The 72,089-nt window shown below is 45.8% G+C and overlaps 2 protein-coding genes and 1 long non-coding RNA gene across 3 annotated transcripts; 2 read left to right on the top strand and 1 right to left on the bottom strand.

Moving 5' to 3' along the window:
• Positions 1-40,775: 40,775 nt before the first annotated feature.
• LOC135369159 (uncharacterized) lies at positions 40,776-41,360 on the top strand. The gene has a single exon (XM_064602816.1). The coding sequence runs from the start codon at positions 40,776-40,778 to the stop codon at positions 41,358-41,360; it is 585 nt and encodes a 194-aa protein (XP_064458886.1).
• A 13,478-nt stretch (positions 41,361-54,838) lies between these two features.
• Positions 54,839-64,274, bottom strand: LOC135369221 (uncharacterized). The gene is made up of 2 exons (XM_064602844.1): positions 64,100-64,274; positions 54,839-56,867 (listed from the first exon to the last, which is right to left on the bottom strand). The coding sequence occupies exons 1-2, from the start codon at positions 64,268-64,270 to the stop codon at positions 55,035-55,037; spliced, it is 2,004 nt and encodes a 667-aa protein (XP_064458914.1). The 5' UTR covers positions 64,271-64,274; the 3' UTR covers positions 54,839-55,034.
• LOC135369222 (uncharacterized) lies at positions 56,392-69,833 on the top strand. Its single transcript, XR_010414983.1, has 3 exons — positions 56,392-56,440; positions 64,191-64,341; positions 69,700-69,833. It is a non-coding gene; the product is annotated as an uncharacterized LOC135369222 (long non-coding RNA).
• The last annotated feature ends 2,256 nt before the right edge of the window (positions 69,834-72,089 follow it).

Below are 72,089 nucleotides of genomic sequence, written 5' to 3'. Positions count from 1 at the left end.
GTGTGAAACCTAGTGCGGACCACACGAAAACGCATCCCCAAGGACATCATGTTAACCATGTTGCCATGGGCGGAGGTAGCTCTAGATACGCCACTGGTTCCCGGCACAGTTTTACCTTGCTGAACCACTTTTCGCGGCTCTTATCAAACGTAACATTAGCGGTTCTTCGTAGGCTGAGGCCGAGGAAAGCAAGAGACGTTTACATGATGTTTACGTGATTACAGTCGTGATAAATGGTCGACACAGCAGTTTTGCGGTACGTTTTATATGTTGCTCATCCTGGACATTTTTCGCTACCCGATTTCCTGTCCAAAACAGCTACGACTGCATCAATGTCACTTCACCCATGAATTCCTTCATGAGTTGCCGCGCGTGTTAGCCCACCAAGTCGTTACACGTCTGAAAAATACCTGACGAAATCGGCAGAAGAAATATATGATTTATTAGAGCTTGCAGTGATTATCCTTTTTATGCAGCACATCCCCCAACACCATACGGCTCCGTCGTTACTCCATTTTCTCAAATAGCCTCGTCCCCAATGGTAGCCGAACGGCCGAACCGCTGAAGCGTTGTATTCCTAGTATTCATACGCGTAGTTATTTACGCCTGTTACTAAATTAATTAATGAATAATTGAGAGATACATGATGAATACGACACAGAATTGCATAAAGACTCGTTATTCTGGAGTGTGACCTTCTTAAACGCTGATTTTCTCATGTAAAACCAAGCTTAACACTGGACTGCATAGACCCATTGTGATTTATTTTGACAGCTTGAATTTCAAAGGAGTGGAATTTGAAGGGTGGATTTCTTAGCGTGGATTTCAAAAGTTTTATTATTAAGAGTGGGTAACAGGGTACACCCGATGCTCGCGAGGTGCAATGTAACACTTCTCGCCATCTTTCACCCTTCTGGGATGACCGTGCTAAACAGAGAGCTAACAGATTTTCAATTCTCTTACCTGGGACTGCACGCGCACGATACACTGATGAATTAATATACGTAGTATATTAATTCATCCCCATACATTTGATGGGGAGTAATGGGCGAAAAGATGCTGCGAAACAGGAGATCGCGAGAGCCGGCCCTAATCTTTAGTGGAGACCCGTGAGAGGAGGCACGTAATATACTTTTTAGCGCCTTTTCTCAGGTATTGGCGCAGTCGCCAGGAGGCCGCATGCAGTGTCGTTTGGCGGGAATTTCTCGTTCAGTCGCCTGATAAAAACCATTTACTGATGCACCGCCGCAGTAAGGCAACGCCTTCTTCCGCCTTTCTCTCGTGGGATAGAGATAAAGCTCCGCTTGGAACAGGCGGCTTGTCATTAACGCCCAAGGAGAACTGCTGTCTTCGACACCCGCGTTATATCCTGTTCTTGTTGAACGAGACCCTCTATAAGGTCCTTGTGATAAGATTGCGTACGAGAGCTTGTGGTCGCACCTTGCTGTTATCTCGGTAACAGACCTTTGTATAGACTGAAGGTCCTGTTGTGGACGAGTGTCCAGACGTTGGTGTGTTGGTAAAACTTTGAGGTCAGGGAGGTTATCGAGCTACGTATGGGCTTCTGAAGGGGGTACTTGTATCTTTTAGCGTGCTTGAGAAAGCGAATATGTGTGTGCAAGGGATGCACTAGTTAGCAAACACCTGGAGAAAACGCGCTTCCTTTGATGTCACCCTCGGTCGTAAATTAAAACACGTAAGCTACAGCTGCAGGAGCTATGGTGGGTAAACGGATCCACTCTCGGTGCATCATTAGGAAACACGAGTCTCGACGAAGGTCGTCAACATGGAAGCGTCAACATCTTCCCCGAAATAATCACGTCGAGCTAAAAATGAGCGCACTCTATCTTATCAGGCATCCATGAACGGAACGCAGACATCTCAAGTACGTGCGCCGCTCTCGCATTCTCAAATATATAATCTCCGACATGCGCCTCAACGGTGGATACTCGTCAGCATGATCCTCGTGTGGGTACTGGTGTCCTGTCTAAATGACAGTTGCACGGGCGGCATTCCCGCGGTGCCGGTCAACCCGAGCGACACGGAAGTGAGGACGTACCTCGGCGACTGTCTGCCGGGCACCGAGATCAGAACGATGTGCCAGAACTGCGCCAGGATGGTGAAGACCTCGAGGGCTTACGGAATGTGCTGCCGCGACGAAGCCGGAAATAGTACAGAGTCTGTGCGCGATTTTTGCCGAAGATTTCTTCACCATACCGTTGGGAGTAGCGACAGCCGTTTGGAGAGACCCATCAACAAGACGCTGCGTCCCGTAGGGTAATTCGTACCTGGATGCTTCTGTACCTGGTGTGGACATTGGGATGTTTCTGCTTGATGCTCACGAAGGCCTTGGTATCTAAACGGCGTCCATTGCAATTGCACGAATAATTCTTTTGCGCTCTTTGTGTCTTAGTTCCGTGGAACCTACAATGTATGTCGTGAAAAACTGAGCTTGGGGCGGGGGTAGGGGACATGTGGGTAGGCGACACAGACACAGTCTAAGCTGTTTGTGTATCGTCTATTCTCTCAACTGCACAAGCAGAAGCATTCACCGTCGTGGAGTGTATATCCGCCGGCTTGCCTGCGTCTATGCTATTTTACCTGTCTCGTGGAATGGACAGATTTTTGTGTGAGCAATGCATACGGAACGATTAACTGCCAAAAGAACAGTTGGTGTCAGCCACCGTCGTTGTGATTCTTCCATGAAGTCCACCTTATTCTATGTTGGTTTCATGTGAGTGGGGTGTTATTTGAAGCAGGGAAATATCAAACATCAGACATTACAGTTAGGATTTAACATTTTCGGGTTAACTGTCATTTCACAACATGCGGGCTACAGGCAGAGTTCTATTTATGGTACGTGGCTCTGGGTGAAATGGGACGTTGCATATGGCTTTGGGTTTTATCGAGCTGAAGCGAAAACAAACGGAAACAAACAAACAAATCGCCACGCCTACAATACACGTATGCTCGTATGCTGGTTTAGTTGAGAAAAACAGTGTTCTTTTTTCTTTTTTTACAGCGACAGTACGACTTCCGAATTTTTGAGGTGCACCTATACGTCCTGAAAGCCCATCCTTCTTAGCGAGTGTTTTTACGTGTTTCTTTTTCTTCTGTCTGCGCTAAGACAGCAAGGCCAGAAGAACTTACGGCGCGAGGGCTGCTTCGAACCCGATGCAGGCATCAAAAACAATTCGGGTCAGGATAGACATAAGTTTTTTTATGCCCGAAAAACTCGGATTTCATACGATGTAAGCTGACGGCGTTCCAACTACGACGTCCTGACATCCACTATCATTGACGTTCCTTGTACCGCGCATTGTTTAAACCCCGATTAGGCCAGATAAGGAAGCGAAACGAAGTGCTTTGGACACCAATAATGGGCGAATCCCTTACGGCTTCACTTACTGCCGGTTTCATGGCCCAACAGCAAGTTCGTACGACGCAGGAAAAAAGTTAAAGACGTCAAACGCGCCAGTATTCGTTTCTAACGGAGATAATGACGAGGAAGTCACGATGAGAGAAAAACTAAAGATGTGCGTTGTTAGCTGACCCCTAAGATAAATTCGTGGTAGCTGTCGTTGTTGCTAGGGGCTTTCTAATGGCCTTCGGTCTCTTCTGATAATCCAGGGATTTTCTATCTGCGTGCGTATAGCGTATTCTCGTTTGCTCTTTCACTAATGTATACACAATGATTTTGTGATAGAAACCAATGCAAAGCAAATGCAATGCAGTCGAAAACAGTGTTTCAACTCCTTCGAGTCTTTCAATGTGTTTTTTTCTTTCGTTTTTTATTGTCCAAGTGAGAATAACGGGATGTGCATGAGGGATGTTTCCTCTACCCTCATCGAAACAATGTTCTAATATTCCTCACTTTCAAGAACCGACTTTTCTTCTGTGAGCATCCGCCGCTTCATCCTAATTGTCGGAAAATGTTCTGTGATACATATTTTTCTTGAGTACCTGTTCCTGGCAAGTGATTGTTCACCGAGAAGCCAGTGATACGCTTAGACAATGAATAAATAATATTTCTATCTGTATCGTTTATTTTTTCGCGATCATGGCGTGTGGTGCACGAGCCATACGCGATCTCTTGTCTGTCTTGTTTTCCGGTTCCAAACTTGTTAATGGTAAAAGGTGGAAGTCACTGAAAATGTTAGCCAGCTGTAGGACTCGAACCCACATCTTCTGGATTACCGGTCCAGGGTTCTACCAACAGGAGGTAAGCTAACACACCTCCCCGGCGACTTCCAAGGGCGCGTCATCTGAAGGGACATATCAACCACTCTCTCTCACTCATCCCCCTTTCACCCTTACATTTTTCTCACTCATACGCACAACCATACGACGGGATCGACGCAAGCGGCAACTGTTGAACATGAGTTGAATTTGAATTTGAATTTATTTAAACTTTACAATGCTTAATGAATAGTACAGATGGAAGACCCAGAGGGAAAAGTATCCCGGTTAAAAGGTGTGACATACAAAGATTAGAACCATGAAATCAAATGCAAAGGTAAAAACAATACACAAGCATAATACACGAAATACATAAAAACATAATACATGAAAACAATGCAAAGATGAAAAACAATGCACAAGAATAATACACATGTAATAGCAAGGCACGCACTAGACACAGCTGCACATCTCTGTGCCCCAAATCAGTAATATTACCTTATGTAATATATAGTTAAATTAATCTTTATACATTTTTGACAGCAAAAAATATTTCGCTAGTTTTTTAAATAAAAAAAAATTTGACGCTTTTTATGTTTGGTGGTATGCTGTTCCACTCATTTGCACTACGAAACAAAAAAGTTAGTTTCCCGTAGTTAGTCTTAACGGTAGGGAAGTTAAAGACACCTTCAGCCCTTGCTCTCGTGTGGAGAACAGCTCGAAGTTCATCGTAGTTCATGGCTACAGAAAGGAGGTGTCGGCTGAAAACGCCAAATGTTGTATGTAATATGTGTTGAGATATTATTTGTTTAGTAGCTAGTATCTGGTGATCGGGCATGATTGAAGTCGCAGAAGACAAGTATGGTAATCGAAACATAATCCTTATAGCACGATTCTGAACAGTTTCAGGAGCACGTAAACGGGTGTTGTAAGTAAGGCCCCAACGCTTGCACAATAGGAAAAATGTGAGTGCACAAAAGCGTAGTAAAGATTTAAAACAATGGGCGCAGGAAAGAAGTGTCGAGTTCTAGTAAGGACGCTAATACCATAAGAGGTTTTACGTATGATACTTCGAATATGGGACTGAAACCGCAAATGATGGTCGAAAAGCACGCCAAGAAATTTGACCTCTTTGCTAAACTGAATAGGGGCGTCGTGAATGGACAACGTAGGGCAAAAATCCAGGCTGCGCTGAGGGCTGTGAAATATCGTGGAAACAGTCTTTGTAGCGTTTAATTTTAGGCCATTTACATGGCACCATCCAATCAACCTGTCAATGTCGGATTGAAGATCTGAAACCATTTAAATGGAGTGTCGGCCAGTGATGAGCAGAGTAGTGTCGTCAGCAAACAAAAAAAAAACATGTGAATGATGAATGCATAAGGGGAGATCATTTATATAAACGAGGAATAGGAAGTGGGCCCAATGTAGAACCTTGTGGGACACCAGCATGTAACACAGCAGGGAATGAAATACTATCTTTAAATTTGACAACCTGTATTCTGTCTTGCAAAAAAAGTTTGTATAAGTGTTAGAGTTGGACCGCAAATTCCGTAAGCTGTTAATTTAGAAAGGAGTATTGTGTGATGAACGCAATCAAATGCTTCAGAAAAATCAACAAAAACCGAGAGGGCTATGCCTCCAGTGTCCAACGAATACTTACTATCGCAAAAATTAATCAGGGCAGTTTCAGTCGAGTACTTGTTACGAAATCCGTGTTGATTGCTGAATTTTTCAAGATACTTAACAAGGCGGCTGTAGAGTAACCGTTTGCCGGCAAGATAGAAATCGGCCGATAGTTACTTACATCAGAGGTGTTACCCTTTTTAAATAGAGGAATAATTACGGCATGTTTCAGAGCCCTGGAAACGTGCCGTGTTTGAAAGAAAGATTGACAATGTACGCGAGGACAGGGGAGATAACATTACGAACAAGTTTCAGATTTGCCACAGTTATGTGATCGTAACCTGCGGAAACGTTACGGAGTGATGATATCACACGCGTCACTTCCAACGGGCACGTAGGTTGTAGGAAGAAAGACTGAGATACACGCGGTACAACGGGAACAAATTGTGGCTGAGGTGATTGTGATATCTCTGTTAAATTCCTAAGTGTAGAAATGAAGTGATTACAGAAAGCAGATGTGATGTCATGTGAATCATGGTAAGTTACGCCATTGGAAGTAATCTTATCAGGAAATGACTGGCGGATCTGTCTATTAAGGAAGGAATTGACGATTTTCCACTTATCTTTGACGTTTGTGCAAGATGCAATTCTTGAATGAAAATACTGTCTCTTAGCGCTGTGTAGTACTCTGGATAAATGTTTGGAATACAGCATATATCTCGCTCGCAAGTTAACATTGAATGGGTTACTCTTAAGTTTCCTATTGAGATTATGCTCCTTCCGCATTAATATAAGAATGCCACGGGTAATCCACGGATTTCGGCCATGCAAGTACTTATTCCTAGGTAAAGTCGTGGTTGTGTTCAGGGTGTCGAACCGAAACGTTTTTCGTTCCGGTTTTCGTTCCGGTTACATCATAAACGATCCGGTACCGGTTCTGCTCCGGAGCAAAAAAATAACGGTTCATACCGGTTTTTAACCGGTTCCGCTTCTTCTGGGAATATTCATCCCCCACACACACACACACACCAAAAAAAAAAAAATCAATGTTACAAAATGTAAACCTGTTTATTCCGCATACACGGTATTTAATATCAACACGTGTCAATATATCTGTGAAATTGGTAGCTCCTGGTTCCTGTAGGTTACTGTCTGTTCAAATGGGCTTTCTCCTTTATTGGAGCGCATGCTACAAACGGACTTGTTTGTCGTGATGTCATACGTAAAGTACTTTCTTGCTGGGTTGGAGTGATTGCGTCCCATCCGAATGTCTGTTGCTACTGTCTAGCCAGCAAGCACCACCGCACGAGTACGACGCAAATCGAGGAACACTTTCATTCACAAACGCGCTCGACGGCTCCGTTTTATTTTCTTCGTGTCCTGTCCACAAAAGAGTTGCACGGGCTTGTCCTCGCGTATACTAAATGTATTCAACTTAGCTGCTCTCAAACAAGGGACGCGTTGCGCGACATTACCGATAAAGAAGCCGTTATGCAGCCCCTTTGGGTCGCTGTTTAGTTGAGGAGAGTTTGGGGGGATCAAATTAAAACGAACACTGAGGCGCATTGCTAGAGAGTCACATGTACCTCGAAGTCTGTGTGCGTGCGCGTACTATAAACCATTATAAAGGGAGCCTAAGGGTCATACTATACCGACATACATTCCACCGTAACCGTAACCCTCGTATAGTATCCATGACATGACTTCAGAGCACACGACGTCTGTTTCGTTCGCTGTAGTCCAAACCGGCGAAGTTTTTTCTTGTACCGAAAACCGTTAAATATATTTTTCGGTTTCCCTCCTGAGCGAAAAAAACGTATACGGTTTCGATTCCGTTCCGGTTCGCACCAAAATAGCGGTTTTTTTCGGTTTTCGGTTCCGGTTTTCGGTTCGCTCCGACACCCTGGTTGTGTTACGATCAATAGCATGAATAAGACAAGCAAAAAAAGTGTTATATGCTTCATCAACGTGCTCACACTTATAAATGGTGGTCCGATCGACACCGGCTACGTCAGAAACAAAGCGCTCCGAATTAAAACGCACGAAGGAACCCCTATCATTGCCACAGAGTCTGGACTGGAAAGTGGCAGATACGGCATAATGGTCTGTGATGTCTCGGACAATATACCGTATTTGTGAAGCAATAAAGAGGCTTACTCCACCACCGACATTAGTGCGAGATTGATCACGGCAAACGTGCTCAGAAACGCAGTTTTTGTACTGATAAAGGGAGGTCTCATCGCTATTTAACCAAGTTTCGCTGATTGCAACAATAGAGTAAGGCAATGGCCTGCAGCACAAAAAATCGTCTGTGTCATGAAAGTGTCGTCTTAAACTTCTCGCATTAAAGTGAATTAAAGAAAATTCCATCAACGCAAAAGGGGAACAAAACAGAACACAGTCTTATACCCTAGTCAGACAGCATTTCAAATGCCAATTGCCTTGCAATTGCCAATTGCATTCGAGAGGCCTTCGGCCTCTCGAATGACCTTTGTTCGGGGACGCCTGCCAGACAGGCTTGAAAGGAGTGCTCCTCAAATGACTGCTCTCACCGGCTCCCTTTTTCGGTTTCGTTTTCCCTGTCTACTGTGGAAATTTGAAGTTGGTCTTTGCGCCACAAATCAAGATACAGAAGCCATATGCACTTCTCTAGATAGGATCTAAATACGTTTACACAGTTTCACTCCATTATCCGCATTTTATAGGCTTTCCTACATTCAGCTGCGAAGGTAGCGAGGGTACAATGGCATAACACTGTTGTCGAGATTGCTCCTTTCTGCTCCTCAAATGTCGTTGGGGGCCTCCTTTCGCGTTGATGGTCATTTCTTAGAAAGGTCCTTTGAGTTGCCGTCTGACACGGCTGTCAGAGGTCATTTTTTGCAAATGAAAATTCCCCGAAGTCCTTCGAGCATGCCGTCTGACTGGGGTATTAGTTACCAGTTCAGAGCAAGGGCCTATCTTCGCAATATCTGCTTCGCGTCTGATTCGGAGGAACGAACTCTCCGTCGAAAATCTTGCTTTAATCTGGCCTTGGTCGGTCCATACGAATTTCCAGTTACTAGATTTTGCAACGGTTCGCGTTTTTGCAAGCAGTTTTTTGTTGATAGGCGTAAGATGGTCGTTAAAGTAAATGGACCTAGTGTCGTTTTTAAAACCCAAGTCCACAGCGCAAAGGCGTGCTCTCTTAACCTTCGTCTGAAACGCATTCTTTTTACTCCTTGAAACAAAGCGGAGAATAATATTTTCCCCAGATTTGTCATAAGTTGGTACACGATGCACAACATCAATATCGGTTTCATCAATGTGCATATCGATTTTAACACCAATGGCCTGTATAATCTTCACGCAGTCTTCTCCCTGGTTTTCAGGTACTCCCTTGATCTCAATGTTGTTTAATCTAGAATACTCTTCGAGGTCATTCACTCTTTCCGCTAGCTCCTGGTTAACTTTTCGCAGTTTAGTATTTTCCACAAGAACAGCTTCAAAATTTCTTTGTGTTTCACAAAATTTTTCATTGATGAAGGACATGCTTTTGTTCACTTCTTCAATTTGTGCGGACATCGCAGAGCTGCATGATCTGAATTCCTGTGATATGTCATGTACAGCACTCATTATTTGACTCTTCATGTCTTTGATTTGCTTTTTCAATTCGACATTAGTCGGCATGGTTATTGTACGCGGTTACGCAACCTCACACTGTCACAAGAACCAAGAGCCAGGATAAGAAAGAGAACTGATGTTCTGAGGCTCGAACGACATAGACGGACAGATACAAGTATTTGTCCTGCTATGTTGTTCCAGTCTCACGACGTCAGTTCTCTCATGGTTAATTGTGTTTTATTGTCCTGAGATCTGCCAGCCAATATGGGGCCTAGGGCTTGCTTCACACAGCCTTCATGCCTTACAACCTCCGAAGAACATCCCGGGAAAGCATTCAGGCAGCAATGCTGGTGTCGGAATTGTAACCTCAGTCACCACCCAGCCTTGCCGCTATGCCATACACTGTTAAATCAGAACCTGACCACACAGCACGCTTCAATATCCAACCACTATTCCGAATGATAGCATTCTGTACCATAGATTGAGAAGTTACGGGTCAAAAAGAACTCGTTACAAGTTAAGTTACCGTGTGCAAAATGTAACTAAGTTAATAACGAAGCCTGAAATGTAACTAGCAGTTACTGAGTTACTTACAAAAAAGAACGAGTTACTTCCAAGTTACTTCGGACACAAAATAGCATTACGCAGGTGCAACGCGCGCGAGCAGTTTGAGTTGCCTGCGGAGGAGTGCAACACGCTTAGATCGTTTTCGTTTATGTCCAACAATAGACCTGTCCCTGTTTGTAAACAAATGACGTCATAGTGTTCGACAGCGCCACAGATTTGGTAGAACTGAAATACGCTCGAAGCTAGAGGAGAACGAGGTCGCACCCAAAAGCCACGTTCTTGAGGGGATTACGATATGGTCCCCTAAAGGGACGCGACCCTCGGTCGTGCTTTTCTTTCAGTGGAAGGCAGCGAACAAGTGCCCGTTCGTGAAACCCAGCCCTCTCCTTCCGATTTGTTTCGGTTTCAGTCTGTCTACCAATGTCATGATGACGTTTCTCTGCTAGAGGTCTTTTCGAACGCTTTGCATCTTACTCCCTGTGGGCGCGCAATGGTTCAGCTTCATTTCAATGGCAGCGGTTCTTACTTCCTGAATAAAATACTGTCATGATTGAATATCACGTTCTATGGCAAAAAGATGCCATGAAGGAACCGGAGAGAAAGCAAGAAAATATGTGGACGTGAGTGAAAAGCGAGTTAAAAGTAACTTGGAACTTAACTTAAGTTACTTTGCAAAGTTACCTGAAAAAGGAACGAGTTCCTCTGAAAGTTACCACGGCGCAAAAGTACCGAGTTAAGTTTCAAATTACAAAAAAAAAAGGAACTTAGTTACAGTAGCGAGTTACTTGTAACGAGTTACCTCGAACTCTGTTCTGTACCCTGGGGGCTTAGTCGCTTCATCGTCGTTACGGTCGTTACAAGCTAACGAGTGGCGGGAAATTCAAAAAATGCGGGCGGGAAATTTAAAAAGGTAGGCACGTGATAAAACACGCGCACGGCGCTCTTCGCGCGATACGTGAAGGCCGTGGTACACGTCACGCGCAATGTGTCACGTGCCCACCTTTTTGAATTTCCCGCCACTCGTTAGCGTGTAACGACCGTAACGACGATGAAGCGATTAAGCCCCCTGGTTTGTCAGAAGTAGGAGAAGGCGCATAACTTGGACATTCATAATATGTCGAAGATAGACGCCTCCTCCGATTTTCAACAAATTTCGAGACAGAATCATATCATTCGGAATGGTGGTTGGGTAGAAGCGTTGAACATAACACAAGGAGGCAAGCGAGCTGGTGTGCAGATGTATGCGTCCTTCCTCAAGCTCAATGAAATGTTGTCTTCTACACTAGAAGCGTGCTATGCGGTGAAGTTCTGTTTTAACAGTGTAGGAGCAGGCTCCTTTCTTTCGTGTCTTTAATGCGCCATTGAAACAGCGCTTCACTTTGTAACACACTTCTAGCCGGTCACTATTCTGAATTACAGCATTCTCTACAGTCATTTATTGAAAACGAGATAAAAATTTGTTGGAAAAAGTTGTCATTTCTGTTGATCATCACAAAAGAGGAGCACGCCATGCACTTTCTCAGACCCTGTAACTGTGCAACGACTGGCCTTCACAGTATTATGTGATGAATTTTTGAGCGATTTCTACAATGTCCGTGCGCTGATTCATTGCTCATTCAACGCTTGAAACATAAACTAAGGTTGGCGTCAACAAGTCGTTGTAAGATAACGTGCACATCTCCTTCGGTCCTGTGTTCATATCGCATCGCTGCAGCACTCAGACAACACAATTGCGTTAAGATGAATAGGGAAACGGCTTCTGCAGAGAAACACTTCGGAGCACGATGCAATGTGTGAGCGTAAATCGACAAGTACGACAATTTTTCTAACATTCATAACTGAAAGCACTCCGGGTACCTAGAGTGCAAGTCGAGGCTCGGAGGCAATCCGGATGACGCTACCAAGTGTTTTTTTTTGTTTTTTTTTGATTGCGTGTTAGCACCCCGCGACGTACAGCGGCGACTATGAGCGGCGTACAGACGTGGATAGACGGAGAGAGAGGACAGCAGGAAGGAGTGGGGGTCAGGAGGGTTGGTATGCGTCCTGGGCCGACTTCAGGGGCAACTGTGCCGACATTCGTCTGGAAAGACTTCGGAAAACCCAGGGAAAACATGAGACAGCACAGCCGGCGGAAGGATTCGAAGCCACCACCTCCCAGTGTTCAGCGCGACCTTGGCTACCATCAACGAGCGGGGCGCCTTAGCCCAAAGCCCTAGTGGCCATGCCCTAGTGTTTTTGTTTGTAGGCTTGTCCGTATCCTGAGTACGTAGATGCAAAATACAGTATTTTAAATAGTTTTTCCGGTATTTTGGTACTCTACTCAATAGCTTTTGCGACAAGTATTTTATAGGTATTTAAAGAACTTTTTTTCTGTGTTTGCTACTCAGTGCTCAAAATGCTTTCTTTCCTCGTACACCCGTAGCCAGCATACTTCTGCGACGTGTCCAGATTTTCAGCTCACTGGAACTTCATCCTTTTCCTTTCTTTTTTTCTTTTTTGGTGGTGGTGGTGGTGGGGATTCACACATCTGTCATTTATTCTCCTCTAAAAAAGGCTGGTCCCACACTTGGCCTTGCTTTACAATAGACCGGCCCCTTCGTCAGAAAATTGTTCGTATTCATATTGCCAGGGGAATCGCCAGGGTATTGTACAAGACAATACCGGCATTGATTTTCCTGGGCACCAAAGCAATAAATACGCGGCAGAAGTTGAAAGACCCGAGCTGACATACAGGAGGGATTACGAAGTTTTGGGTCAGAACATATCATCAAAGTTTACTTGAGTTCACCAAAGTTCACCAAACATTACTTGACACCAAGCCCTTGTGGACAGAAGATATGCTTAAGCATGGCGGATAAGGTTTATTCCTTTCAGTTGTACGGCCACGTTCAGAGTACGCGTTTTACTTACTGCTAATACTAAAGTAGCCTACAGTATCTTAAATACTTTGTAGTGTTCTCGAAAGAAACCCTTCTTCTTCTATCCTTCGTCCTCCTCTTCCTTCTCTAACCTGGCCCGTTCTGACCAGCGCACACCACATTTCCCCCCAACTTCAGAGACAATCCCTCCGTGGATGGTATAAAATATACCAGCTCCCGTGGCATAGTGGTTAGGATGATCGCTTTCCACGCCGAGACTGGGAGGTGACCCGGGTTCGAATCCTGTCACCGGCTGTGCTGTCTGAGGTTTTCCCTGGGTTTTCCGAAGACATTCCAGACGAATGTGACACAATGACCTCCTGACTCAGGGCTGTCGTGGTATAATTCCAGGATGGTGGTGATGAGGGTATCAGGCACGTATAGTTTTCCCTGGTGTGGCTGGAGCTCTTCAGAGCCTTCCCAACGTTTGATGTGATTCACCACCTCGCGACGCTTCTCTAATGTCAATGCCGTGCGGGAGATGGCGTCTGCGTCGGCCAGATCCCCTGCACTACGGTGCATGGCCTCGAAGTGGAATTGTTGCAGTTCACATACCCACCTCGCTATCCTGCTTTTGGGTTCTGACAACCTCAGTAGGTAGGACAAAGCTTGGTTGTCGGTAAACAACTTCTTCCTTCGAGGTATGTTCGGAAGTATCTAACTGCCAACAGTATACAGCGAGGGCTTCCTTCTCGGTGGTCGTATAGTTTACTCCCCTGTCCGAGAACCTATGGGAATGGTGTCCGATGACCCCTTTTGTCCTTTAGGTCTGTCCTTGTGCCGCTGATATAGTATCGCTCCCGTCCCATAGTGAGAGGCGTCAGTCTTCAGTTCAAACTCTAAAGAGAAGTCAGGTATCGTGAGCACCGGATCCGACGAAATGCGACGAATCAACTCCTGATACGCATGGTCAGTCTCTTCTGTCCACACGAATTGTACTCCTTTACGCGTTAACTCCGTAAGGGACTTGGTTATGGCTGCATACTCCGCGATGAAAGCCCGGAAGTATCCTGCGAGCCCCAGGAACACTCGCAAGGAATGGATATCATGGAACTTCATCCTTTTTCTTTCTTTTTTCTTTTTTGTGGGGGGGGGGGGGATTCACACATGTGTCATTTATCCTCCTCTACAAAAGGCTGGTCCAACGCTTGGCCTTGATTTACCGGCCCCTTCGTCAGAAAATTGTTCGTATTCACATTGCCAGGGGAATCGCCAGGGTATTAGGTTATTGCACTGGCTGCCAGGGTATTGCACCGGCCCCTCATCATCCAGCTGGTAACGGTCCAATATAAATCCTCCTTCAGACGGCTTTACAAAGAATTCTATCCACATAATCCTGCCGACTGCGTCAAAATGTAGTGTTCTCGAAAGAAATCCTTCTTCTTCTATCCTTCGTCCTCCTCTTCCTTCTCTAACCTGGCCCGTTCTGACCAGCGCACACCACAGACTTCTTTTAGTATTTGGTACTGTACTCAAATTACTTTTAGTTTTGAGTTTTTTTTTACTTATTTTGTGTAATTTAGTTAACACGTAATTATTGTGTGTACAGTGTCGTATTTTAAATACTCTGGATCAGCATTTTGTACACGTCTTTGTGTTTGCTGTGGGTGCCACGGAGCACATTCGCTTTTACGTCGTACGTCGTTACGTCGTACGTCGTTTATTCGTACACGTCGCATGGGCCTCTCTCCGTTGATGACCTGACATGCATTCTCTAGTTGAAGGCAAACCCAGGACCGTCGGACGCCGCACATGATGGCCCACCAAGATAAGGAAATAGCCTGGATAATGGTAAAAAAAAGTCCTCGGTCCACTCGTCGCTCTATACAATTTCTGGGTATCGCTCTCCAACTCTCCCTCCATGCTTTCATTGCACGTAATAACAGTGCAGAACACCTAAACACATGCTTGTCACCCACTGTGTTCAATAATGTCCGCAGCGACGTGAGATTTTTTTTCCAGTTTTTTTGGAGTTAAAGCATTCCTCGCCCCACCGTGAAAATTCACCTCATGCTCCGTATCTCCAGGGTGCGTATTATTAGTTTTTTGTGCGTATATTTAGATTTTTCCTAAAAGAGCTACGAGATCAGTACAGATGCTGTTTTCGCAAGGCGAGTTATGGGGTAAGGCGGGCATCCTGTCGTAGTGAGCATTTCACTACTATAGGTAATTGCTTACCCAAAAATTCCTTAAATCTTTAATTAGCGGGTCTCCGTAAAAAGCGAGACAGCAGATTGTGAGACAACCCTCGTTGAAAGCCATTGTGCCCTAATGAGAGAAAAAAGAAACAGAGAAATCTGAAACTAGCACGTACAGCTCACATCAGAGTTAACTTGAGCGTCATTCCAACCTCCGGACCTTGGTAGTGCATAGTAGAAGTAACGGCGGATGTGGCGCTCTTTACAGTCGGAAGGGTGACCCTCGTTATATGAAGGCGTTGTTTTCTCCTATCGGGCAGACCGCGGATTATCTGGCCAGCAGGTTTATTCCAATCATCTCCTTTGCCCCAAAGCGTCCTATCCTTCCTACCCTATCCGAGTGCTATTATCCGCTCTCTACACCACGCAGGTGGAGCCAGCGTCGTATGTCCCCGCTGTGCAAAATGTTGGGTAGTGAAGGGTACGTATCCTCGCTTGCGTTGCGGCTGTTCCTGTTCTACTTGGCCTTAGAAATAGCTAAAGTTGCTGATTGTTGTTATGGCATCGGTTTCTGGCCCACGAACCTCCTGGACAAATTTTTGGACAAAGAGCTGAAGATGCCCCGGTGTGGCAATGTGTGCTGGAACCATGCCAGCATTGCTGACTTTTGCGAAATTCTTTCTCCACACGCATGTAATCTCAGTAGCTGTCGGTTTGTTGAATTATGTTGTGGTTGAACGGTTATGGTATTGTTATGGTTACGGAGAGTGGGAGAGGGGGGTACGTAGAGTTAAAACGCGCGGAGAGGCAGGTCACAGCTACGTTGGTCACTGCGTTTGCATAAACTATTCACAAACGGTACAGATGATTATAAATTTTGATTAAAATAGCCATGGATACTCAGCTGGCGTTCCGTTGGCCTGGCGGCTCTCTGGCATCAACGAAGTTATGCCTGTGAGAGCTCATTGCATAACCTTAATAGTACACTCTGCAGAAACGTTCGAAACGAAAATGAAAGTTCGAAAATGTACAACTACACAGCAATTTTTAGACCTTCTTTGATTATTGAGCAGTAAACATGACCACACCTTTAGCTTAATAAGTATTACCTAAGGTCTTTTAAGCGTGTCGTATAGAAAGCCCTGTAATGAGAGAGGTGGATTTCCGCGTATTTTGCTGCACACTTAACAGTGAGTTTTAGTATAACGTACGCTGTCCCCTTTGCGCACGTAAGGGACAGCGTTGGTGGTTCTTCGCACGCGCAAGACATAAGCAGGGCTTTGCGCATTGCGCAGAACCGAGAGGCTATCTCTTATGTACGCAAAGGCGACAGCGTACGGTATGCTAAGAAGCACTAATGGAGATTTTTAGTACATCGTACGCAAAGGCGATAGCGTACGTAACAGATAGCGTTGGTGGTTCTGCGCACTGCGCGAAGCTCTCTTTCTCTTATGGGCATGCGCAGAACCATCAACGCTATCCATTACGTACGCAAAGGTGATAGCGTACGATGTACTAAAACTCACTATTATTTATTACGGGCCCTTCCTGTGAGGATGACCGTGTAGCACCGCAATTTCACCTCACCCTCGAATTCCACAAATAATGTATTAAAAAAAATAACACCAACCCAACCGTCAGGAACCAGAAAAAAAAAAAAACCTACCGCAAAAACAAAAAAGAAAAAGAAGAAAGAAAAGAAAACCGCAAAAACCAGCAACTGTAAAAATGTCAAACCCACGGGAGAAATTGGGAGTATATTCGACTCCTTTATTTCGGCAAGGTTTGCCTGGAAAGCTTGTCGCGTCTCATACATGTTTCAATAGAAAAAAAATTACGAACGCGCAGGGGGGAGGCGCCTATCTGGGACAAGATAATCTGTCCCAGATAGGCGCCTCCTCCCATTTTCAACAAATCAAAACACACAATGATATCATTCGGAATGATGGTTGGCTAGGAGCGTGCTATGTGGTGAAGTTCTGTTTTAACAGTGTAGAGCCACTAAATAAAGGTGCGCTGTACTGAGCGATTTAATAGTGAATGAATGAATAGTGAATACCATTTAGCGAGACTAGTCTAAGCGAAGGAAAGTAGGAGAGCCGCCGCGAGGTTACTACCCAAATGTTAACTGGTAGAGGGCGCTCCAGCTGCTGGAGAAACTCTATACTGCAAGGAGCGGATACGGAGTTTCGGCTTTTCTTTGTGTTTTTTTTCTTTTGTGTTAGCGCTGCGAAGAAACTGTGGCTATGAGCGGCGTATACAGACGTGGACAGGTGGAGAGAGGACAGCAGGAAGGAGTGGGGGATTAGTATGCGTCCTGGGCCGACTTCAGGGTGAACTGTGCCTACATTCGTCTGGAAAGTCTTCGGAAAACCCAGGGAAAACCTGAGACAGCACAGCCGGTGGTATGATTCGAACCCACCACCTACCAGTCTTCAGCACGACCTTGGCTACCACCAACGAGACGGGACGCGTTAACCTGCTCGGCCATGACGCTGGTAGTTTCGGCTTATTTGCATAGCAGAATTCGGTGATTGGTGCTTCAAAGCACATGCGCAGTTCCAATTTTTTTCAGTCTTATAATTAATTAATTTTGGGTAATTACTCATCCAGCAGTTGGACACTCCTTTCGAGAGAATGTCACTTGACATTATAACCCGCCTGCAAAAAAACATTCCTTGTTGCTCGATAGCTTTTTATACAAAATGTACAATGAACATAAAAAAACGCCCTGCATATTTGTAATCGATATTTCAAATAACGTCGAGGAAAGTACAAAAAATCAAACGTCCACGAAGTTTTACAGTTGTGGAAGCAAAAAGACGCGGACAACAGATTTTAGTGAAGTTCGGAACACTAGAACATGAGAGAACTGATGCTCTGAGGCTGGAACAACATATAGGGGACAATCGCATACAAGGCCTCAAGTTGCCTAAGAAATTAACGATGAAAGATGAAAGTCACTGAAGAGGTTAGTCAGCTGTAGGACTCGAACCCTGGACTCAGATCCCTGGACCGGTAATCCAGAGGATGTGGGTTCGAGTCCTACAGCTAGCTAACCTTTTCAGTGACTTTCATCTTTTATCAGAACACTAGTTTGTTTAATAGGCAGATATTAAATGAAAACGGGTCAACGTTTCGACAGTGGCACTGTCTTCGTCAGGACAAAAGATGCACAGGGGGGTTACACATTGCTTAAATAGGTTTGGTGCGTGACGTCATAATTGGTACAAGCGCACTACAAGGCGGTCGTCCGTGAGTCAGATACGGAATATTCCAGAAGGCCAAGCCCTCTTGGTTATGTCATTCGTGTCTTCCCATTTCGCCTATTCCCATTTCGCCTAATGCTTTTTAGTGGATTATCTCGACATCCCTTAGCAGGTTCACCGACCTCGAACTGCAGGGGGTCCCATTTGGCCTAATGTATGTAGCAGACAGTCCCACTTCGCCTACTGATCCGTGTCACATGAGGAATGAAGGCGGCCCCCGGCGTGCTGCCCGTCATATTCGCATCTTCATGTAACTTTACAACCTTGTTGGTTTTATTCAAGCATAGCCTCGAATTGATGCATTTTTCGAGTTCTTCCTGAAAAGTCAATGTGAGAAATTCGTTATTCTATATGGGGAAGTCAAAGATAATTAGGCGTAACAACTTTATCCCTTTCCTAGTTTTATTCAAGGTCGTGTTAATCGTGTGGTTGACGTAAACCAGTTAAACCTGTTATACTTCTTATATGTGTGCTAATGCAATGAGGTCTGTATTAATAATTCACATTCCCCAGGATTTATTCCTTAATCTGCTCGCTCAAAAATATAACCCGTGCAAGAGTGAAAATATCGGTTTTATTTGCAAGTTTTCTAAAAATGAAAAGGGCAGCTTTCTTTTCAGCACTTGAAATTTTTTCAAAATTTGCAGCGCTATTCAATATCCATTAGACGTCCCACTGCATTGAAGTATGACATGATGTACCGTTCGCCATTCTGAAGTTGTAGTTCAAACATCTAGTTTTTCATTGACGACGCCGTAGGCCCTCCTCCTACGTGTAGGCATGTGGCCGGAAGTAAGCATTGCCTGCTGTTTCTCATTTATCTGCTGGTCCTTCTGAAGAAGTTGAACCCTTTTATACAAACTCACATGGCTGCGTTGGGCCATCGAGTTCATCCTGTGGTGTCGTTCGTCGTCCGCCTTCCTGGGTTGCTCCTGCCATGCCATCGTGTTCCCGCCATTGTTTTCACGAGTGGGGCTATCTTTCTTTTTCTTTTTTCGAGTAAGCAAAAATCTGCTCTTTTTTTTTTCATTACAAGTCCAATTCCCTGAGTCGCACGAAAGACCTGCGACCGTGCTAGTGATTTTGCATGGGTCCATTTCCGTGTCCAGTGTGTAGGGGACAGTATCCATTTTTTACGTTAAAGGGACCGAAAAGTGAATATAAACCTATCGAAACTTTATGTGCAGCGAAAAGCTTGAACCTTCAAAAGTTCAAATATCAAAGAACTCCGCTGAAATTGTTGTAGTTTTTCTGTAATCGAATTTTCCATAATTGCATGTCCAGGGACCTAGTAGGAAACCGAGCAGTCTGTCAACAATTGCATGACCCCGCGCCATCTGTCGAGGATGCATGTAGTACGCGCCATTCCGTTCGCTAGTCCGGTGAAAACGAAAATGGCAGTGGGCATTTGTGACCACTTTCTACGTCGAGGATGTCGAGCCTCTTGAACCTAATGAACATGAACCTCTTGAACATGAGCGCTGGTATTCCGCATTCGAGAACTGTCGCTCACACAAAACTTCTGTTCGTGCGTCAGCGTGCTGGAAAGTGTGTGCCACTGGCGTGTGCTTCGACGCAGAAGATTCCTCGTCCAGAGATTAACCGGGGTCACATTCGTCCTCACCAGTAGCTCACCGTGCCGTGAACATGGACTACTTTGTGAAATTTCCATGTATCAGGGGGAAGCACTGGTGTCAGCTGAAACAAGCGCTGTTTTTTCGTCGTGCAGGTGTACTATACTATACGGTTTTCACTGCCGAGAGGTAGAGAATACGTGTGAAAATCAGACAGACAATTGCATCACAACTAACGAATATTTCGAAATACTGTGCCTTGGCACCGAAGTACTGCAAGTGTCTTTTATTTACATACATCCGATAAACCGAAGAGCATGGCAACATACGCGGCAGCGCCGTGTGGTCTTTACGCGCTACTTGAACGGCAAACTGGACGAAAAACCCTTATTTCTGCAGGAAATTCCGTTATGTCACCTGTCGACCATTCACAAGAAGGATATGGGGTGCTCCGAACAAATACAATACAAAGTACTCCACTGGATCTCGATCTGCGCCGTGCATTCTATTAGGGATGCTTTCCCATCAGTGCGCAGACTTGCAGAAATGTTTATGTCAGCAAATTTTAACTTCTTGCTTGCTGCAAGTTTTTCTCATTGCTTTTTCTTTGCTGTCACAGCATATTATAATTATTAGTTTGTTCCTGGGGGGTTAAGTAACCTGGGGGCATATCTGTATTTGTAGGTTATGCTCATGTCTTGTATATATGAGTAGTAAATAACGTAATTTTCATCAGTGTCATTCAGCTGAACTGTGTTCATAACCTTTTAATATACTTCTTATTCACCACGTTTCCAAATGCCAAATAATATTTGAAACAAGATTGGGACTTAACACTTGATTAACTCTGTTTTGCTATAAGGAAACTGATTCATTATGACATCACCAACTAACATTTGTAAGGAAGGACTTGAGGGCTGACTTCAAGTATTATCAACCCTTGATCTGGGTTCAAAGTTAACCATGCAGCATTGGTGTGCATAGTACTCCAAAGTGGCCAAAATAATTTAGTGCATAAGTTCTCTGTTACTGTAATTGAGATGTACTTTTGTAAATTACTTTTGACAGCCCCACAAATTGAAACTGGCTTCAGTGTACACGACAAATGCATCGTAACATTTATTTGAAATATAATATCAGAGCAGAGGCAACATTTTGTCACAACTCAAACTATGTCTTTGTTTTTTATTGTCCAGATATTCAGGAAACACAGTAGGACCTCTTGCCGTCTGATGTTTTGACATACTTGATACAGTTGTAAAACCTGCAACAAAATAAACAAGAGAAGTATAAACAGTTTTGTCTTTCCCTTTTGAATTTAACGAGCAAATTATATTTCACCATTTGTGCACTTCTGTATTCTCTCTTGATGAAAAGATTACAGGAACAATAATGCTGCAGATAGATCCAACAATGACCTGTCATCTTGATGAAAATGATAACTTTTCTTCACACGTGCTAAGCGAGACAAAAGAAATGTACAACGAAGGTTGTACAAAAACAGCAAATGTCCGTCGACTAAAATTTTATGTATGTGGATGCTACCATATCGTGTAGTTTCCATCCAAAGGTAGGACTAGGCAAGGTTGTTGTTGGTAAGTTGTCGGCATGTTGATGTGCTATTCCGTCCGTTATAGCACATCAATATAGATGAGGGGCGAACACAGTAGACAGCGTGATGGCTGCAAACTCTCAATTGAAGATTTATTCAACAGAATAAGAAACCGAAAGCACAGGTAGAAAAAGGCAGTGCCCATGCAATGCAAGACCACATTAATCTCTGAGAAGGTAGGATCGGGAGAGCAATAAAGAGAAATGACCGTTGTGTCCGAGATAGGGGAAATCTGCAAATTTAGAACCAATATGATGTAGCCTTGCATGGCTCACTGCAGCTGTGACATGCTTTGAACAATTCCAGTAGGGGAGCTTCAAAGACAATGAACTTTCGCTGTTTCGCTGAGCATTCAAATGTAGAGGATGCATCTCTAGAAAATTAATTAGCGTCCCTTAGTCATAACTATACCTCAACAGGAAGTATTCCTCTAGCCTTCAAAGAAGCTAGTAGTTCTCATCGGTTTCTTCTCCTACTGTTGCCGTCATACTAATATTCTGCACCTTTCCAAAGACTCCAAAAATGTCACAAAGTCTGCAACACGTAACAGATCTAGTGCTTTCATCTCTGGACTTTGCATACCTGCTTTCAGCTATTTCTGTCATGTCAACTTGAGAGCATGAATCACACACACACGAAGCAGTCTGGCGCCACTTCAACACTGGAAGGCCCCTAAAATCAAATTTGTTGATGTTGACAATGCTCAGTACGGGACAAGTAGGATAACATAAGTTAAATGGAATACGTCCATCGCTATATTATAATTTATACATGTGTGACACCTGTACATATACCTAAGAGGTTGTGTTGAACTCGTCACCTCGGTGAAGCAAAATCACAGGTTACTGAACGGCAGTTTGCTTCGGACGTCTTCGCAATTCGCCTTCTACGTCATCTTCGTAGTCATCGGCAGCAAAATGAGCTCAACACACACGACACGACTGCTGTATCTAATAGCAGAGTGCTTCAAACCACATTCGTTTTCGCGCACTCTCCTGTGGAATCTTGTGGTAGGAAACGCCCGTCGTCGAAGATGAACGAAGACGATTTTTGCATCCCAGAACACCAAAACTACGCCAGGCATATGTAGGTCCCTTGAATACATGACACAGCAGCCACAGACATGTCATTCACTTCCATTTTCTGATTTGCGCGACCAGCATGACCACCCACGACGTAGACAATAAACCACAATAAGCGCGATAATACAGACGGCCTTGCAGATGGCGTGGCGGATCGTAGCTCGCGACCCTCGCGACGAAGTAGCTGAATGCTTTATTAACGCTTTAATAATGTAGAAACTATGGAAGTGAGCGTCATTTTTAAAATGCCGTTTAGCTGTAAGATCCTGTGCGTCAACTTTGTTCTCTACAAAATTATCTCTCACGTGGTAAGGATTGACCGATCCCTGGGAGCCCTGGACCGGAAACCGCCGAAACCCAAGTTGCTGTTTTTCGCCGTTCGTTGGCAGCACCGTCCATGTTCCGGCAATCTTCAATATATATATATATACGTAAAAAATATGCCGAATTGAGAAGTAATGCTTTCTGTGTGTTATCAAACAGTGATGTTGTGCACGATTGTGTATAATCAGCCCTTAACCTATCTTCCTTGACTGTTCGCCGCCAGTTTGCTCGACTCTGTCTGTTCCATAAGGTATATTACTACAACGAAACGCTAAAACTTCATTTAATTGCACATCCATCATACGTCTCATCAAGGCTTGATCATCGCCAGAAAGTTGGTATCCCATCCTGTACTACTAAAACGTGTTTTGACTCATTTTTACCTAAAACCTCACTGGAATGGAATCATCTCCCGGGCCACATTACCTCCATCACTGACGGTACACAGTTCAGGAAACTGCTTCACGACCACTTGAATGCAGCGTAAGATTATTTAAGGTTTACATACTGATGTGGTTGTCCACCAGTGATACTATCTATGCTCGTGTTTTTGATTCGTTTGTTGTTGTTCATTTTGTTTGTTTTATTTCACATTGTTCCTGCTTTGTTTCAAGCCCCTCCCCTCTTTAATGCTGTATCCTTGAGGGTAAATAAATAAATAAATAGTGGCCAAAAATATGGGGGTTATTTTTCACTTTACAGTCCCTTTAAACATTCATCCACCCATTCATGAATCAACGAAAAAGTTTTACTCAATATTAATCTATTAATTTTATTATTAGTGGTATCGCGCACGCCTTCATTTGCAAATGTAAAGTGTCCTTGTTTAGGACAACGCGTAAGTTTGTTATCGGACGAGCTAATTCATTTCTTGCAGACGTCACCATCGGGGCGGGGCGTGTAAGTAACGCCGACTTGCCGGCAGTCCCATTTCGCCTAACGCGCCTGTCACCCCTCCCGCCTCTTTAATCCGATAATCCGGATTAGGCGAAATGGGAAGAGTCTAATGGGAATGGGTCTCTGTCCGTTTTGAGAGAAAATGCCAGGGCAGGATGACTGGTGCTCCGGGCTTAGCGGGAGGTAAGAAGAAAAAAAAAACTTATTCCTATTTATTTTTCTCTCATCTAGGCGGACAGATTTATTATCGTTGAAAGTGCTCCGAGATCTTCGTTAATAGTTTATTGTAAATGAGGTAAGATTCGCGTTGTTCCCTGCACCGATCTGAACTAAAATTTGACTGGAGAGTGAAAATTGACACATCACTTATTGAATGGCCTGGTTGTTTGAAATGGCGAGAGACCGAGATGTTTGACTTCTTTGTTACGTCAGACCGGTGGTTGTTCAATCTGATACGAAATGATGCTTTGGTCTGGCCTACGTATTGCGCTTTGCACATGTTCCACTGAATGACATAAATGCAGTTAGATGAATTAAAGTCAAAGTCACCATTAATTTTGACGGAAATTTAGTGATTTTAGATTTAGTGATCCTATGTGTACTTTTGTGCTTTGCATTAATTTGCATATTTGACACCTGCGATCATCGCACGGATAGTGGCCGGTTCCTGCACTCTTAGAAATGAACTTCGCCACATAGCACGCTCCTAGCCAACCACCATCCTGAATGACAACGTTCTCGCCCCTGATTTGTTGAAAACGGGAGGAGGAGCCTATTTTGTGCCGTGCATAATGGCACAAAATAGGCTCCTCCTCCCGTTTTCAACAAATCTAGAGCGAGAACGTTGTCATTCGGGGTGATGGTTGGCTAGGAGCGTGCTATGTGGTGAAGTTCATTTTTAAGAGTGTGGATGTGCTGGTTGGCTAACCTAAGAGCTAACTAGATTATTGTGCAGGTTGCGCGCGCGCCTGCAGGTGACCCGCAGTGGCCGAGGGAAAATTTGTCCCATGTGCTCTGATTGGGGAAGGATGCTGTCGTGACGGTTTAGTATACCGTTAACGCTTGGAATATTGCTGCTAAATGTTAAAATGAGATTTACGGAACTATTATCCAACATGCGTTTGTTGTTTTGGAACAGGGCTTTGCGATCTACTGTTGCGGGCTTTGTTTAGGTAGTCGTCAACGATAAATTAGGTGGAAACTTAGGACTGGTGCATGTTTGCTTAGGTTCAGCTAGATTTCTGCCCAGGTCGTCACTGGAACAGATGCGACTGTACAGGCGATATATATGGTGCCGTGCATATGGCTCCGAAGAAAACATGAGGTCGTAAAATCCGCACTGGAATTTCCGTACGTCCTCCATGATGCAGCCGGGACGAGCTGCAGCAGAAGCAGACGACAGCTTTGACGTCACTGCTCTTCGCTACCCCCCCCCCCCTCCCCCTCCAGTTGAGATGAAGTAGCGCGACTCGATCAGGAGTCGTTCCCTCGGGTAGGCGACCTGCTTCAGGAACGCGGGTCGTGACGTAACCGAGTTGATTCGGGAACGCAAAGAGTAGATACCCTCAACTCTAGGGTCGACCGTGGTAAGTTCTGGAACGCAGGCAAAATAAATATGAAAGAATCTCAAACAGTGGTGCTTTTCAGTGATAATATGCGATAGAGAAAAAGATAGTCTGGCATTGCGCACGCACGAAGCCAGTTCTTGTGAATGTTGGTCAGCAATTCACAAGGTACCCAAATACGCGGAAGGAACGCAGCATCCCGGTTAACATCTTCATCAAGCTGTCGCGCACTTTGCTCATGTGATGCGGCAGGCTGTGAGTCAACATACGTGACAGCGGGTGCCTACACTGGACGTGGACGCCCTCAGGGTAGTTCGGATAGAAGCTAGCATGAGACAGACTTAAACAAGGTTCTAAGCAGTTCATAAGCAGCAATTCATAAAATCACAATTCCCCGTCCCAAAAGATTGCCGCAGACACTTTGCACTTTGTTTGATGCCACTAACCAGAAAACCGAAATGTCCTTCTTGTCCATTCTTCTAGATCTCAATGGACCAACGACGAGTGAATATATCGTGCACGTTAAAGTGGACGCAAACATATCAGTGACACAATTCCAGGCCAACTGTCACTGAAGACTGTGAAACTGATACAGATTCAACGAAACACGAAGCGTTATATCACTTTGGTTACAGAACTGAGGCAATGACAAACATCAACGTCAAGAAACTCTGGTCCCGCATCACAGGATGGAAATCCGACTGCTGGAGTGTAGCACACAACATGCACCCCACGAAAATGGGATTATTTACGAAACGACATATACATACCAAGAAAATGTCAATTAAACAACTATCGAACTTTCGAAAATTCTAACGAAGAACTTTCGAGACCTGCGCACCACCTTCAAGATCGCACACTACTATGTGATTTTGTCTAACGCTATAGAGATACATATTTGCAATTCTGTAAAATACACAGCAAATACCAAATACAAAATACGCAAAATAATTGAAACCGAGCACCTCAACCGAGAATGCTGACCTCAACGAAACCCAACAACATACTATACTGACTAAACCGTTTGAACACAACGTATGTATTGTCGTCTTCAGTCCTGAACCATGCCCTCGCCATTGTGGTGCCCCAAGCAGAACGTTCTCTATTGCAACGTCTGGCGCCGCCCTGCTGGCCAAGCGACATACGCCGGCGCTATACTCTCATTGACTGGGGTACACTGTCGGCTGTTGGAACCAATATCCCTGTAGTCACCTTTGTCTATGCATTGTTGACGCATCAACTGCTCTTTTGCATAAGAGTTGTGTAACCATGGGCAAATCTGAGTTGCCTTTGACCGTTTAGCACAATCGAACTCGCTCGATCTGTGTAGAACAGCGTCTACGACTGTATGGGGCCCCATTTGTTGAGTGTTTTGTAGACTTCGAAGACTTCCGCTCAGTTAACCTCGGACCCGTCACACTGTCCACCAGTAAGTCACATATCGGCGCGTTCATGCAGTACGCCACCACCTACCCCGACAAATACGGCGTCGCAATACTTATGACTCCCTTGGGTAGTCAGCGCGGCGTCCCGTCAGCCAAGCGTGCCACCCCATAGCGGCCAGTCAGCTGGCTGTCTTTCACCAGACCTCTCCTCACTATGACCATGTTTGAAACGGTATCCTGGAGTACCTCGACAAACTGTCCATTCACTCTACCTTTACAACATGGTAGCGATATACACCATTTCTGGAATGCCCAGCATTTACTACATACTCTTTGGGTACCGTGGTGCATCCAGCGTACCGACCCTCGTGCGGCTCTACCTGATGTCTAACGACGCTACCATCGTTCACAAAACCTGCACCAACACCCATAATACAAGCGTTCTTAGCGCCGCTCTCCAGTCCCGTCTTCGGACAATTCGCTGAACTATGTACCGTCTCCCCACATGTCCAACCTTGACTTTGCCTCGTGAAAGCTGTCCTACAGTCCGAAGCTCTGTGCCCCATCTCGCCACACAACGTACAACCTGTAGACGTTCTCGCGAAACTCGTAGGTGCTAGTGGCTCCTCCTCAGCCTTTTCCATAGTCCTTAGACCCTGAGCTTCGAAAAATTTATCAGCCCGTTTCCAAGTCTGTTCAAGTGACTCACATTCACCCTCCTTCAAAAATACGACCAAAGCCGGAGGACACCTCAAAAGAAACTGCTCCCGTAATATCAAAGCACGCAGCGAGGCGAACTCTTAGGGGTTTCAGATGTCTCCACCCACTTATCGAAGAAGTGCGTGAGGCGTGCCCCAAACTGCTTGGCTGTCTCTTTCTTATCAGGCGTCGATGACCTGAATTTTTCCCGAAACCTTTCTGCAGTATATCAAAAAATCTGCAACAAGGCATCCGGGACCTTCTCATAATCATTTGACTGTTGTGGCGACAGCCGCCCAAACGCCGCTAGCGCTTCTCCCACGAGAGATAAACTTAAGGCTGTTGCCCACTGCTCCTTGGGTCAATGCAGTCCTTCTGCCACTACTTGAAACCTATGCAAATAGGCGTCTAGGTCGTCCCTCTTTTCATCAAAGACAGGCACCGCTTTGCGCGAACCCGGTCGAAACCTTTCGCCTCAGCTCATCGTCGAGCACTCCTAGTGATCTCACAAGCGATATCTACTTCTCCAACTCTCCGCTCGTGCTAGCATCGAGGCCTGAAAACTCTGTCACCGTAACGTCCTGTCGCGGACGCCAAAATTGTGATGCGGCAGGCTGTGAGTCAACCTACTTGACAGCGGGGTCAGTTCACAGTGCCTACACTGGACGCGGACGCCAGAATCCTCAGGGTAGTTCGGATAGAAGGTAGCATGAGATAGAGTCAAACAAGGTTGTAAGCAGAAACTTTACTGTGAGCATAGGTCGAGATCCTGCGCCTGTCGCTTGTACTGGGAGCACCTCGCACGCAGACCCAGCAGAAGTAACTCTCGGCGCGGACAACGCAATGCCAGCATCCAAGCAATACTCCGAGCCAGAGGCAGGAATCTGGTGAGCAGAACCGCAGTCGGAACCAAGAACCCAGGGCCAGATATGAGTCAGAACCAAGAGCCGGGCGGTAGAACGCGAAGCCGATGCAGACGGTCAGTCTTTTTTTTTTTCTCGAGAAACCAATGCCCGTGCACCTCTGTCCGCGTCCCTTACGTCACACGCTCTGCACATTTCCCCGCGAGCTTCTTCTTTGCGCGGGTGTGACCATGACAGCTCATAAGCTGTTGGACGCTCACACAAGAATTACGGTTTTAACATCGGCAACAATCTTCTGTTCTTCTCCCGAACGCAATTCACTCGAGCAGTCTGAGCAATTCTGCCATCTATGGGAGCTCCCGAAATCTGGCGCGACCCGATGAACCTAACCCGAGGCTAATCCCTGACTGGCCACTTGCGCGCGTCGTCCCTGCCTCCTCCGTCGCCCAACGCCTAATATCTATTCGCCTCGGACCTCGAGGGTAGAGTCACTAAATAGGGGTCACAGTATCGTATTCGTTTTCCGTGCCGGCGCCACCTCTTGGTGATCGCGATTGGCCCGATGCTGTCACGTGGTTTTTCCTTCCAGGAACTACCTGAAGCTAGGCTTCCATATTGAGTCCCGTCCATGCAGACGAGGAACTCCGTGACTGCTGCAACCGTTATTCTCGTGTTATACATTGCGTTTAACCTAGTCTTTGGCATCGAACTCGAGAGTAGAGGATACGGCACATGTTTCATGATGCCTGACTGTTCTGTGCATCGCTGTAAGAGCCGAACTGAGAGGGGAATACGTATCTTTCGGTTTCCGTTGGGACCGAGCGCGGGCCATCGACTGCGTCAGTGGATAGAAATCGCCCACAAAGTGCATTTTTCACCGACTTCGAACTCTCGTGTATGCGAGGTGAGTAGTCTTATACGTTTTGAATAAAGTTTACTAACGCTGCTGGGGCGTTAGGAGCACTTTGTGTCCTATCGCAGCCTGGTCAACAGGCAGACAAGGCAATGTTGTTAGTGCGTAAACGTTACGATCGCTAGACATTTGTGCATCTGCCGCGGTAGCGTTACTAAACCACACGTTTGAACAAGTTTGCTAATTTACCCACTGCAAATGTATAATTACAACGAGCTTTCATCTCCTCCGAACGATCCTAGAAACATTTCGAGACCGATCAGTTCGAAAGGAAGGGAGCAGACGGGCACATTCGACTGAAGTGGAACGCAGTTCCCGGTAGACACAACTGTGACATCCGACAACGGTGAGCGGTTGCTCTTTGTTAAGAGAGTGGCATTTTGTAGACGTTAGTTCAGCCTCTTTTCACTTTTATTCAACAGATGGTTCGACTTCCATACACCAGAGGACAGTGTCGTCGTGAACCAGTAATTTGAAGCTCTGCCACTCCCTGATTCAGGTTCGTTTGGTTATAGTTTGTTGCCAGCAACGATGCAGGAGAACATTTCCGCAACATTGAGACAGCGTCCCAGCCACATTCCTCCAACACACGTAAAACATGGAGGGAACGTTTGTGTTATGTTGCTGCAATATTGAGACAGCGTCACAATCATATTCCGTCAACGCAAATAAAACATGGAGGCAGCATTTGTGTTATGCTGCCGCAACATTGAGACAGCGTTACTGTAATATTTTTCAACACAAATGCAATATTGAGGTAACATTTGTGTTACGTTGCTGCAACATTGAGACAGTGCTATATCTATATTTTTACAACCAAAAATATAATATGAAGGCAATATTTGGGTTATGTTGCTGCAACATTGAGAAAGGACTACAGCAATATTTTCCCAACACAAATGCAATATGGAGGCAACATTTGTGTTATGCTGCTGCAACATTGAGACAGAATTACAGCCATATTTCTCCTACACAAATACAGTATTGAGGAAACATTTCTGTTCCTTTTCTTCAACGTAGAGACAGCGGTACAGCCATATTTCTCCAACACAAATACAATATGGAGGCAATATTTACGTTCTATTTCTGCAACACTGAGACAGCATTACAGCGATATTTCTTGGAAAAGAAGTAAAACGTTTCAGGCGTCATATTCGTAATGTGTCCAGGTTTTGTGAGGGGGCCTCGTCCGTTCCTCTCAGTAGTATAGGTATCATAGATTAAGTACTGCACTCATTTTTAGTGGGGTGATTACACGAGTGATCCCCGTCTGGATGCAGAGCTGCACTGCTACCCAGCGCGTCCACGGGTGGCGGATAGTGGAAAGGTCTTTGGTTGGGTTTAGCTGCGAAATAAGCAGAGCTGTGCAATTGAATAAGCAGCTCCAGCGAATAAACAGCCGCGGACCAAACAGGTGTGGCTGTGACATTACTTTGTCTAGCTGCATGGAATTTATTTAATGTGAAATAATATTATTGTTGTCGGTATAAACTTGAAAGAGGATGAAACCAATATTTAATACACAAGCTTTTCTATAATTGATTGTGTATTTGTTTTGCACGTGTCAAAACGCACAATGAAACACTGCTGAAATAAACCATTGTTTGCTGCACAGGCTGATAAATCCCAGAAGTTACCGACATGTATTCGTAAATATGATGTTAGTGATACGCCTAGGCTACTCAAAACATCTGTTGATGTTGACAATCAAAAACCGATTTTTTTTATGGTTAAACCGAAAAACCGAAATTTTTTTATGTTGACCATGATGATGTTTTGAGGGTATACCACACCCAGGTTATTCTGAAATGTCCATTTTTATGCTCTAAAGAGATGATTAAACATTCATATTTTTGAATCTGAAGACTAAGTGTTCTGCTCTGAAGCCACAATGAAACACCCCATGTCATCATCACTGGACTTCTCCTCCATTATTGCGAATTCCCCCCTCCTCCCCCCGATGTTTAAACCAGATGAAATTGCCTTTTGCCAACTGGTGGATTTATCAATGCGACCTGGATTTAGCTGTAGATCTCTTGATGGCAGCAAAAGTCGCGCAGCCAAAAACATAACGTCCTTTAGACGTACTTTTTAAACGTGGGTACCTGCTTGCGCGACTCCAGCACAGGTATTTTGTCAAAGGTTTAACTTCGAGCAGCGTTCCAGTGTACAGTTTATCGAGATTTCCGCGATCGCGAATTCGGCGCAAATTAATACACAGTGAATAAAAACACGGTTCCAGGTGCTTCCCTCCTATACTAATGAGCACACAAATATCTGTACCTGTGATATCTAGATAAAGCATAACATACGGCGAATGATAGAGTAATAACAATTTGTCTTTATACATTTGCACATTCTATACCCCGAGGAGGCCTGCCATGTGTTTCACATGCCGATAAATTCATTTTCTCTCTACACAGATTCTTTCTACACAGTGTCGGTTTCTGTATTTTGTTTCTTTCTACATCGTGAGAGTTGCTGAGTCTGAAAGTGGTACTGTCCCCGCTCGTCATCATTCAAATAAATAATTATCAAATTCAAAGGGTTGTTGTTTGTGATCTACCAGTTTAATTGCGAAAGCTTGTACGTCGGCGCGCCCCGCTCTGCCGTGAAACGTACGAAGACCGCGCGCTGTTATCGGTATGTCGCTACCCCGCCAACAGATGGCGATGCCGCATGGGACTCAAGATGGCGGGCACGATCCCAGATGTGGCTCAGTGTCGCTGCTCTGTCCCCTGTTTAGTGAGTCTACTCGAGGAGAGCGTTGCGTTTTTATTGTTCGACGCCGCTCCAGCGGAGTGCAGCTGTAGCTTCCACAGTTTCGGCACGAAAACCATCGCCCCCCCCTTCGGTCACGTCAGCGCGCGCTTTTTTGGCACCAGATTCCGGCTCTGCCTTCGCGATTGCCCCCCTCGGTCACATGATCATCCATAGCGAATCGCGAAGGCAGAGGCGGAATCTGGTGCCAAAAAGCGCGTGCTGACCTGGTCGAACTGCGCATGTGCGCTGCGTGCGTTCTCTGCTTCCGTCGTTGTACCGCTGCTGGCAAAACCACCTGCTGGTACACATCCTGTCGTCGGTACGATCGATTTTTTAGCTTATCTACATGAATAGTTGGAATGAAAAAGGAAAGAATGCTTATATCCATAAAAGAAAGTAACTAAATTCAAAATTGTACAGCACAGTGCCATTTTTGTTACGATTTCATTGTGATCGCCGTGTTCACTAGGCCTAATACAGGCGACAAAACGTATTATTTTCGGTTAGATGTCGATAGTCAGCATCAGTTGAAACTGATTTTCGAAAAACGAACTTGAGCATGTACTGCTTGTGACACGGTTGTCTGAAATCGCCTGTAAGTAGTTCTGCAGCCTATATTTCCTTGACTGCCCTCGAACATGTTATTCCAATATGCTATTTAAAGGTGGAACATATCCTGCACGTGTTTCTTACTCAAAATAAATGATCTTGCAACACCTGGAGATTTGTGATGGTTTAAACCACGGGGGGCTGTTTTAAGAGAACCGTGTCGCAAGCAGTACATCAGCAGCGTAAAATCAGAGTCGTCTGTGAAAATTTTTTGCCACGAAATCCCCGCTTCACCGTGTTTGTTTTCGTCGCCATTTTGGATGAGTCAGGTGTCATGGCGACTCCCGCAGTGAAAAGCAAACCAATCAGAGTCCCGGAACTGCGACTGACAGGTCGAGCCTCTTTTTAGGACTCCTCCCAATGGCCAGACTCCGTTTTAATATACGGCTCTGCGTGTCCTAGGGATTAGGCGCCACCTGACGGAGGTCCCCCATACTAATGCGGACATACGCGAAGAGAGCGAACACCGCTTTCTTTTTCAAAGCGTGAGGCGCCATGGAATGCACAGGGTACAATGCCGTTCCATTTCGACCAGCCGTGTATAGGTGCCCTGAGCCTCTAGGTCATTGATGACGTAAAGCAGTAGCGCAAAGCGTGCGCCGCGCTCTTCCTACACCCCCAAGATAGCATCGGGCCTGAGCGCTTACGTCACCCAGGGAGTCCTGCCATGGTTTGCGAGCTGTCTCGAGCTTTCTTCATGTTGGCTCATAGCAGCATCCACAGCAGGGCTTCCTCTGTGATGCTGTGTCGCGCAGGGCTTTCTCTGTCTAGAAGGAGTTGCTTCTTTCCACTTCTTGCCCATCGCAGCAAAATATATAACCTCGAACCGGTCTTCCCGTTACATCACATATTTGTACCGATGAAATTGGGTATGTAAAAGAGAAAGAAGGAAAAATTGAGATTTCCTTTCCTTTCGTTCAGGCACAAAGTATAACGGAATTTCTTTTTACGGTATCATCTTCATTTTCACAAGACAAGAGTTTTAGTGCATCGTACGCTATCGCCTTTGCGTACGTAAGGGATAGCGTGGTGGTTCTGCGCAATGCGCAAACCTCTCCTTGTGTGTTGCGCGTACGGAGAACCATGAACGCCATTCCTTACACACGCAAAGGTGATGGCGCACTAAAGCTCACTAATAACCTACCCCAGCCCAAAGCAGCGGAACTCTCACATGTTTGTACCATGTGCTCCGTACGAATTGCGAGCGTTCGTTAGGTGGTTCCTCCGCGTTAAAACGGCTAGAAAGATTTTATCCCATGCGTGTCGTCGACTGCAGGTAGTAGGAGAGCAGTCTGCAAGACGAAAGCGTCTTTGCCTAACGCTAAAGCGTCTAATGCCTTACGAGGCAATCGCTGTTCTGGCAGGCATGAGAGTCATGCGACGAAACTGCATTTTCCAAGTTAGCAAAGCACAGTTTGTCGCGGGGACACGTTTGCGAAGATCAGGGATACGTTGAGGGAGAACCCATGGTATATCTAAACAAGTAGCGTAACTCCCATAGGCTGCTGCGTCTTCAGAAGGACGGCATGATAGAGACGGTCAGCGTCATCCACCCGTTTCACGGACTACTACGATTGTAAATAAATGACGTCAGAAATGACGCCAGCAGTATGAATAATAAGCAGTGCATAATTGTGAAGGTCGCCAATCCCGAGTGGATTGGGCCGTTTTAAAAAGTTAGAAGATTTAGTGGGTCTGCCCTTGAGTGAGACCGAGAGTAAGTGACAACGCAGTTCATAAACTTGAACTGTTTATTTACAATGCTAATCGCCCTAACCAGCTCTGACTCAGAGTGCTCTCTGAACTCACCAGCAGAACTTGGTTCCGGTGATTGTTCCGTGGTCCTCGGGTACTTGGGAAGCTGATGCTGAAGTTGGTTCTCTTTGATGCCTCGTTGCTGTCGCCGCGAGCGTCTTCGGAAGTAGAAAGGGGGAAGGCTGGTGTCCGGGTCCAAAGGGCTGCACCTCGCAAGTCTGGGTTGTGGATCCTCGTGGACAGCTTCTTCCGATGCGAGCCGAACAAACCAATGCCTCTTCCTCCACCGCGTCGTCAGACTATTACGCTGTCTCTGCCGCCGCTTCCTTTCTCTCCCCTCGCTGTCGGCCCCGGACCTTTTTGTAGGCTCTGCTAACAGCGGTCGACCTTGGTTCAACGGGTTCTTCCCTTTTCCCCTAATTGTCCACGTTGCTTCGTGTCCTCGTCGAGCGATCCGTCGCGACGCCAGCTGGACGACTGTCTGGCGCCGGAGGCTCTGGCTAGTGCACGTTTGTTGTAAGCCCGAAGGTCGCGGCTCCGGGTCTCCATTCATTCCTGAAGACAGACAACCTTGCTCGTCGACCGTCGTTGATCCTCCCCGTGGGGCGAAACAATACCGGATCCGTGCCCCACAAGTAAGCCAGAGCACACACATAAGCCGTAAGCTGGCAGCGGACGACGATCATAATTCTTAATTAATATGTACTACATGTGTGTAGAACATCACCCTCGCCAATTTTTTTCCTTTTCTTTTTTTGAAAAATAAACATGACCGCGTTATATATACAGTAACAAAATGGAATTATACAAACAAATACATGTTAATAATCCGATAGGATCAGACACAGACTGTTCATTTCGGAGCTTCACAGTGGAACAACCATGGTACACTTTCTCGCAGTTCACATAACACACAGCCAGTTTAGAGACCAGAGCTCAGTCTTTTTATCTGCACGACAAATGGGGTAGAACTGTTCTGTATTCTCATGAGGTGCAGTCGCGTGAGGCAGAATGAAGAACTAACGCTTCTTTTCCCTCCCTGTGTCCTTTTCTTCCTTTTTTTTCTACGTCATCCATGAAACACTAGGCTCCTGTACATTTATACATATCGATAGCGATTAACTGTATCGCAGTTACGTTCCTCCTGCATACGAGAAATGCCAAACTTTGTCGTCTACCTTTATCCCCTCTATTTCTCAGGGGATACCTAAAGACCTGGTTTTCAGCAGTTGGCGTTATATGCAGGCAGGGTCTGCCTCTTCGGTTACAGTGTTTTGACTTTCTCGTTCACTGCTGCCCCACAGCAAGTAGGGATCGCATCCGTGCTTTGCGGAGGAAACTGAGCTGAGTGCGCTAGTTGGCGTTCCCTAGAGGAAAGGGAACGCCAACTAGCGCTCTCAGCTGTCGCTTGCTTCGTCGATGTCTCTTGGCAATGTCTCTCGTCGATGTCACACCGAACATTCCCTAGAGGAAAGGGAACGCCAACTAGCGCTCTCAGCTGTCGCTTGCTTCGTCGATGTCTCTTGGCGATGTCTCTCGTCGATGTCACACCGAACATTCCCTAGAGGAAAGGGAACGCCAACTAGCGCACTCAGCTGTCGCTTGCTTCGTCAATGTCTCTTGGCGATGTCTCTCGTCGATGTCACACCGAACATTCCCTAGAGGAAAGGGAACGCCAACTAGCGCACTCAGCTCAGTTTCCTCCGCAAAGCACGGATGCGATCCCTACCGGGAGGTCAGCAGAACTTGCTGTGGGGCAGCAGTGAACGAGAAAGTCAAAACAGGGAGGTTGTCCATAAAATAATCAGGGGACGGGCATGTTAGATTTTTGGGGCGACATGTCAAGGGCTTTTGCGAGACCGTTTCTGTTCGTTTTCCGTCATGCTCCGTAGAAATTGCCACTTGGTTATTATGTTTTTGATCGCCCTGACCACCCTCATCATGAGTGCTGTTCCCTGAGAGAGAAGCGGGACATTCCATGTCGTCACGAGCCGTCTTTAAGCGATTGGCATGAACCACCTGAGAACTTCTACCTCGGATTTCCTGTATCCTGAACGTGACTGGCGAGAGCTGCTCAGTGATTCAGTATGGTCCTTTCCAATGTGGGCTCAGCTCACGCGATACTCCTGCTTTTGTGTTGCCCACTTGTAAATAGACACGGTCGCCTACTCTGAACGCTGTTTCTTTGGCCTTTCTGTCGAATATCGCCTTTTGCATTTCCACCGAATAATTTAGTGCTTTTCCTGCCATGTCATGCGAACGCTGCATACGCAGGGTTAATTCCGCGCGGTAGTCCTCGATTGTCCCATTGTGAGGCACCATAGGCGCTGCCAGTAGTTCGTGAGGCAAATCGGGATCACGGCCGTATAATAGGAAAAACGGAGTCTCCTTTGTGCTTTCGAGGACCGCAGTATTGCAGGCGAATAATACATACGGGATCCACAGGCCCAGTCGCGTTGGTCTTCATACACCACGTGCGATAATAGCCCCTTAATGGTTTGATTTAACCTTTCTACGGCTCGGTTACGCTCAGGGTGATAAGCCGTCGTTTGCAGCTTTTCCACCTTTAGAAACTCATACACTTCGGCCATTACCTTTGACGTGAAATTGCTGCCCTGATCGGTTAGTAGCTGCTTTGGTGTTCCATGTCTCATAACTATCTTTTCCACGAATATGCGGGCAACTGTATTCGCCTTTTGGTCCTTCAAGGGGAAGGCTTCTGCAAATCGTGGTCTACAAACACCAGTATGTAACGACAGCCCTCTGTGGTTGTTGGCAGTGGGCCCACAATATCCATGGCCGTGCGTTCAAATGGCGTGTGAACCTCGTTAAAAACCTGCATAGGCGTCGCTGTCCGGTTCTTGGGATATTTTCTCAGCTGGCATGCTTCACAAGCTGCGCAAAAGTTCTCTACATCCCTCCCTATTCCGGACCAGTGATAAGTTCGCTCTATTCTTTGACGAGTTTTTCGAGCGCCATAATGTCCGCTGTATGGAGCACTGTGGTACGCCTTTAGTATCGGATGTACCAGACTGCGAGGGATAGCTATGCGGTCATTCGCAATCTCACCCAAATGTCTCATTCTACCTCTATAGCCCATCACTCGCAACAAGCCAGCACCATCCAACCTGTAGTCTTCCTTATTGGCGTATGAATTTCGCTATATTTCCCGAATTGTGCGCGATAATTCCCCATCTTTTCGTTGCTCGTCCCTTATCCGGTCTGCTTCAATTACTGGGTATATTCAGTAAGTGCATTAATGTCGGACGGGATAGGCCTACTGAGTGCATCGGCGTTTCCATTAATTTTACCGGCCTTGTGCTCTATCTCAAAGTCGTATTCTTGCATTTGCAAATTCCATCTCGCAAGCCGTGAATTGGGGTCGCGGATATTCATTAGCTACTTGAATGGCCTACAGTCCGTCTGAGTCTGGAATCTTCTCCCGTAAAGGTAACAACGAAAGTGCCGAACAGCCCAGATTACAGCTAAGCACTCTTTCTCAGTCGCGCTGTAATTTTGTTCTGGTTTATTGAGCCGTCGGCTCGCATACGCTACGGGGTGCTCAACACCATCATGCTTCTGAGAGAGCACTGCTCCAGTCACAAATTGGGAGGCGTCAATGCCCAAAATGAAGGGTTTGCTGAAGTCTGAGTACTTGAGTAAAGTGGCGCGAAGAAGGCACTGTTTTAGGTTTTCGAAAGCCTCTTGTGCTTCCTCATTCCAATCGAATTTTGCATACTTGGACGTCAGAGCAGCAAGTGGTTTAGCTATCTTAGCAAAGTTCTCAATATGACGGTGGTAATATCTGACTAAGCCAAGAAACTCTCGCGCGTCTCTTACTGTCTGTGGCCTCGGGAATTCTCGAACTGCGGACTCTTTTTCCGGGTCGGGACGCACACCGTCAGCGGGCACAATATGCCCTAGGTATTTTACTTCGGGTTTTAATTGACATTGTGATGGCTTTAACTTCAGTCCGGCACCTGATAACCTTTTCAGAACCCTCTCAATGTCACTAATATGTTGTTCAAAACTCCCACTGTAGATAACAATATCGTCCGTGTACAAGTCACAACTGTGACCTATAAGGCCATCGAGTACTACATCCGCGGTGCGCTGCCAAACCGCGGGACTATTGCAAGTTCCATTGGCATCCTAGTCCATCCGTAGTGACCATTCGTGGTATTAAAAGCGGTCTTCTCTCTATCTCGAGGATCCATCTCTATCTGCCAGAAGCCAGATGCCATGTAAACCACCGAGAAATACTTAGCTGAGCCAAGCTGTGACAACGTTTCCTGTATGCTAGGAAGCGGGTATGGGGCAACCTTTGTCACCTTGTTCAGCTCCCGGTAGTCAACGACTAAGCGGTATTTTCCATTTGGCTTCTCTACCAATAGAGCCGGGGCTGCCCAGGGTGACTTGGATGGTTCAATTATTCCTTTCTCCCTCAATTCGCTTATCTGCCTGCCCATCTGTTCCCTCTGCGAGTACGGGATCCTGTTGGCTTTTCGGTAAACTGGTGTTGCGTCTCCAGTAGCTATCGTGTGCCTTACTTTGTCACACCGAACTAAGTCAACATCTTCTTTGGTGAAAACTGAGGAATAACTTTTTATCATTTCTTTGAAGGCAGACAGTTGCCAGCTAGGCATGTCGGGCAATTCAAATAGCATGTGGATCACGTCGTCTGTTAGGTCAGTCCTATATGTCTCAACAGTAGTTCTAATTGCTCCAGCTGTGTCTTCATTCGCGGCGACGAAAATGGCCACATTCTTATTCCGAGGTAGCGTTTGTTCCTCTAGCGTCCAATCGATCAGCGTCAGGGGCACGGTTGAATTTGAGGCGACTCTCACTGCAGCGTTCGGACTCCGAACGCCCTGCACGCGCATGCCGCAACCCTCAATGACCCTAATCTCACCGTTCTGAACAGGCCTGGAAAGTTTTTCCCAACACAGAATACGCGACATGGGGGGAATACTTGTCGTCGACATGAGGCGTACAGCAGCTGGCCTGTCGTCTACCTCACTTTTAGGCTGTCGTGGCACGTAGTCATGTGTGTCTCAGTTAACAATAAAAATTTCGACTTCACCTGCTTTCAACGCTTTCCTTGTGGTTAAGACATCAATGTTCTGCGCAATTAGAGCATTTTGTCCAATTATGCCATTAACCGGGATGGCGGGATTGTCCTGCACGACAAAAACTGGATGTCGGAAGCGGTATCCCTCCAAACAAATGTCTAGATCAAAACACCCATCCACTCCCATCTCATGACCTGTGATCCCCATGAATCTACCATATTGCGACCGCTTCTTATCGAAGAGATTCTGTTCGTTGTGTTGCATTATCTTTTCGAACACTAGATGGGATTAAAGTCACTCTCGAGCCGGTATCTACAAGCAACTTCAATGGGCGACCTTCAACTGCAGCATTTACAATTGGACTTGTCTCTTTTGAGTATCGTACCACATGGACCCCTTTGTCCTTCTTTCTTCTTCCCCTCCGTTTATTGTTTGGGTTGCGAGTGCTATTCACCTCTTTAGTTCCCCCTTCATGTGCTACATGTGAGGGGGGCTTCACGCATTTTTTGGAATTGTGTTAGTTTCCTGACGCGTTGGGTTTGCACTACCTCGGCTTCGGCCACAGAATCGAGCTATATGGCCTAACCGACCACAGTTATAGCACCTGCGGGAGTTGCGCGCTTCAAACGCGTGACGCGGGTGTCCGTCTCTCTCTGTTTTTTTCTTCGCATGATGAAGTATGATTATCAGCTCCGGTACATGCCAGGCAAACACCTGCAATTGGCGGACACACCATGGAGAGCGCCGCTTCGGGTGCAAAGAGCGGAGTGCGCAGATTCCGATGTAGAAGGGCATGCGGTGTGGACGCTTTCTGCAATGGTGAGTGAAAACACAATGAAACTTGTTAGGGCCGAGACTGAAAAAGACTTGTGTCTACGTGATGTGAAATTCGCTCTAGAGAACAACGAAGAAGTGCAAGGGTTGTTCAAGCCATTTCAACACGAACTATCTGTTGTCGGTGGTGTTGTACTCAAGGGAACCAAAGTGATAATACCAAACGGACTGCGCAAGGAGAGGTTAAGTCGTGTTCACGAAGGGCACCTCGGAACTACAAAATGCATGGCAAGAGCTCGCACATTGGTGTTCTGGCCAGGAATGAACGCAGACACAAAAAATATGGTCGCAAAATGCAGTGCTTGTAGAAGGTACGCCTACCGCCAACAACAGGAACCTCTAATGATGCGACCTACCCCAAAGCAGCCATGGCATCGTGTCGGAGTTGATTTGTTTCAGTATGCGTCCAAGAATTACTTGGCTGTCTTCGATGCGACTTCAAATTATCCGGAAGTTGAAGAGCTCCGCGACACTAGTGCACGCAGTGTTATTAACACCCTTGCCAGCATTTTCTCAAGACATGGGTTACCAATGGAGGTGTACTCCGACAATGGTCCTCAGTTCCTTTCTAAAGAATTCAGGGACTTCGGTACATTATTCGATTTTGTTCATGTCACCTCAAGTCCAAGATTCCCAAGATCTAACGGACTCTCTGAAAAGGGGGTGCAAATCGTCAAAAGGGTCCTCAAGAAAAGCACTTATGCTGACACCAACTTCTTCCTAGGACTGCTAAACTACCGGACGACACCGCTGGAAGACGGGAACTCCCTGGCAGACATACTGATGGGTCGACGACTACGGTCCCGCCTACCAGACTTCGGAAGTGTTTCACAGGTGGACGTCCGAAAGCATCGAAAGAGTACGCCACGAGGCGTCACCTGCAACCTCTGCGGTCAGGTGAAACCGTCCGAATCCACCAAGATGGTGCTTGGACCGTCAAAACGAAAGTGCAAGACCGCTTGGCACCGAGGTCCTACAAAGTCGTCACGGAGGACAATAAAATACTGCGAACGAATCGGCAGCACCTGGTTCCAACGTCTGAGCTCTACGTTCGGACAACACCAGCCATGGGTGATCTTCCATGCACAGGAAGCAAGCCATTCAGCAATGTACTGACAGGATCCGGCGGTCCCGAGCCGGCAGTTCCCAGCACACCCGGTGCATCTTCCAAGGACTCTGCCCCATTGTTAACGAAAGACCATGTAACTACGCAAGGACTGTCCCTGCGACGATCGACCAGGACAAGACGTCCGCCGGACAGGTTGATGTATACGTAACTGTGTAGCTTTTTGTATGGAACTTTTATTGTGGCGCTATTGTTGCGCTTAACGCTACTTTTAACGCTACTTTAACGCTATGTACGAATTTAGCAAAAAGAAAAAAAAAGGGAGATGCGTCGGAATGAAGCCGATAGTAATCTTATCTGTTGAAAGATGAAAGTCACTGAAAAGGTTAGCCAGCTGTAGGGATCGAACCCACATCTTCTGGATTGCCGGTCCAGGGCTCTACCAATTGAGCTAAGCTAACACGCCTCTCCAGTGACTTTCGGGGTGCGTCATCTGAAGGGACGACAAACCAGCCACTCACTCTCACTCACCCTCCTTTCACTCTTACATTTTTGCTCACTCATACACACATTCATACGGCGGAAATCGACGCAAGCGGCACCTGTTGAACAAGAGATAAACTGATGTTCTGAGGCTGGAACAACATAGAAGGGACAGATACAAACAAAGCCTCAAATTGCCTAAGAAATCAACGATGAAAGGCAATCCAGAAGATGTGGGTTCGATCCCTACAGCTGGCTAACCTTTTCAGTGACTTTCATCTTTCATCGTTGATTTCTTAGGCAATTTGAGGCTTTGTTTGTATCTGTCCCTTCTATGTTGTTCCAGCCTCAGAACATCAGTTTATCTCTTTATCTGTTGGCATGCCTTCGCAATGCCTTTGTGTCGACACGTACTCCCCCTACCGTTCTGTATAAAACCAGGTAATAAAGGAGCAACAGGTTGTTGCTGTCTGGACTGGCACTTGTAAGCCTCGCACTTCCTGATGCAATATGTACTATATACATGTGTGTGGAACACCACATAATTAACCATGGCACGTCTACATTTGCGCGCTTCGTGTGCTTTGTATTCCCTTTTCCTTTTGTTGCCCATACTAATCACCGAGGGCAACGATACCAGAGGTAAAACAGAGAACAATAAACAAAATCAGGTGCAATGATACATATCAATTCGAATGATATAGTTATCACAGATTTGGACAACTCCAAACAGTAGTGGTCGTGATGACCACCCAGAAATTAGGAAGGCTCACTTAAGGTCCATTTCTCACCTAGAGCTATATGTACAAGTGATTAGACGTTTGCATTTCTTCAATGAGTGGCCATAATAGGTCCATTGAAAAAAAAATGAATGAAATGAATGAAGAAATCAGTCATTGGTGTATAGCTGATTCCATTACAGCGCTCACGCCGTCATGGCCGGTCGCGCCATGCCGAAATCGTTTTTTTTTTTTTTTTTCGCGGGGCCAGCAACGGGAGATGCATTGTGTTCATCTGGTCACACGTGTTAATCTTGGTCTACAGCACCGGGATGTGAACATCGCTTCCTGTTTAACCCAAAAAGGTGTACGAACTGTGTATTATAATGCGTGGACACACGGCATAGATACAGAGATGCTAGGATAAACAAGTCCACTGTGGCATACGCGCAGGGCAGCAGGACAGGGAAAATTACACGGGTGGTAGATGATTTCGTATATGTGCACGTGTGGGGCAACAAATAGTCATTTTCTGCATTCAAATTATGAATGTCCTATTAGAACACACACGCCATGAAGATGAAAGTTTGTTCCAGCCTCAGAACATCAGTTTCTCTCTTGTTCAACACACGCCATGCCATGTTGTAAAGTTTTTCGTTTTTTTTTTTTTTTTTTTTTTTTTATGATCGTACCTCTACTACCAACACCCTGATCGCTCGCGCCTCATGATGATAGCCTTGCCGATGGGTCTGATTTGGTATTCGTGTTTGTTTTCCCTACCAGTTTAGATATACCTCGGAAAACCTTGTAATGAGGCACAGGGAAACGTTTTCCATGGGGGTACAGTCGTCATTTTCAAAAATAATAATGCCGAAGTAGTACAACACATTGTAACGTTGAAAAAATATCGCAAGAACAACAACAACAACAACTTTATTGCGAGAAGATGAATGGGGAGTTTCGTTTGCAAGGGGCAATATCTACCCCATTGCTGGTGGTGATGCGGGGAATGATATAATGAGTCCCTTCACAATAAGGATCGAAGTCCTATACGGTATTCAGAAAGGTGACAAAAGCTTTGAGGGCAGAGCGTTGGTGGGCTGGATGTGACAAGCCTGGAAACTGTTAAAAACTGCACCCAACAGTAAAAATTAGCACAAAATAGAAAGACATGACTGACGTTTTTTACAGCGGTTTACAGAAGCCTAAGCGCGTTAGGAAAGTGAAACTGAAAAAGTGCACAAAACATGGCAGCATTTTCGTTTGCATCCGATACAGCCACGTTCTCCTCTCCCTCCCCAGTGAAGTCGGCCCAGGACACACAATCCCCGTGCTATAGTCGTGACGTTGCCCGCCCCGGCGGTCGACTACGTCAAGCACACTCTCTTTAATTCCGTGCTAGCACCGCGAAGCAACCGTGGTTATGAGTGGCGTACAGACAGACACATGAAGAGGGGACAGCAGGAAAGGAGACAACGGATCCGTCTTGGACTACACTTCCAGGGCAGTTATTATCGTCTGCAAGTTATGTCTGAAACATAAGGGAGACAACAGATGGTGCAGGAATTCGAAGCTCCGAAGTAATTGATGTATCGTAATCCAAAACTTTTAAAGTAAGTAATTACTTTACGCAGTACCCCCAAACATTTTAATTACGCTTCCATCGTAACCTGTATTCTAGGCACCGTTACTTTCTGCTGTGGGGTAGACGAGATTATTGCGAAATTTGCCTGCACAATATTGTCTCCTTTTGGAGACTTACACTTGTCTAGTGCCATCAGAGTATCCACTCCCTATAGTCGTGTTCACCCTACCCTACCGTGTTCTCCCTAAAGCATTTCCGGCGCTGCGCTGGAGTACAACTTTATAGTCTATAATCTCGTTTGATATGAAAGTAACATGTGTCAAAAGTAAATGCGACCCGAAGATTTTCTACATACAACGTTTCAAACATTACGTTGGCTTCCCTGTGGTAAAATAGAGTGTGAAGAGGCACCGACAACGCCGCTCCTACCTTGAACAATGCTATAGCGCTTACTTGTACCGTATACAGGCTTTTTAGTCTGTACCGCTTCCGGCACGGTTATCTGAGATCAGCACTCCGTGGTTTATCCCATCACAAGACTCGAGGTGTTGAAAGATATGGTCCAGCCAGACTTGTACGTATTTGGAGTATTGTATTTACCATATTTATAATTATATATAATTATAATAATTATATATAATTATAATAATTATATATAATATATATTATATATAATTTGTAATACCGTATTCTAAATACAATTTGCGGTATTTTGGTACTCTACTCAATACTTTTTGTTTTGTGTATTTGTACTCTATTTAAAATACGTTTTACGGTATTTTCTACTCAATACTCTAATTACATATTTTGGATCTCCCTTTCAAACTTTCTGTGTCTCGCCTTTCCATTATCTTGCTTGTTCAGTGGAAATTCCCTCAGACTTGACCTGGACATTGGCCCTTCTTGGAACTCTCCATTTAGAGATCCTACCCTGTGTGTCCTAATCCTTGGCCTGTGAGGGTTCTATTATGTGTGCCCTGACGCGGTGACGATTTTAAAGGTATTTTATTTCGGCTCCTGAATCTAGAAGCCGCGTAAGCTCTGCGTCACTATCGTGAGAGGTCCTATAGTAGTAACGTTGTGGCTGGCTATGAGGATGATTTTGAAACCCTCTATAATCGCACCAATTACAGCGAAAGCGTAATACTTGTCAAGGCAATGGAAAGCCCCACGAGAGATGAACGTGGGAAGGACAGAACGTCCCACGAACAATCGAATTGGCTGATTGACGGCTTCTTGACGGCTTCTTGATGGCTGATTGACGGCGGCTTCTGTCCTGAGGCAACTCCCTTCCTACATCTCTACCGGTTCGCTGGATTTCTACCCATCTACTGGCTGATTGACGGCGTGTTAGCTACATAGCGTTCTGCCTGCCGGTGCGGCGGAAGACAAGTTACACTGGGATGTAGGACCGGCGAGAGTGGGGGGTGGGGTGGGGGGCTCATAACGGGCCTGCCCGACCCAATGCCCGACAGCTGCAAACACCAGGGGACGTGAGGAGGGGGTACGGGCAGGACTCCGTAGTCTTGCATTCCCGGGGTCTGTAATTTCTCTCACCGGCCCTGCTGGGAGGACAGTGCGCCCTGGGCCACCTTCATGGGAAACATTACCAACATCTGAGGAGAACCCAGAGAAAATATCCAGACAGCGCAGTCGGGTCACCTTTCAATTTCGATGTAGGAGGCGTTGGTCTTAGCCACTAAGTCACGGTGGTAAGGTAAATTCGGCGAATTGGGAAGGGACATGTCGGTCATTCGGCCAGTCGAACCAGCACATTTGAAGGTCAAGGGATTACGGCTGTCTCCCGGCCTTCAAAGCATTCGGCGAGTTGGGATTTGGCAGATTGGGAGGACACGGTTTAGATGACTCCTGTCACACAGCGGCGGCTTGCCCTAGTGCGCGGGGTTTTGGTGATTCATGTGACATAGCGGCGACTTGCCGCATTGTCCAGTGACCGGTGACTTTTTGCGTTCAAGGATAAATAGTATCTTAACTGTATTTCAAATACTTTTTGAAGTATTTTGTACTGAATCTTAATTACTTTAATTTTCATGTATTTATGCTCTATCTTAATTACATTCTAACGTTAGTATTTATTATCTTATCGAAAATACATTTTTGAGTATCTTGTACGTGTCTGGGTCCAGTTTTAAATAAAATATTGGAACAACATTTTCGAGGGCAATCAAGGAAATATGGTTCTGCAACTATAGTGACAGGCAATTTCAGACAACCGTGTCGCGAGCAGTACATGTGTAGCTGCATGTTCCCAAGTGCCATTACACTGTGCTCAAAGTGTTATGTGGCGTCGGAATGTCTCTGAAGTGCCCTTCAGCTACAGTGACCAAGAATAACCTAGTGTAGCGACCGGTCGGGTCTCCCTTCGTTTCCCCGTGACCGCGCCAAGGTTGAATGGTGCCGCTGCTGTAGACAGCACTTGAAGTTGTTCAGTTTGGTTGACACATCGTGCTCTGTTTCTGTGCTTGTATGGGAGGAAAAGGAAGACCGAATCACTGCTATGCTCTTGGATGTAGAACAGGATTCTCTAGAACATCGGGCGATCCACCGAAATGGCTAGACTTCACTGTTCAAAGCCCCAAAAGACTAGGAAAGACGGACTTTGCGTCGGGACGATAGGACCCTGGATCTTGAATGTGCTTGTTTGTGAGCTCTATCTCGAGCCACGGTTGATTGTTCGCGATTATGCGCACATCATCAGTGGACACGCATACCGCGCGGAGCTCCAACATTGACGCCAGATGCGGCACCCACAATTTTGCCGAACCTGCCCAGAGCGCCTATCACTCAGGCACCCACCTCTAAGGCCGGCACGGAAAAGAAGTCTGTGCGAACCACATGAGCTGTCAAAGAGGTCGCACTACTGAAGGAGTCAACAGCAAGACGCCTGAAAACGTGTTAACGTTGGAAGCGGTATGTTACCTGGCGAACTATACCTCAAGGACATACGTGCTGAAATAATCTTTTAAATAATTCAGTGCCTTTACACATCAAGCGACATGTAACAGCTCGTCGCACCAGTGCTGCCTACGTTTCCATTTTTTTCTTTCTACTTAGTATATTCTACTCTGGTACGTGTTCGGCTAGCGTCGCGTGTAGCAAGCCTTCCGTAACTGTTGCCGGCCTTTACCAGCTACAGCCTCCGTCGACGAAGTGGACGCAACACGAATTTCCGAATCTGAACGGAGTAGCGTTCATATTCTGCGTATTTAACGCCACGACTAAGGAAATAAACGTTGAAAAGGCAGTGTTCTTTATCTTGGAAGAAGCTGCAGTGAAATGGCAAGTGCACGTACTTTCAAAGCTTCTGCTTGATGTTAAGGTGAACAACATCAGAGGACGCGCAAAGGCTCCATTCTGTAGGCGGATTGCTTGCCTGCCTGTGGTGTCGTGATGAAGCTTGTGGAAACAAAGCAATATTCTTTTACAAAAGCTATACAGGCAAGGATGGCCGCAAAAGGAGACATCACATTTCCTGTGACCCTTGTATATGATTCCATGTATATCTATATTGCATATGGTTCCACTTGTATATCCGATATACATGGGCATAATGGAACCATATGCAATATGCATGGATGTACAAGTAATACGTCAATATACATGGAACCATATGGTTACATATTTCCATGTATATTCCAAGTACTGCATTATTGATGTTTTTTTTGCGTTTCTGCACATTTTTGTGTTTATATGTAACAGCATTTAGCCCAACAAATTAGGGTCCTTCCTTTCAGTCATTTCCGCGCATTGAACCTTGATGAGTTTCACGAGCGAAGCTCTCGTAAGTCCCTTCGTTCAGCCGCACCGGTGCATAGCACCGCTGAGCTTTCCATTCTACCATTCTATATAATTCCAGTGAGCGCGTCGCCGTACACGAGTAATGCCTGCCGTACATCTGCAACGCAAGTCCTAAATGGCGAACTACGGCAGCGCCATCGCTGCTTTCAGCATTCCGTGAGCCACTCTACTCCTCTGGTCGCTACACTAGGCTATAGGGTTTATTCACATGACGTCATCCGCAGGAGATCGCCACTGTCGCTTGCAGGGAGATGTGCTGCCATCGGCCGCCATATCGTAGGCTCCATACAAACCGTAACCAATATCGCACTCATCATATAGTTGATGTTTCAATGTTATTGTGCTGTGTGACTTGTATCCAAGTAATTTATTTGTTTATTTATTTATTTAGAAATCCTGCGAGAAACGCAGTGGCCGAAGCAGTAGGGGATACACAGTGTAAACAAGGGAAAAGAATCAACAAACAAGTTCACACGCGCACACACAAAAGAGAACACTCTTATAGGAATAACAATCTCAACCAGTGTAAATGTCATCGACAAGGTCTTTGAATACTGTAATACTTTCGCTCCGAACAATGCCGACAGGCAACGAATTCCTCTCAGGAACAGTACGGAGAAAAACGAATTCTTAAACGTTGAAGTACGAACGAATATTGTTTTACAGGAAAAGGGGTGAAGATGGCGCGTATATCGTGGTTGGAGGCGTTCTAGATACGGAAAGCACTGTAATCTAAAGTTACTTCTCGGTGTCTCAAACAGGAACTTCAGTCGTGCAATTTTTCTTCTTGTCTTCAACGGTATAATATTGTTTTCACTCATAAGAACAGTTATATATAGTCTCGTCTACTGTATGCACGAAGAATAAAACGCGCAGCTTTGTGGTGCTTCGAGTTTATTTATATCAACTTTAGTATGCGGGTCCCAGACGATACTGGTGTACTCGAACTTTGACCTTACGATGGATTTAAAAGTCAATATCTTGACATCAGGCCGGGCTTTTCCAAGTTTCTTTTTCAGATATCCCAGTTTACGCATGGTGGCAGAGCAAGTTAAGTTATGTGAAGAGATCATCTTAAATCAGCTGTAAAGTTCACGCCGAAGTGTTTGAATTCTTTCATCTCCTCTGGTAGAACATCCCCAATAAAATAACTGAATTGAATTGGTTGCCTTTTGGTCGTGATTAGGAGAAGAACAATCTTATCTCAATTGAGCCTCATACCGCATCTGTCACACCAATCGGAGATGCCAGCTAGACTATGACTCAGCAGAACTTGTTCATCATGGGAATACGCTTGCTATATAACACACAATCGACACAGAAACACACTTATTTGAACTCCGGTGCTGACAACATCAACAATATCATTGATATAAATAAAAAATAATAAAGGTCCAATAACACTGCCCTGTGGAACTCCCGAAGTAACAGGTGAACTATAAGAATGGGTGCCACAAATATATACCATCTGCGACCTGTTTGGCAAGTAGGCATGTATCCCGTTAATAATCCACTGAGGTAAACCTATGTTAAGTAACTTAGCAATCAGTTTGTTATGGGGTAGTTTATCGAACGCCTTGCTAAAATCAAGAAACAAAACATCAACTTTCCCGCCTTTATCAATAACTAAGCAAAGTCATAGAGAACACCAAGCAGCTGAGTGATTGGAGAAAACCCCTTACGAAAACGATGTTCTCAGGACGACAAGACGCTGTTTTCGTCCAGACATTTAACAATGAAATTGGCTAATACATGCTCTAAAAGTTTCCAAAAGCTACATGTCAACGAGATTGGCCGATAGTTGTCTGGCGACATGAGGACTCCTTTTTTGAAGACAGGCACAACGCGTGGCAGCGAGTCATTCCTCTAATACTGCTCCAGTATTAACCGAACGGGCAAAGATTGTGCACAAGAAACGCGCCAACGATTCAGCATATCTTCTGAGGCAGATATTTGGGATATTGTCAGGCCCACAGGATGTCTTAGTTTTAATATTAAGAAGTGAAACAACTCCCTCGTACGAAATGATATCAGGAGCAGTGTCAACAGGAAAGGCAAGGGAACATGTGTCCGATGTGTCCGGTTGTGAAGGAGTGTAATTAATTTTGACAGAATCTACACGTTTCTTACGTCGGCTTACATAATTCCAGAATTGCAGGGGGTCATTCCAAAGAAAGTTTGAGAGAGAGCGTGCACGTAAAAAAAAAAAAAGAAAAAAAAATCTTGCTCCATTTTGAAATTTCTATGTTTTCGACCGTAACAGTCATCCAAAAAGAGTATGGCAGCGAACGAATGCGGAAACATAACTTGGAGGGAACTACAGTATGGCGACGGGGAGACGTCAGTGAATAAACGCTATTCTAGGTCACTATACTTGAGCGCTGTTGACCACACCGGATATCACATTGACGGATCGAAAACACTCTCAGAGGTAATCTTTGCATTGTCTGGGTTAGCACGACGTCATCAATGTGACCAACCGAAGGACCCAAAACCATCAGAAAACATGCGCCGATAACTCAAAGGACGAGGCCATGAACGAAAATAGCAAGACAGTGGTTGTTGATCAAAGTATCTGTCTGAGGCAGACACTTGAGAAGAACTACGATGTACGCATGGGCAGACGACTACATTCCATCGTGCTGCGCACGTGGTCGGTAGCTGATACCAGGTGTCATTTCTTTCATGACAAGTAGGGTTGTAACAATATTCGAGTTCTCGAATTCGAATCTAATATAAACCACTCCAATTCGATTCGCGAATCGAACACCCAATATGTGACTGCTTTTTTTTTTTTTTTTTCGTATGTGAACGACGCCTCCCGAAACCCGGCTTCACCTGATGCTTCCATGCACGAGGTGGAGCCTACTTTACAAAACTAAAGCCTGCTTTACGTGACTGCAGTCCGGAGGGACTGCAGGAGCTGTGCAGTTTAGCTGTGCCAGCGGGGGATATTGGTTTGATGTCTGGGAGGTAGCCTTTAAGAAGAATTACATGTGTCTCTTGTGACAGTTATTGCCAGAAAAATTACGCTAAAGCCATGCGCTAGAAATTGCAAACTTTTCGTGCAAAAACACCAGCTGACCATTAACCAATTGACAAATCGATTATTAACGACGACCCCGGCATCCTATCAACAGTAAGAGGTCTAACTTCATAGATAAGACACTTTTCCCAATCCCTTTCCAGCTGACGGGGTGACACAATGTGGACAAAGCCACTCTCCCAAGAACGGTGACCTCACACTTGAACCTGCCAAGACAACATTCTCGAACGTGACCCGTTGACAACCGCCAGGTGGCGAAATTTTTTCCTTTCCCGATGAAGTCACTATACAAGCCTTTATAAGCTCTGTGTATCACTGACATATTTTTCTCCTGACGAAGACGGAGATACCGCCGTAACGTAGACAGCACTTATTACACCAAGTATATTTTAAATATAAATAAATAATCCTCCCTTTTTCTTAGTTCCAGTACCTTCGTAGTCTGTGTTTCATTTTTCATTTCACCTACATAGATTCGCGGTTGTTCGAACCCCTTTCGTCTAGTATATATACGCGTACTTAGGTATCACGTGACGGGAATGCCCCCATGACGACTCTTTTAGCTGTTGCGGGGCGCTACCTACCGTCCGATTTAGTCACTCTAATAATGTGTAATGTAGTAATGTGTAATAATTAACGTGCTTTAAGTGCTTAGACTCTGTGAGCAGCATGACACAGGCAAACACTACCAGGTCGCACACAGAAACAGGTGGGTCATATTTCACTTTACAGTTGGTTTAAGCACCACAAAAAGCATCCGTGCCATGTAAACTAAATGTATGCAAGATGAATATCTTCCTTTGACACTGTTAACGGATCAGTAATAATAATGGGACGTTCAAGACATCAGGTAATATATATGCAACACTCCGTTCACGACATCTGGTACTACAGCGAAGGATGTGCCAAATATTCTGGGCGCGATGATTATAAAGGTAGCTATGCTCTTTGAGATCAAACAGTGATAATATATTAGTTAAGTACTTTTTATGAGGAGTACGGTAACACAAAGGTAAGCAAGTAACACAAAGGTTTATATCGATACAGCTTTCGAATACCAATCAACGAGTACCGGGCAAACAAACCAGTTGTGGGGCCAGGACTGATCGTCCTGTCATCAGTTCACTTCATCGCAGGTTCTACTGGCCATGCAAAGAAACCTCGAAATAATGTGGCTCGAGAGGATCCAGGAAACTCTTCCTAGGGGATCCCGGTTACTCGTTCCCCGGACAATTGCTTGAATGTATTTCCGTTTCTGCTGCTGCTATAATCGGGAAAAGATGTTTTGCGGGATTCCGTCGATAACGGTCAGAGATACGATAAATATAATAATCATAATGACAATTCGATCATTGTAGGTACCAGTTCTACGTGCCTGCCCCCCTGTAATGCCCTTTGGGGAATGTCAATAAATAATTTAATAACTCGTGACTTGGCGGGACAGCGTGATCCAGGATCTCTGTCGTCATGATACTTAATATCTATTGCACGTGCACTTGAAATATTTTCAACGATTGTCAAAGGAATCCCGGTTAGCGACCAAGTATCAGCACGTTCACCCGGTTTGGTTCAAGCGATATGTTGAGCCAAATTTAGGAAAGCGGCGTCCAGAATCCGCATGGACCTACGCGGGAATATTCTGATAGCGCCTGAACAGTGTCGGATTCAGATCTGACTCACGTTATTCACGAAGTTTTGTACGTGTGGTATCTTTTACGAGCGAAATAAATAAATCGTAAGGAATATAGGCATGTATTTCTGAAGACAATAACAATCCGAAGATGACTACGCATTAATCGTCACCTTCATGCTGCTCTGCGAACCAACGGGAACCGGAAGTGTGCAAAAACCGAGTCCACTCTTGCTTCGGTCTGTCGAGCTCCTGTACTTATAAAGTGACGTACGAACGACAGCACACGAGCAAGATTTTTTTTTAAATTCCGTGCTAGCGCCGCGAAGCAACTGTGGCTATGAGCGGCGTGCAGATGTGGACAGATGGAGAGAGGACAGCAGAAGGAGTGGGGGACAGGGGGTGGGGGTGGAGAGGACACAAGCAATGCATGTTGGGGAAAATATTCAGTACATATTTGTTTAACAAATATACAGTGTGTTTCAGGAAAATCCCCGGGCTAAATAACTGAGAATGCGCGATGAACGTGCGCGCGAAGATTAACGCGCGCATTCATCACAGTTCCCGTCGTCTGCTTTGACAACTGGCATGCGCGTGCCCTTGGGGTCACGTGAGTGGGCACGTGGTAGACAGTCTAATCCCAGAATGCAATGTGAACGCTAGCACTGTCCCAATGCAAAAACATTTGAAGGGCCGCTCCTGCATTTCCTTCCTCCATGGGATGAAAGTTCCCTTGTGGTAGCGCTTCCTTGACCGTATCCGTCACCCAATGTTATACAGGGTGTTTTTCTTATTCCTTATAGGGGATTTTTATTAACAAATCAAGCGGAGCAAAATAGATGCCGCTTTAGCAGGTGGGTTATACGGCCAGAAGGACACCCTGTATGAGAGCGTTTTGTAACCACTAGACGACGAATTATATAACATTCATTAGATGTTTTATGGGAAATGCGATATAGCAGAATTAGAGGCAGTCATTATTCAAATCAACCGTCCATATTAAACACCCTGTGAAACGCACGTACTCTGAGATATAAAATGTAAGATTTCGCTACGCAAATGAGAAGGCACTAGACCTACGCGCGTTTCAAGCGCAGCAACGACGCAGTCTTCACCATAAAGCTGGATTCACACATGCGCTTCTTGAGGCGGCGCCGCGCGCTCTGAGACCGCGAGGCAGCTGTCGCGCGGCGTTTCCAGGGGGTTTTCGAGAACCGCTGCGTGCTGCATCTCCGCAGCGCTGCTCCACGAACGCTTTTTCATCCAGCCAATCGGAGCGCTTGGATGGGTGGAAGTGGCTTCCTTTTGGCGGATACCGCGCTGGGATCTTTTGTCATTTGTGTGTGTGTGTTTGGTGCTACCGCGTGAGTAAATTCTTTACCACCAATAGTTGTTCGGGGACTGAGCTGTTAACGATGAGCTGGGAATTTGTGCAAACCACTGAACCGACGAAAATAAATACGACTTGTGTGTGACCGTGTGTTGGTCGTCGGTAGGTAAACGTGTGTCTCGCCTCTTCTGCCGTTCTTTCTGCTATCATGTCACGTCTGTCGTTCCAACGATTGATGATTCCAGCTGAAACGCTTCAGAACAATGTTAAGAGAGATAACATGCTTCACAATGCAGATATGGAGGAAGAGAGCTGGAAGTGTCGGTATGATCTTGATGCAGCAACGACAGCGAAGCGCGTTTTCTTTTTGGATGGTGGCTCGGCTATGAGTGACAGGCCCCGCTCGGCGGCGCCCGAACGCTCCTTTTTGAAACGCATGTCTAAACCTTAAGTGGTCGGTGTCAGATCCAATCAGCTCCATCGCTCCAAAGCACGTGACCTCTCACCGGGATTGCCTGTCGCTCTTTCTGCGCTCGAGCACTGCGTAGCTTTGGTTTAGACTCATTTGCATAGCGAAACTTAATTGTATCTCGAAGTACGATCGCTTCTTAGGGTGTCCAATACTGACGACGGATTTGAACAATAGCTGACTTCAGTTCCGCCATCCCTCGTTTCCCAGAAAACATCTAATGAATAAGTTACATAATGAATTTGAGCTAGTTATTTGTCCAACAGTTGATACATTGTACCACAAGATGTCTGCATGGCCCGCGTAGCCCACTTGCTAAAACGGCATCTATTTTGCTCTGGTAGATTTTTTTTTATAAAACTACTATAGCCTACGTGTTTAGGAACAGGCGAGCGGCATGACTAAAAATGAGTGGCACAAACTTCATTTTTAGAAAGGTACCTCTTTTTAACCATATCAACAATATGTGTCGCGATTTGCATATGTTATATACAGTCATAACTTACCAGCAGTGCATTTCGAGAACGCAACATTACTGCAAGGTTTCTGAAGCACGCTAATCTACAGTTCACGCTATGTTCGCGCAAGTACAGAGGAACTGCGAGACTTGAAGCCCAGATATCTGAACATCTACGCTCGCAGCTCATCCTTGTGTTCGATCGGTTCGTCGGCTCTGAGACTTGGGCGGCTTGCAACAACAAAATGGCTCCAGCGAATGGTGGGTAACGCAGAATTGCCTATCGCCGTATCGATTGAGGCGGCTCACTTTATCGACGCTCATATTCCCCACCTTATTCACCGAAACTGTTCCTTCGAAGATTCCATCGCATGGTACGCAAAAGACAGTCACCCAAAAGTACGATGTGTCCCTCTCAGCGACTGTCAGAAAGAGCTGTTGAACATCCAGGATATCAGCCGCTTGAAGACGTCTGCACATTCCTGGCATGCGCTCCTCCAGCCGCGAATTTATTGTCTCCGTCAAAAACAATGCCATACGTTTGGACAAGTCACTGCGAAGACTCGCTCTGGTCGCTTCGTGACAGGAACACCAGTGTGGTGAAATATGGGCGTCAGCGCAGGTCCTCCTTTCTGGAACCTCGTGCAGGAGGCTGAGTCCGTATGTTGTGCGGAATTCACTCCGCAAAGGGTACGAAAAATTGACAAGTTCCGTTAAAGTTGCGTGTATGTCGAAGGGCGTTGTCAACCTTCGTTGATTGACGAGCAAGTTCCTCATTGCGTCAGCATACTTGTCACGAAACTGGTGAGGGAAAAGCAGGATGCAGAGTGGCAAGCGGTCTTCGTACCTGCCTGTCATAGTTCTTCGAATGTGGCCGTACCGCAAGCCGTGATCGCTGATCAATATTATGAGAGATTTGTTCGCAACCCCAGTACGATGCAACGTTTCGAACGTCTTACGAAAGGCCTCGTCCGCGTAGCCGACAGAGTTGAAATCGTCGTGCGAGACGTCCGATATCCAGGTGTAGGTGAACGATGGTCGATTTCCCAATAATTGCAAGAGAGAGCACGTGTAATTCAGGTACATTTCGGTTTGCACTTTAGCCCCGACACACGATTCCCCGCTTGAATTCTTCGAGCTGTCGACGACTATGGTGAAAGGCCGAGGGTAGTAGTCTGTGGGCTGTCTGAAGAAGCCGCGGCAGTAATAACTGAACAAGCCGTAATAAGGTGTCTCTTCCATAAACATTGTCCTGTATCCGAGATTAGCGTACTGGTACCAGATCAACTTGTAGTCGTCGTAAAAGCCTTCAGGGCAACCTTCTTCGTCTGTTCCTCCTGTTAACAAGGCTATCTGGTTCGGAAAGGAGTTGTCACCCACTTTGTTGAAGCCAAGCAGCTCAATGGGTTGGGGGAAGTTTTCAAAGATAAACTTCCGTGTCCGTCGAAGATGTCGCAAAGAATTGAGGCGAGATACGCTGTCCAACCCCAAGATAACGACATTCATTCGTTGACCGCTCTTATCGTGAACGTGAATCTCTGGTCTTAAAACAGGCAGCAGGAAAAGCTCGCTGTGGAAATGCGTCATCCCACGTGAGCATTCTACTTTGATGTATTCTGCATTTGTGGGCTTCCCGAAGTGGAGCATACGCTTTCGACTAACGGTGGTGCTCAAGTCAGGGATGCTAGAGTTGGCGGCGCGTATGATGTGGCGATAGGTGCATCGAATCTGTTCCTTACTGGCGTTGTAGAAGGTTTTTAGAGTGTTGTGGTCTATGAAGAGGATGTTTCCATCTTGCCGAATGAAAGATGGTTTGGCATCGCACTCGAAGCCCGGGACCGGCGCGTAAGACCTCAGCACCGTTCGGCTGAAAGGCAAGAAGTTTGGGATTTGGCAGCCGCTTGTGTCCACGATATGTCCTCGTTTTTCTGGTTCGTTTCTGGAAGACTTGATAATGATGACCACGAAGTACGCTAAGAAAAAGGAGCCGACGAAGAGCTTTGTCCATGCGGTGATGCCCTGTAAACGTCAGCCACGTGTTAGAGGTACATAGGAATGGATGTATAATAAAAGCATGGAAGGACTCGGAAAAAAATACATGTCGAGAGCAGTGTTGCCATGTCTGCTGAAATTTCAGTACATCTACTGGACTTCGAGCCGGTCTACTGAAATATTGAAAAAAGATCAAAACGCGCTTAAATCTACTGAATTTTTTGACTGAAGCGTGGTTTTACATAGCGAACTCCAATTCACGTTTGCTGGCACTGTCCGGTTGCATCGTAGTCCGCGTACGAGCGAGAAAATCATGTACATTTGACATAGTGAGCGGTATACGCGTTAGGTGGCATCTGCAAGCAGTCACCTTTAACAAAGCCAGTAGCTGCCCAAGTAAAATAAATTCATAGCAAACAGATTGCACAAGTATGCATATTCCACAGGACACCCGGTCACATAGCAAACAAGAAGACAAGTTCCGACGAGCTTATGTTACCGTCGTTAGGAAGCTTCGTTGTAAACCTCCTCTACTTGCCGCATTCGAGCGCGTGAGTGACAGAACAGAAGCCGCTTCTGTCCTGAGGCAACTCCCTTCCTACATCTCTATACCGGTTCGCTGGATTTCTACCCATCTAAGTCCTTACTGTGCACACCATGTTACAAGTGTACTTTACTTATTCCATCGCCTACACTGTAAAAAATTTCACCGTAAAAAAAACGGGCAAATGCAAGGAAAGTTGGCTGCCAAACATTGGCCGTTATTTTTACGGTGGCCCCGTACAAGTTGTGCCCGTGAAAAAATACTGCATTGGCCAATAATTTTAACAGGGATACGCCGTGTAGCATTACTGTGCTGTGGTCGTTAAAAAACTGCATTGGCCAGTAATTTTAACTGACATATGCCGTGTACCCTTATCGTGCTGTGCTCGTCCCTGGAGCCCCTCTTTTTTTTCTACATATAGTCGTGGCAATGAGAGCAGTTTAAGCAATGACCATGCGCAACACATTGTGATGTTTGTCACATTGAGATTTATTTTCTATGTACATAGTGATGAAAATGCGCCAGTCACCTCTGGCATGAAAACCCTGCAAAGAGAAAGAGAACTGTTACAGGGAGCCGGGCAATTGACATGCAATTATACTCACCGTCTATTTTGTTCAAAAGAAGAACATACGAAGGAACCATGTGCACCCATCAGTCAGCAATGGCATCAAAACACTGCAAAGAGAAAGGAAACTGTTACAGGGAGCAGGGCATTTGACATGCAGTTATACTAATGGTTTATTTTTTCGAAGGAAGAACATACGAAGGAACCATGTGCACCCATCAGTCAGTTCTGGCATGAAAACACTTCAAAGAGAAAGGAAATTAGACTCAGTTTTATTCTTTTCAAAGAAAGAACAAGAAGGTGCACACAAAACGCGGAGACGGCACGGAACTTCTTCTGGCAGCGTTTATAAGGACATCTGATCATGACCCTTTCGTATGTGCTGCTTCATATGTGACATTATCTCTATATTCGTAGTGAACTGACGCGAGCACGAATGGACGTGACATACCTTCGTGGTTTCGGAGAGCAAATCGAGGCGACCGCCCTGGTGTGTTGTTGTAACGTCCCAAAATGTGACATCCGAGTTTTGCATAGGTCGCCGTCGTGTACACACATAATGCATGACAGCACGGTATTCTGCTCGCTTCATGTACACCTCTACGGTGGTCAACTAGCCCATCAGAGTGTTAAAAACACATGGGCACCTTCCGCAACGATACATTACAACAAGAGCGCCTTGATCACCCTACGAGCCAGGACGTACACACAGAACTAGGGAGACACTTCACAACAAACGCGAGCCACGATTTACTGGTGTCAAGTTGAACAAAACCAGGCATACGGTGCACCACGCTCAAATCGCGAAGAACAGGATGTGCGAACAGAAATGTGCTTACCTAACTACATGCATTCGCGAGATTTACAACAACCGCTTCGTCGTCCTTCGTCAACCATCGTCCGCGCACGATGTTCCGCTTCCGGCGTTTGCGAATGACGGCAATGCCCCGTACTTGGCTTGGCCTTGCCTCCGCATTGAAGTTTTTGGCCGGCGCATGATGATGGCGCCACCGTTTTACGTAGTTTTCGCAGTATTTGTGATTACGGTAACACGCCGTCGTCACATACTACTAAACGCCCGTAGAAATCACAGTATTTTTTTACAGTGTACATATCGTGATAGTTCCGTGTTTATTTATCATATGGCCCACTGGTTAGGTCGCCGTGGAGCGGTTGCCCTTGTTTTTAGTACATCTACTGAATTCTACTGAATTATCTGACGCTGAACCCCTGAATTTCCGCCTAAGTGACCTGGAAACACTGGTTGGGAGGCCGGATTATGATTGTCCTGGGATACATATTCGCACAAAGAGAGGAGTGCAGTGCGCAATCTCGGTGCACAAGAGAACTTTCAATCTCGCAGGTGAGAAAGGGTGCTTCCCTTGTCTTTCAGTCTGTGACGTCATGCCTTCTGTCGAATAGTGAGCCCCGTGCATTCTTTTTCGCTTTCTTTCTTTTTGCAGTTGCATTCTGTGCCGCTGTCTTGGCCTTCACTTTCCATAGCAGACGATTTTTGACAGCCAATAGAAAGCGCTCCGCTGACCTGATGTCCCTGCGCGCGAGGAGTGGCGGGGAGAGGTCCTTACATCCTTAGACGTCCTTACTATCTACTGGCTGCCGAGCGTCTATCAGCACGGTTTGAGGCTTATAACCCGGCACGTGTCGCCTACCGGTTGTGTTTTAAAAGCATTCTTTTGCCTGCAATACATATTAGTTGCGAGTGACGCTTGTGTTTGTGTGCTTCCTTCAGTCCCTGTCTTCCGCGTCCCAACATCTGCAGTATGCGGGGAGAGGTCGCCACTGCTGCACGCATTGCTGTGAACTAACTTTCTCTCGAAATGTGCATTTGCCAAAAGAAATATTTGGCGCCACAGTCGGTACAAAATATACATGGCGCTTTTTATCCTTTTCGGAAATTTTTATAATAGTATAGAGTTTTTATAATAGAATAATGGACGACTAATTGTCTAAAATTCATGAAATAACTTCGTAAGTAGATTGGAGCAACCATTATTTACATCGACGCTCTTTCAAATGTCCCGAAATGAGCACATACTTTGAGATATGCATCGCTAAATTTTGCTACTGAAACCATGTATACACCCTCCGGAGTGACGGACGCTCGCGTGGGAGGGCCACATATCTCCTAGCCATGGACCTAATTGGAGTAGGCGCTTATCTGGTGGTCAGATAGACTGTTCTCCGGCTCAGACAGGCCGGAGGTCATGTCGTTTCTGCCCGTTTTATTCTTATTTATTTATTTATTGGTATTTGTATGGTGCCCATGAACAGCAGTTGCCTTGGTGATGGTGCACCCCAAATTGAAACACAATCAACAACATAATGGAAACTAGTAAAGGTAATAGTTGCACATCTAGGACATAGGAGATACTCAAGTACAGAAATAGAGAGTATGAAACAGTGGTAAGTGAGCAGTCACAACATATTAAAGTCAAGAGAAAATCATACTAGAGTTGCAAATGCAGAAATAAAAGATTTAAAGTTCACAAAAATGTCCAAATCGCACTCACGAGAGCTATTAAAATTAGCCATAACATGTGATAAAGAGCAGCTACCACAGTGCCTATCGACATGAAATGCGTGTGCAAATCTAAGCCTCTTAGCTGCATGGGGCGTTAAAAGGGGACGAGGGAAAGAAGTGCTGTGCAATCAAATCTAGAATGGATTACGTTATATAGAAAAATAAAATCGTGACACCTACGACTAAGGAACGATGTTCCAATTAAGCAAATTAAGCAATTAAGTTTATTAAGCAAATGATTATAGTCGTGCTGATTCCGATGTACCTGTCGTAAAATATTCGAATAAATCGCCGTTGAACATTTTCGATCATTTGCCGTCGTCAAGCTTTAACTGAGTTCGATTGAAGTAGAGGCAGATTCTAAGTGAGGTAATACGAGAGTGTGGTACAGGCGAAGTAAACAAGAAGGATCCGAAAATGGCTTCGGAATCTGCGCAATGAGGACGAGCTTTCTCATGGCAACAGATGTTATATTTTCCACATGGAAATTAAAAGACAAAGATTGGGGGGGGGGATCCAAAAAGACGCCCAGGTCGCGAACGACGCTTTCTCGCTTTATTGCCGAAGACTGAAGGATGTACATGTAATCACTTATTTTAGCTTTTTTTTTATAAGCTATGATAATTTTTTTAGCTGCATTCAGCGTAAGCAAGTTGCCTGAGGGCCACTGCTGTACAGCAGCAATGTCATCGTTGGGAGAGAACAATCATTTGTACAGAAGATCTCACGGATCTATATCTCTAAGCACGTGAACGTTTCCGACTGCTTTTCTTTTTTCTTTGTTTTATAGGGCGTGGGTTGAATTAAAGACTGTCTCCTGAACTGCTGCTCTTACATTTTCCTGGAACCATGTAACTAAAAATGTAAGTAACGAATTTGTGTCATCAGTCGTCCAGCAGTTACATCCGCTTTCCATGAGGATGTTCGCCTGGCCGCGTAACCACCCTGTCTAAATGGCGTCCCTGCTTGTATCAGGACGCCGACATATCGCAGTGTCCTACGGAACGCCGTTACACTCTAAAAACATAAATTCACCGCATAGCAAGCCCTGCGCCAATCATTGCCGCTAATGATAAGGTTGTCGCTTCTGATTCGAGGAGAGAGGGGGGCGTACACCTTTTTGTGTCAATTTGGCTATACTGCGATAATTGACACAAAAAGGCATACGCCCTCTCCTTCCTTCGTTCGTATAGTTCCTATCGTTCGTGGCCATGGTTGGCGCAGAGCTATGCGGTGAAGTAATCAATACTGTTTACAATATAGTTCAATACATTTCAATATATTTCAATCAATATACGTATATTTGGAAACCTTTACCGCAAAAGTATTTCCGGTACAATTTTATGGTAACGCAGTCTGCGTATTGCAGACCGGCAGCAATAAACGAAGGCAACTTCCTTTATCATTACAGGAACCAGCGACATTTTAGCCCGTATGAAACGTCCGATCAGACTGTCGCGCATGCGCATTAGTTGTAGGACGCGTGATGTCGTTCAAACGACCCGCTCGCTCTCAGTCGGCTCGACCGATTGACATTGGCATCGCGAAGCGAGATGGCGGCTGCTTCCAGAACGTGGAAAGTTAAGTTGTCGAGTTCTAGTGAAAGTTACAATGGGATTGCCACGTACGTTGACTGTTTCGAACAATGTGTATCATCAGCGGGAAGTTGTTGGATGTAACGACGTACTGAATTGGGCATTTCGCACGCTTCAACGTCCTATCTTGCCGTGTTGCTTGGGCATTTGTACAACACGAGGTGGGGGTGGGGGTGGGGTATATGTTTATTCACACAAAGGGATTGTACAACGCGGGTACGTACCATTTTCTGTATTTTCAGTGAATATTGGGTGTACACTGACAATATGGGGCCCATATTGCCAGGATTTTCCCAATATTGGCTCAAACTGGGCAATATGGGGCCCATATTTCCCAGATTCAGTCGATATGGGGGAAATCTTGGCGAAACGGGCCCCATATTGGACCCGTATCGCCAATGACCAGTCAATATGGGCCCAATATTGTGTGCTGCTTGGGTAAATTTTTCTTTTCGGAAATGGGTTCCCCGTGGTCATTTTACTCAGCACAGGTATAGCACATAATCACACTCGTAATGCAATGGTAATTGCCGAAATAAATTCGCCGAAAATCCGTGGAAATGAGCCCTTTGCTCCGCTTTTTTTGACGGCTCTAGTTTGAACACAAAGCTGCGAGGAAAGGAGGTTACATTGACAGGCCAAACAAGGGGGGAAAGGGTTACAAGCCTTAAGGCCCGTTCCGACATGCAGCGCTTTGCTCCAGAGCACTGGAAAACAGCGCTGTTTTCCCCTCCTCTCCAGGCTGCGACTCATTGGAAAACAGCGCTTGGCGAAGTTGAGCTTCGGTGAACTTTCCCATCGCTGTCTCCAGGCGATAGGCTCCCTGAACCAAAGAGAATGCGGCGCCGCGTTCACGTGAGGGTATGATCACGTGAGATCACCAAGTACAGCGCTGGGACAAGCGCTGCAAGTGCGAACCGACGCCCACCACTGTGACGCTTCAGTCGCTGCAATGTTTACATAGCACGGGGAGGTCTATTGGCTAGTACATCGGAACAAGTCAACGAAAACGATATGATAAAGAAAGTAATCAAATCCAAGCTTAGCAATGTGATGTCATTCTCTGACAGACGGAGATTGGCTTATCAGGTTTCCGGAACTGTTATCGTAAGCACTTTCGCATGCACTAAAACTACTTTAGGGACCCAAGCAGCAAAATGTACTGAAAGTCGAGTGCAATAGGGGTGGACGGGTAGGTGAAAGGCCTTGAACAGACTCGTGAAACTAAAGAACATTGATAGGACACATACCGCCCGCCCCTATTGCACTCGACTTTCAGTACATTGTGCTGCTTGGGGAGTTTTAGCAGATCGGCAACGTTCTACACGGAAACGATAAGATAAAGGAAGCTGTCAAATCAAAGATCATCAACAAGATGTAAGCCAGTTGAAAGGAATCAGCTAGGCGATTGTCGTACCATGTTATCCGAAGCGTTCCTTCCGATCTGCTAAAACTGGCTATTTATTCGGAACGCCATTAACCTGAACGTTTGTGCTGTGTCACCGCACACGATCGCTTGGACGATTCATCGTCGTCTGGGAGGTCTTCAGTTCTTGCTCTGAACGAAAGTCTTGTTTTAAATAAAAGTTGCTCCTAACAGTCGGTATTGTTGTATTGTACAATTGTTGTTGTTGTACTACATACAACCGCGGATTTTTTACATCGGCTTGTCATCTGTTACTTTCCAAGAACAAAAGGAAGTCGTCGAATCAAAGACCTACATAAGGTTGCCAGTCACTTAAAAGGAATCAGGTGTTTGGCTTATTGTGCGAAACCGCTGTAGTAAGGAAATCAATCTGCTAAATCTCCGCCCTCCGAAATGTTTCTGATCAACTGAGGCGAGCGGTAAACAAACAAACGACGGGAAGATAGCGCAACGCGAGAATGAAAGGGCCCCTCTCCACTTACGCTACGTTCCACGGAGGCACAAAAGTTCGTTAAAGATGTGCTATCGCATTTAAAAGAGGGGGATTGGTCCTAATTGTGGCGCAGAACGGATCATCCACTCACCTGAAATCTTATACGGTTCCTGGTTCCTCTTCCTCTTATTTTTCTCCATATTCTATTACATGTTCTGCGCATCCTGCGGTGACACGCGAAGGCTATTGGTCCTGCTTCTACTCCTTCTTCTTCGCACACAAGCAATGGTAGCGATTCACGAAGGCAGGCTGGTCGTGCCATCAACAAGAACAATGACCGATGACGATGCTCCTACTTCTTGCCGTGTTGAAGCAAGCATTCCTTCGAATATAGTAAGCTATCATTTTATTTATTTATTTGTAGCTCCTCCTTCCTGAACACCTTGGGTTGTCTAACTGTTGGTTGGCATAATGTGGTGACAGCAGAAATATTTGCGAAAATATGCGGAATTTTCCAGTGCTAACTGTAGCGGGCTGTATAGGGCATAACTCACAGGTGCAACTCGCAGGCTGCAAAGGAAATGTACAAACAAATTATAGTGCAATGCGCTGTTAGTACCGGCTGGGTAAACACTCACAGGCAGTGCAGCCTACAAATGAGACTTCCTAATATACCGATTGTTTCTTAATTTTTTATCATGAACCTCAGGTTTTACGTTAAGAGGGTCTCCGATGTAATGGTAGGACGAAGGCGTAACGCCTAAACGTCTGAACATAAGTCACAAAATTGAAAGCAACGCATTAATCCTCGACCTATGTGCTGAATCAGCCCATCGTACATGAGTCTGTCCCCTGCATTGCTGACAAAAACAGCATACCTCCTGTCGCTGCATGTCAACTTACCCTGGAATACATTCATGCCTTCCATAGCCATAGAACGGACCCAAGCAGAACAGTGTACTGAAAGTCGAGTGCAATAGGAGTTTACGGTATGTGTCTTATCAATGTTCTTTTGTTTCACGAGTGTGTTCAAGCCCTTCCACCATCCGAAGGCGTAGTGCAAGGACGATCATCCTTTGCCTATGCCATCCTTTTCTTTCTACAACACATCGCTGACTTTGCCCCGCGTGAATGGGCAGTCTTCACAGACTCCAAATCTGCACTTCAAGCTATTGAAAATTCCGGCATACGAGGCCCATCCGCACCCCTGGTCACAGATGTGTTAGTGTTACCAAACTGTCTACGCTGCAGGTCACAGCCTAGTTCTCCAGTGGGTCCCAGCCCATTGTGGTGTCGTGGGAAATGAGCAGGCCGACAACGCCGCAGAAGCAGCACTCTCGTATCGGAAACGGACCAGTATGGTTCTGTTGAGAGGAGAACGTCGTTCCATTTTGCGACGCCTCGTGACACCGATGGCTTCCCGCCAATGGACAACCGACATTCTCTACCCCCCCACACACACATACACATCTATGTTGAGCAGAGTTGATCCAACGCTCGCTTTCCGCATGCCACGAAACACCTCTCGTCAAGATGCTGCATTAATCCACCGAATGCGACTCGATGTGGCCTTTACAGTTCAGTGGCGTTACCGCTTGAGACAAGTTGACTCTCCCACCTGCTGCCACTGTGGTGGTCTAGAGGATCTGGAGCACATTCTTCTTCATTGCCTTCACTACCAACCTTCCCGAACCGCACTCTCCGAGTTTATGCGTCAGCTGGACTCTCGCCCCTTCTTCCTTTCGAAATTGCTTGGTCCCTTGCCCAATCCAGCCCAGCAACGATCAGCGCTCAAAGCCCTTTTGACATTTCTGGACACCATCGGACTCCAATCGTTATTGTGAAGGGGCTCAGTATTTCATACCCCACATCCCCACCAGCAATGGGGTAGAGTATCGCCTCTGGCAATGAACGTCCTCACTCTCCTTCTCAAAATAAAGTTGTTGTTAAGCCCTTCCACCTACCCGTCCACCCCTATTGCACTCGACTTTCAGTACATTGTGCGGCTTGGGGGAGGTGTACACTGACGGGTCAGTGCGGCAAGGTTCGTAGACGGCGGCGTGCGATGTCCCTAGCGACGACTTGGAGCATGTGTCTCTGCTTCCCTATGAAACGTCGTCATTTGTAGAAACTGAACTGTTTGCTGTTCTTGCCGCCTAGAAGCATATGTCTGCTTTTCCGCATAGTGCCTGGAGGGTACTCACTGACAGCAAAGCGGCCCTAGCTATCCTGATAGCTTACTCTATCAGGATAGTCTGCAACGTGCATTCCCTGATCCTCGTAATATACAATGAGTTCCTGTCCTCGAGCCACAGTGTGTGGTTGTAGTGGATTCCGAGCCATGTCGGCGTCCCCGGCAATACTCGCGCTGACGCCGCTGCGAAACGTGCCCATGCGTTATAGCTGGTTGGTGTGCTACACATCTCGACATCCGCCTGCCAACTGCAGCGACGCCGCTTCCTTACTGTCAACGTAAAGCTGTTTGCCAAGGATGCTGCCAGGACCAACCCATCCTTGAGGTCCATTGACCCAACGATGGACTACATTATCTGCGGTCGTGTCTCAAGGAGGGAAGAATCTGTCATACATCGGCTCCACCTCAACGTCGCCCGCACTCCGTCACTGCTCTTCAAAATGGACGAGCAAGCCACACCCTTATGTTCTACCTGCAAAGTTGAGGCACATATTCGTCACCTTCATCTCGACTGCCGCCGTTCCAAGTCCTTCCGCGACAAGCTCAAGTCTCGCCTGACCTGCCTCGGATACTCCATCTGTTTCGGAACACAACTTTGCGCACGAGCGCTGGTGTAACCGCGGCGCTTCTCCACTACCTGCGTGATACCAGTCTCCTCAGCACCCTGCGATATCGTGTGTGGGACGGTGGAAGACCTCTGACGTCACATCGCATTACTCTTAACTATATACCACAGAAATACGCACTAAGGAATTGTTTAATATGGAATTGCAAGCCGTCGTTTCTGGTTGACTTTTCCTGTGAAAATAAATAGATTCCCCCCTCGACCTATTTCTTGAGTTCATTTTTGTGTCAGCTAAGCTGAGAACGCCATTTCCACGTCAATTATTCCTTACTATTTGAAACATATAGGCTTTTCATGAGAAACACCACGATTTTCTGTCCAATTTCTTTCAACCTAATTTAGTTAACGCCGAAAAGTGGAAAGCAAATTGAAGCAAAACTCGGGAGCCGAAGGTATATCCAACAGGAATGTTCATATCTGAATACTGCAACACAACTGACGGTTCTGACAGGACGGAAGGTTGGAACAGTTAGGAGAGGGATACCCGGAGGCTCTGAGCCAATATGATATATTGACAGATGTGCTTGATGTCCAATCAGAAAACACCAGCATATGTCACTAGACACACTTCATTCAAGCCGACAAAGAACAATGTCTTCCTTTGGTGGCACGTGTCGTACTTGTGTTTTCTGGTTATATATGAAAGACGTCTGTCAATATCCTAGAAGTTATGAGTTTGCAGGTGTCCTTGACGAATCTCTTCTACCTTCCGTCCTGTCAGAACCGTCAGTCGTGCTGCAGTATTCAGATATGAACCTTTACCAGCTTCTGCGTTGTGTTCCTCTGGTCGAACAGGGACGGCTTCTATTGGACGTCGACATATGAATACGCCTACGGCATAGACGTGCAGTATCAACATAGATGGGCATATGATTCAGACGTCAGGCATGTGAAAGAAACATACAGCATAAGCAAGTTGAGGGAAAGTTGCGCTAAGTCACCTATGACCATGACCATGACACAAAAACAAGAAGCCCCGAAAAAGCGTGAGGGTGGTCCGGGTGATCGAGGGGAAGAAGGAAAGATGGATATCTTAATGAAAAAATGGCTAGGAAGCAAGCGGGCTGGTGAAGATGATGCATAATATATAGTCTCGGGGTTTTTATATTATGCATGGATATCTTGTATGCTTGTTTGCGGTGCATCTCATTAGAGCCGTTGATAACGTTGATTGCGTCGAACCGATGCGATTGGAGACGGTATGCCCGATGACATTACCAACAGTTTGCTTAAACTGCCTATTGTAACAAATGCAACAGTAAAGGTTGAAAGTTGCGACTTCGGTGTCGTGATGTCTTTACGTCTCCTTATCGCCCCCATATGATGTGACGTGATCTGAAGTGATCTAAAGAAAAATGGGGACGTGAGTTTCGACGAAGTCAAACTGGCTACCCCCGTACACTTAATACAGAAAGTTCAAACACATGATGAGATGATGGAAACACAAAGGGATGAGGTCCAGAGAAGAACAGAGATGATAATGGAGTTCAACATGGAAATCCCCATATGAAATAGATGGGCATTTCAGTGCGACTTCAGCGAAAATCACCTCTTCACATATGCACGCGACCCTTCAATCTCGCTCACCGGCCAGGCCACACCGGTACTGTCCCTCATCATTCCTCACCCTCTCTAGAAGTCGCTGCATCTACCAGCCACGAGCTTCACAACCTCAGAGCTAAGTAAGTCCTCATGGCCCCTTACTTACTCTTACATGACCTCAACTCATAGTGTGCGCCACAACCATTCAAGGTCTCACGGCCCTTCACCCTCTTGTGCCTTCATCTCATGGAAAGCCTCACAACCGTCTAAGGCCTCAGTGATCGTCACCGTTACACGCCTTCAACTCATGGCGAGCCTCACAATCGTTCAATGCCCCTCTACCCTCACAATGATGCCTTCAATACATGGCAGGCATCACATCCCTTCACTCTTGCATGCTTCACAACAGATCGAAGAATGCCTCCTCACGCCGTCAGTTCGGGTCAGTCTGACGTCGAAACAGGTTACACTGTCGCATAGCAAGTTCCTTAGCGAGGGCCACCTTGTACACGCCTTCAAACTTGCAACTTCCATCTAGTTCAAGCAAGGGCTGCTGAGTATCATGAAGTCGTCATCCAGCGAGAAACCAGTCTCGTAGACACTCGTCAAAAAACAACTCAAAATCGCAGGTAATTGCAAGCTTCTTCAAAGCAACAGCAAACTTCCCCAAAACTTTTACCTTCTTATTGATATCGCCGGTGAAACTTTGTACGTTCAGCTATGAGAGACTTTCACGGTGAAAAATGTCTCTTCAGAACCGTCGTTAATTCCTGAAATGTCTTACTTGCTGGACGGTCTCGCACCAACAAATTATTCAGTGCTTCGTAGGTCGTCGTACATAGGAAGCTCAGAAACGTTGTCGCCATGCTTTCCGTCTTAACAGCGTTGAGGCTAACGTAATTCTGGAAACGTTCCAGATAATCCTCGAAGGTTTCATCCTTGGGCCTGAATTCGTGGAACTTCGGCATGGTGCTATCCTATTCTCCGTCTCCAATACTAGATCCTGTTGTTGTTAGGTCCGCCCGAGAAATTCATGCCGTATTTGCTCAACCCATTTCTCTTATGAGTCGTACGAAGTGGTAGCACCGGACGGTATAAAAGGTCTCAAACGAACCGCAATCCCGACACCAGAGTTTCTCCTTGCGACGTGTGACGATGCGAACACCAGTGCACCGATACACCGATACACAGGAATAATACATATGTAAATTTCAAATTCAAATTGATTTTTGTGATGCCTACGTTACGTAATGTACCAAACGGAATGATTGACTCCAGTTGTATACAAAACCACCTTAATGAACAGGGGAGCCCTGAGCTCACGCTAGAGAAAAGTAAGTATGAGATAAATTGTGTGCTAGATACTGACCGTATTCTTTATTTATATCAGCGGCACAGGCTTCCATCCTGACTGACAAGAAAGTGGAAATCGGAAGTAAAAGCATGCAAATGAATGATTTACCATCAACACCTCTCAACCTTTCTCCAGTGGTGATTTCAACGCCTATTGTCCATACACCCTTATGCTCACAGGTGGGACAAACGGTTGTTTTGTTTAAAATTTTAACTTCTGCATTCCTTGCAGGTGCATGATATGACAATATCTTCACCACTGGTGGAACCAGCTGATGAGTCTTCTGGGAATCTGAAGACAACAGTTTTGAATGGTACATAGCCTGCTGATACAAGTTCGCAGATGCTAAATACGTACTCATATTCTTCTAATTTTTAGTGTTGCGCCCTCTGCTTCACCAGACCACAAGAAGTACGTCATATTCGGAGCTCCACTATTAGAACTGTTCGAGAAATGCAGGACTTATGGTGCATCGCACAAAGTGGGCACAGATGTTCGCGGCACACTTCTCACCGCAAGAGCTGAGTGCCCAAGTGAACACACATTATCTTGGTAGAGCCAGCCAGAGGTGAACAAGATGGCTGCAGGGAACGCCTTGCTGTTTGGCGTAATCCTTTTCAGTGGGGCCAGCGCAGCCAAGGTGTGTATTGTTTTTATTTTGTGTTAGCGCCACGACGCAACTGTGGCTATGAGCGGCGTATAGACATGCACAGATGGAGACAGGACAGCAGGAAGGAGTGGGGGGCAGGGGGTTAGTGTGCGTCCTGGGCCGACTTCAAGGGGAACTGTGCTGACATTCGTCTGGAAAGTCTTCGGAAAACCCAGGGGAAAACCTCAGACAGCACAGCCGGTGACAGGAACCGAACCCGTATCACCTCCCAGTCTCGGCGTGAAAAGCAATCATCTTAACAACTATGCCACGGGAGCTGGTAGGTGTGTATTCATAGCCTGTTATGTTCGCACAGATTCGAATGACACCTTGTATTTGCTGTTGACAAGGTTCTCCGGTTACTCGAGCCAATTAATGTTCAAGTGATCTCATCTACACTTACCAGAAAGGTTGCAGACTCACTGTCGTGCGTGACACAAGTTGGATTATCAGAACTCACGGCCCTGTTGCAGAATATAGACTGGTATTAGAAATCACACAAGCTATGCGTACTTGAATTTTCTGGTACAATAATTCTATCTACAACAATGACGTAAAAGGCACACGTCGTAAAAGGTAACAAGAACTAGGTTGTAGTTACTTATAATAACCAATTGCTATTGCCATGCTTCGAAATGCTTATGGGCTATGTAGCCCACAAGAGGATCTTTTAATAGATGGTTAAGAAAAAGCTTGTACCTGCGGCAAAGTCCCGTGCATGTGCTGCCCTAAACCCGTGGGTGCAGCATATTTGTAGCCACCTTTACTGGTGTAGTTCCAATTCTGAGGGAATTACAGAGCTTCTGCTTAGCATGTGGAGAAGCATGAGCGGACATATACAAACGAGCTGTCATTCAGGAGACAGTGTACTAACTTCGAGGTAATGTGTCTAGGTTTGACCCGGCACGCTATCAACATCCATGACAGCCATGAGGAAACATGTTTTGATATAAAGAGTATAGGGAAGACATTTAGTCATGACCATATTATCTCTTCTTGGCAGAGGATGTAGATCATCTCCTGAGTGAATCACCGACAACTTGCAAAGATGTGAGCCACAGTAAAATAGTAGCAGACGGCAAAAGTCCTTAGCACGCACCAATGACTGCAATTGGACTGGGTATGAGGGAAAACATGGAAAATTTATAATGAGAAATTGAGAAAGGGTGACAAAGATGGAGTGCACAGAAAAGGTCTAATGTTTTTCTTCACATGCTTGCGGGGTCAATGATGATAGGGATGCCTCTGCAGAGAAGCCTCCAGTGAAGACATTGGCATGTCCCCACGTGATGCTGTTCTTACACTGACAAAGCAGTCATGAACTCATGTGATGTACGACAGGCAAGATGATAGCCTATGCTCTTTTAGAGCTTATGGACTAGAACGTGTTTGTAGCAAACACCTGTCCACCGAAAAAAAAAAGCATGCATACATTGCGTTACTGATTGGGGGGAGTTGAAGCACTCGCAAATTGATATGGACACCGGGTTCGAATCCCGGTGCTGGCTGTGCTGTCTGGGGTTTTTCCTGGGTTTTCCTCAGACGCTTTCAGACATATGTCGGCACAGTTCCCTATGTAGTCGGCCCAGGACGCACATTCCCCCAGGGCGTTATTCGTGACGTTGCCCACCTCTGTGAGGCCGACAACGGCGACCCTTTCACCAGCACCGCCACCGCCACCACCGATATGGACACAATACTTCGATGTTCTTCCTCCTTGTTTGTTTACTGCGGTCACTCATGAGTTATTTCATAAACACAATGAACAATAAGGCAA

The sequence above is a fragment of the Ornithodoros turicata genome, chromosome 9, assembly GCF_037126465.1.
Source record: "Ornithodoros turicata isolate Travis chromosome 9, ASM3712646v1, whole genome shotgun sequence".
Classification (NCBI taxonomy): Eukaryota; Metazoa; Arthropoda; class Arachnida; order Ixodida; family Argasidae; genus Ornithodoros; species Ornithodoros turicata.
The sequence above is the reverse complement of the archived record's forward strand: the minus strand, read 5'-3'. Positions and strand labels throughout refer to the sequence as shown.

Bases quoted from the DNA above. Each gene is read 5' to 3' on its own strand.
- LOC135369159 (XM_064602816.1), top strand. From the start codon at position 40,776: ATGGAGGTGTACTCCGACAATGGTCCTCAGTTCCTTTCTAAAGAATTC.
- LOC135369221 (XM_064602844.1), bottom strand. From the start codon at position 64,270: ATGGCACGACCAGCCTGCCTTCGTGAATCGCTACCATTGCTTGTGTGC. The intron at 56,868-64,099 runs GTGAGTGGATGA...TGACGTTTACAG, and splicing joins GGAACCGTATAAGATTTCAG to GGCATCACCGCATGGACAAA.